This window comes from Leptidea sinapis, chromosome 9, assembly GCF_905404315.1.
Source record: "Leptidea sinapis chromosome 9, ilLepSina1.1, whole genome shotgun sequence".
NCBI classification, from domain to species: Eukaryota; Metazoa; Arthropoda; class Insecta; order Lepidoptera; family Pieridae; genus Leptidea; species Leptidea sinapis.
Genome location: NC_066273.1, coordinates 11,159,898 through 11,214,841, shown reverse-complemented (window position 1 = coordinate 11,214,841; position 54,944 = coordinate 11,159,898). Strand labels below are relative to the sequence as shown.

At 41.4% G+C, this 54,944-nt stretch overlaps 2 protein-coding genes and 1 long non-coding RNA gene across 52 annotated transcripts; 2 read left to right on the top strand and 1 right to left on the bottom strand.

The window, feature by feature from the left end:
- The first annotated feature begins 3,779 nt into the window (after window positions 1-3,779).
- LOC126966172 (uncharacterized) lies at window positions 3,780-5,533 on the top strand. The gene is made up of 2 exons (XM_050810130.1): window positions 3,780-4,798; window positions 5,362-5,533. The coding sequence occupies exons 1-2, from the start codon at window positions 3,864-3,866 to the stop codon at window positions 5,420-5,422; spliced, it is 996 nt and encodes a 331-aa protein (XP_050666087.1). The 5' UTR covers window positions 3,780-3,863; the 3' UTR covers window positions 5,423-5,533.
- A 10,249-nt stretch (window positions 5,534-15,782) lies between these two features.
- LOC126966121 (fibroin heavy chain-like) lies at window positions 15,783-34,905 on the bottom strand. 50 transcript variants are annotated; one of them, XM_050810003.1, is made up of 16 exons: window positions 34,825-34,905; window positions 31,031-32,624; window positions 30,363-30,586; window positions 29,492-29,792; window positions 27,548-28,294; window positions 26,963-27,376; window positions 25,796-26,176; window positions 24,236-24,742; window positions 23,039-23,791; window positions 22,277-22,447; window positions 21,587-21,685; window positions 21,233-21,304; window positions 19,727-20,017; window positions 18,203-18,673; window positions 17,831-18,031; window positions 15,783-16,462 (listed from the first exon to the last, which is right to left on the bottom strand). In XM_050810003.1, the coding sequence occupies exons 1-16, from the start codon at window positions 34,864-34,866 to the stop codon at window positions 15,861-15,863; spliced, it is 6,870 nt and encodes a 2,289-aa protein (XP_050665960.1). In that variant the 5' UTR covers window positions 34,867-34,905; the 3' UTR covers window positions 15,783-15,860. The 50 variants fall into 50 exon arrangements, with proteins under 50 accessions (XP_050665960.1, XP_050665972.1, XP_050665958.1 ...); XM_050810015.1 differs by lacking the exons at window positions 21,233-21,304; window positions 21,587-21,685; window positions 22,277-22,447 and adding exons at window positions 18,032-18,103; window positions 20,246-20,596; window positions 21,686-21,856 and having other exon boundaries at window positions 17,831-17,860; window positions 18,413-18,673; window positions 19,727-20,080; XM_050810001.1 differs by lacking the exons at window positions 21,233-21,304; window positions 21,587-21,685; window positions 22,277-22,447 and adding exons at window positions 20,246-20,314; window positions 20,486-20,596; window positions 21,686-21,856 and having other exon boundaries at window positions 19,727-20,080.
- Window positions 34,906-47,900: 12,995 nt separating this feature from the next.
- On the top strand, window positions 47,901-49,696 carry LOC126966213 (uncharacterized). The gene is made up of 2 exons (XR_007729699.1): window positions 47,901-48,447; window positions 48,822-49,696. It is a non-coding gene; the product is annotated as an uncharacterized LOC126966213 (long non-coding RNA).
- The last annotated feature ends 5,248 nt before the right edge of the window (window positions 49,697-54,944 follow it).

Genomic DNA, 54,944 nt, shown 5'->3' with positions numbered 1-54,944 from the left:
AGGTTCGACCTACCTAAGCTTGGCTGGAGGTCAATGTTCCGGACTTTAAGCGCTTTCTAGATGGATGTAATCGTGTAATAAACCTCATCAGGGTGACCTTGATGCCATCCATGCACACTGAAGATGTCATCCAAATATTGATATTGACCTTCATCGTCCTTGGATTGTGTACGTGTGAATTCATCCGCGGTTTAAGAGTGTGGATTTCCTCCGTTTAGCCGGTGGATTACACCTAACAAAGACAATTGAAACAAATTAACTCTAAAATAATAAAGCCTCAAACCATTACCTACAACACGATATGATGTTTTCGTGACAAAAATCGCCTCGCGACTGATTCGCTGGAAAGTTGGCGCGCGGATTACATTCGTGTGGCCGAAACACAATCCAAGAATGGAAACTAATCTTACTCAAAGGTGACCCCTGATGCAACGCTAGATTGCATCCGTCTAAAAAGTGCTTAAGAGTTGAAGACTGGCCCTCTTAATATACATAATCATTCTCATAAGATACATAATAGCTTTAAGGTAAATATATACACTTCTATAATAAAGTCCCAGCCACAGTTCAGGCATTATCTATAAATAAATTTAAATGTTTTATAAAAAAAATGGATCTGTCGTAAATCCTATTACTCCACAGCTGAATATCTAAATGATCGGACAGCCTGGGACTAGATTGTTATTATTTTATAGCGATAGAAATGACTACAATATTGTATATTTTTATTGAAAAGAGCGCAAAAAAAGAATGCTGGGAGAGTTTCTTGCGTCGCTTCTTCTCTCTCAGAGCGCCATTTGTTTCCGAAGCGGTAGTAGTATCTAGTATATTAGAAATGACATCAAAAAGAATTCTAAAGGAATCAATTTTGAGAAAATAAATGCCTTTTATGCCTTTATGCGTTCTTCTAGCACAGATCTGAACCCCATGTACTAGAAGTTATGGTTGCTTTTAGAAAAGAGCTTTTTTTTTGCCCTGTACTTTCCCCGGGGCATAAAAAGAATAGGGGAGTCCCTGGCCCATGGGTGTTGTAAGAGGCGACTAAGGGCTTTTTAGAAGTGGGAGAGTCACGCTGCCGTCTTTTGGCGTCAGCACAATCGGGCCAGACTCGACCGGGTTAATTACCACACTCGCACAGAATACCGGCGTGAAGTAGCGGCCTAGTGCCGCTATGTTTCGTATAGGTTAGTGTCGAGGACCGGAGGTCATTTACTGTCCATCTGCTGTCGCCGTCTCGGCAATTTTGAGGGTAGGGACCTGTCCACTCTCTGGCTCCGCGTAGATTTAGAGGACCGCGTCCGCATCTATGCGTGTGTCTACAGGTCCCATATGGGTAACGCAGAAACCGATCATCTCATGGGCTGCGTTCAAGCGGCAATTTACGACGTGCTTGCACAGATCCCCTCCGCTGAAATCGTAGTCTTGGGTGATAGCAACGGGCACAATTCCGAATGGCTTGGATCACGTACCACAGACTACGCAGGGCGATCTGTGTATAATTTTGCATTGGCGTATGGTCTGTCCCAATTGGTTGAGTCGCCAACGCGGCTCCCGGATGTGGATAGCCACATGCCGTCCTTATTAGATCTTCTGCTGACTACACATCCCGATGGTTACCAGGTCTTTGTCAACGCCCCTCTCGGAACGTCCTACCATTGCCTGGTCAGGAGTGTAGTGCCTATCCGACGCCCACGTCGCAGACCACCAGCGACCCGCCGCGTTTGGCACTACAAGTCAGCAGGTTGGGATAGGATGCGTTCCTTTTTTGCATCCACCCTTACAACAAGTGTCACAAATCAGTGATCTTATGATAGCCAGCTATCACGCTACATGCCCCCTCATTTTGCCCAATCTGACAAACCTAAACCCCAGCCATGGTGGGGACCTGAACTGGAAAGGCTCAGGAAAAAAGTGAGGAGACATCTAAACTGCGCAATGAACACAGGCGAACAATACGACTGGGATATCTACAAGGAAAGTAAGTCTGAATACAAGAAACGCATCAGATACAGAAAATCTGAAAGTTGGCGTAAATACTGCAATGGCATTCAATGCCAAAACCAAACTAACAGGGTAAGAAGAATGGTCTCCAATCAACCTAGACATATTCTGGAATCCTTGCGAAAACCGGATGGTACCTTCACTAACTCACCAGAAGAAACAGAGCGTGTATTAACAGAAACGCACTTCCCAGGCTGCAAAATAACCCAGCAAACGGAGTGGGTGGTTGAAAACACAACTGCTGAAGAAGCTGACTGGCAACTGGCCCATAAGGTTGTGACGAATGATAAGACGAAGTGGGCTATAAATTCCTTCTATGCCTTTAAATCGGCGGGACCGAATGAGGTATTTCCCGCATTATTGCAATGGGGAGGAGAGTCCCTTCACATCCGGTTAACTAACATTTTCAGGGCATGTCTAGCGCATGGATACATCCCTAGGATATGGAGAGAGGTGAAAGTAATCTTCATACCGAAACCGGGTAAAAGCGACTACTCTAATGCTAGATCATACAGACCCATCAGTCTCACCTCTTTTGCCCTGAAGACCCTAGAACGACTGTGCGAAAGAGAACTGACGGAAAATTACCTGCGGAATATACCCTTACACCCCAATCAACATGCGTACAGTCAAGGTAAAAGCACTGAATCTGCACTACACGCTGTAACGAACGTTATAGAAGGTGCACTTTCGGAAAAGATCTTTTGTCTAGGAACCTTCCTGGATATCGAAGGAGCTTTCGACAAGACAAAATATACAAAAATGAAAGAAGCCCTACAACGACATGGTGTATGTACAACTCTGACATTATGGATTGAAAACATGCTCAAGCACCGAGTAATTTTACTCGATGAAGGTGAAACGCAGAAAGCTATAGTTGCCAAAGGCTGTCCCCAAGGAGGTGTAATCTCACCTCTTCTATGGAACTTGGTTGTAAATGATCTGATTGCCACTGTCAACGAAAACCACTACTATACTGTAGGCTACGCAGACGACCTAACTATACTGATATGCGGAAAGTTTGCCAATACTGTATGTGAAGTAACAAATACGGCACTAAAAATAGTGGAAAAATGGTGCATTGATAACGATCTGACACTTAACCCAACGAAAACGGCACTGGTATTGTTCACAAACAAAAGAGTTCTAGGTAATTACAAACTGCCGAAACTGTTTAACACTGAACTCCAATTAACAAGCGAAGTAAAGTATTTAGGCGTAATACTTGACAGCAGGGAAAACGTCGACCAGTGCCGGGTGAAACTTGTGTCTTCTATCGAGTCCTCTCTCGAGAAGGTCGCGGAATGGGGTAATTTGAACCTTGTCCAATTTATGACATTATGTGTCTTCTACCGTATTTATCACGGGGAGTGTTCCGAAGAGCTGTTTAACCTAATTCCTGCCGCCGAATTCCACCTTCGCACGACACGCCACAAGTTAGGATATCATCCTCACCTGGATGTGTGATGGTCCTCCACAGTGCGGTTTACAAGGAGCTTTCTTCCACGTACTACAAAGCTGTGGAATGAACTTCCTTGTGCGGTGTTTCCGGGACGATACGACATGGGTACCTTCAAAAAAAAAGGCGTACACCTTCCTTAAAGGCCGGCAACGCTCCTGTGATTCCTCTGGTGTTGCATGAGAGTGTGGGCGGCGGTGATCACTTAACAACAGGTGACTCGTACTGCGGTACACGACACTCCTACATAGAGTCGCTTAACAAAACTCTAGAACAAACAGTGCGTATATACGTGCGTAGTACTCGACACGATCGCACTTGTGGCGCACGCGTCTAGCGACAACTAGTATTTCTTAAACCTCTCGCGGTGTTTTTTGGTCTGCTTTAAATAATTTACACAATTATGGTTAACTGTGGAAGTTGTGGTCAGGAAGCAAGAGACTGTGTTCAATGCAGTTCATGTTCTAGGCATTTTGACTACCAATGCTCAGGTATTACCGAGGCCGGGTACCGTAAACTTGGCATAGAAAGGCAGGCAGCCTGGAGATGTCCTTCCTGCAAATCTGGTGGATCAGCTGTTTCACCTCGTATAATTTCAGGAGAAAGCGGCTTATTACCCAAGCCAGTGACATTGGATCAAGTCATGCAAGAGCTCAGAAATATCAAACGCACAGTGGATTCGGTGTCAAACATTGTTGCGGGTATCGAAAGCATTAAAAGTGACGTCAGCGAGTTGAAAACCTCAATGGGTCAATTCACATTAAAATTTCAAGGTCTAGAAGAAAGGATCCATGTTATAGAACAAGCCCAAGCTGAGGTCCTGAAGCTAAGTGACCGTATTCTTACTATGGAAAGTGACCTGAATGACAAAAATCAGTGGATGCGGCTGAATAATGTGGAGATCAAAGGTGTTCCCATGAAGGACCGTGAAAACCTGTTTGAAATTATAAACAAAATTGGAAATAAAATTCAATATCCCATCACAAAACAAAATATAAATTTTTTGGCGAGAGTGCCTTCGAGAGATGGCCTAGCCGACAGGGCCAAGCCGATTATAGTTTCATTTTTAAGTAGGTATGTGAAAGATGATTTTGTTGCCTCTGCACGTTCATTCAAGAAGTTGATTGCTGCGGACATTGACTTGCCAGGTACCTCGCCAATATTTATTAATGACCATTTAACTGTGGAAAATAAGATCCTTCTTAAGAAAACTAAAAAATTGAAGGAAGAAAAGAACTTTGATTTCGTCTGGGTAAAAAACTGCAAAATATTCGCAAGAAAAAATCCGGGATCCAAAATAATAACTATCAAGAGCGAGAAAGACTTGTTAAAAATGCAGTGAGGTCTATTTGTTATAATAACTCAGTTTGTTATATTATATTTGTAAGTGTTGTTTATAACTTAATTCATAGCATTAATAACTTTATCACTAAGTATTTCCCGCTTCGAGGTATGTCATTAGCTGCTAATGAGCGACGTATTGTGTGTTTTGTGTTATTCTATTTTACTGAGGTGTACCTACATATTCTATTGCGGTACAGTCAAGCTTGTTTGAACCTTATATACTCATATCATATGCTTTATTATTTAACAAAATTAGCTAGTTATTCACTTATCTGTGCTGGAATTCGATGCAAAACAATGATTTCAATTTTTTATTTTCATTTTTATAATCGATTAAGAAGTGTTATACCGGTTTCAAATGGCTAACCTATCAATTTATTATCAAAACTGTCGTGGGCTTCGGACTAAAACATTATCTTTTTACCGTAATGTCGGAATAAATAATTATGACATTATTTTGTTAACTGAGACTTGGTTGCTTGATAGTATTTTTGATAACGAGTTATTCGATGACAGGTACTTAGTTTACAGGCGTGACAGAAATTATGTTCTTACAGGTCAGAAAAAGGGTGGCGGTGTGGCTATAGCAGTTCACCGTCGATATACATCTTTGTGTAATGTGGATTGGTTATCGAGCGCAGAGGATTTGTGGGTTTCTGTCAAACTGCGTAACTCTCGGAGGACGGTAATTACATTGAATATATGTGTCTTATATTTATGCGATCAAAAAGGAGGTTTGAATTTCTTTCAACAATTAGATAGCTTTTGTCGGATTCTTAGTAACATAGTTGATTGTAATTTGTCACAGAAATTTCTTGTTGTTGGAGACTTCAACATGAGTGACATTTTATGGCTTCAGTCTGACGTTGGTTATGTATCTTCTATTCTTACGAATCCCCGAAAGCAAGAATTTATTAATCACATGAACCATTGCAGCCTTATGCAATATAATTTTCATAAAAATAATATAGGTGGCATTTTGGATTTAGTTTTCTGTAATGACTTCGTTTCGGTTGCGCCTTGCTCCGACCCCCTTACGCCTGAGGATGCCCTGCACCCGAGCCTAATTATTCAACCCTTATTTATCGAACTATGTGCACTTGACACACCAAAACGCACTGCTTATTCTTACATACGAGGTGACTACGACAAAATATGTTTACATTTATCGCAAATTGACTGGGACAATAGCCTTGCTTTAGGTAGTGTTGACGATGCGGTTAATTACTTTTATTCAATCCTTTATAAACTTAGAGAACAATTTATTCCGATGCGTACTACAAAGATAGGCCAGTATCCGCCATGGTATAATACTCCATTAATAAAAATGATAAAAGAAAAATTTAAGTACCTCAAGAAATTCAAAATTTATGGTAATAAATCAAACAAACACAACTTTAGACTACTTAGAAATAGAGTTAAAGCAGCTGAAGATAATTGTTATAAAGAGTACATAACCAAAATAGAAAATAACATTGCTGCCAACCCTACGAAGTTTTGGTCTTATATGAAGAGTAAAAGGGTTAGTAGTATATATCCTGCAACAATGACTTATTCTGGTACTAGCAGTGACATTGGTCCAGGAATCTGCGATCTATTCTCTTCATACTTTCGATCGACTTTTTTGGCTCCTGATACTCAACCTGACAATGTTTCGTCTTTTCCAAATTTACAAAATACGTCTTGCAGTATTTCCTCTATTGAAGTGTCTGCAGAGGAGGTTCGACGATTCTTGAATCATCTAGATCTTAGTAAGTCAGCTGGTCCCGACACCATACCAGCACTACTTCTAGTTAATTGCGCCAACGAACTGTTTAAGCCAGTGACAATACTCTTTCGTCGTTCCGTTACTGAGGGAATTATGCCAGCTGTATGGAAATCAGCATTAATATCACCGATTTACAAGAAAGGTTCTAAAAATCAAATAGAAAACTACAGACCTATTAGTAAGTTATGTTTGTTAGCAAAAATCTTAGAGCGTATTGTGTACAACCAGCTATACAATAACATTAAATCAACGTTTATCCCTCAACAGCACGGTTTCTTGAGAGGAAGGTCAACTGTGACAAATCTAATCACTTTTAATGATTACTCAACATTTCATATGGATAAAGGTTCTCAGGTGACACTGTCTATACTGACTACAGCAAGGCTTTTGACCGTATTGACCATAGTATACTACTGTCAAAATTATATTCTCTAGGCATCCATGGTGACTTGTATAGATGGTTTTCTTCCTACGTTCTAAATAGGTCTCAAGCGGTTGTTCTGAATGGTTACATCTCGACGTGGGTTAATATTCCGTCAGGCGTTCCTCAGGGATCATTGTTGGGACCCCTGCTATTTGTTATATTTATTAACGATATCAGCTCATGCTTTTCGAATTCAGAGTTTTTATTATTTGCTGACGACATGAAAATCTTCAAGACTGTTAACAATCTTCATGATGCTTTACTTCTCCAAGATGACTTGAACAGGCTGGATAACTATTGTACACTCAACAAGTTAGATTTGAATGTCTCTAAATGCTTTTTTATAAATTTTTCTCGTAAACGAAACGTTTTTGAATATAACTATAAGATTAAAAATCAAAATTTAGCTGTTATAAAAAACATTAAAGATCTAGGTGTAATTCATGACAATAAATTAATGTTCGATGACCATGTTAATGCTGTAGTAAATAGAGCCTATCAGGCTCTTGGATTTATAATCCGTGCTTCACAGAATTTTAAAAGAATGAAAACTATAAAAATTATCTATTGCGCCTACGTACGTAGTCATCTAGAGTACGGGTCTCAAATTTGGAATCCCTGTTATAAAATATACTCAGACAACATCGAGAGAATCCAAAGGAAATTCACGCGTTACCTGTCATATAAATTTAATATACCAATGTCTGAATATCCACAGCGAAGCCTGATGTTCCATCTAGTTCCATTACATCAGAGGCGAAACATATCTGACATCGCGTTCTTACTGAAATTAGCCCAAAATAACATTGATAGTCCGGAGCTTCTTAGCAAAATTAATCTTAATGTTCCTACTCGTAGTCTTAGGAAACCGGCTTTGTTTGGCATCGATTCCAGCCACACTAACTACCGGAAAAATAGCTTTTTTCCTCGTTGCATGCGGCAGTTCAACAAGCTTAACCATGATAACCGTTTTGACCTCTTTACTTGTAGTCCTCGTGTAGCTAAGAATGTGCTTACCAAAGACAGTGTCGATGTAAGTCTAACATAAAAAAAAGAAAGCACTTAATCTCATATGTTAGAACCTATTTTGTGTTACAGTATTGTTTGTGTTATATATTAACCTGAGCTTAAGCAATTTAAAAACATATGTGGAAGCTTGTAATTAGCATTTATTAATCTATTTGTTGTGTAAAATTTGTAAAAATGGCTGTAAGTTTCCCAAATAAACTAAAATAAAAAAAAAAAAAAAAATATCCATAAAGGCAAGACGGATTAAGGCCTACATTAAATCCAAAGATTTCTAGTAGATTAATTTATAATAAAAATAATAGTAGTCTTATTTATTGGTGAGACTTCAATTCATAATCATTATTATTTCTAACAAAACTTAATATGGCCAGTTATCATTTACGTAAACGTGAAGTTATAACAATGATTTATTTTTACAGAAGTATTAAATTCTTTCAGTAACGATCAATAAAAAAAGTAGCTCGAAAATTGTCAAAAGTTAAAGGAGATTGAAACGCTTCCATGCATTCCTGGGCCCAGTTGATAACAAGATGAAAGTAACACCATTTAAAAGATAACATTTAAATAATCCATAATTGAAAATTTTGCAAGATTTGTCAATATAGGAGCTGAGTAATCGAAGATATAAAAATGAGGTTAGGTAGGTACGTCTTAAACTATATGTTCACAGCTGATCTCTAGTAGGTTTATTAAATGCCTAGCTGCTAAGGATTTATCACATACTTATATTAGCTGGGTAGCAACCTTGGTTTTTTTTTTTGAGATAAAAAATACCTATACATATCTACTACTGTAACGACATTTTTTGCATTATAATATAAGTCAATTGGAATTAGATATAATATAGTATAGCTTTATAGTTAAAAGATAGTTTTATTTGCTCAGATAAGAATAATATATACTCAATAGCTCACACATGAACTGTAAAACAGACTGCTAGAGACAACTTTCCTTGGAATTCAATTCGGTAGGTAGTTAACAAGTCGGGAACTCAACGAATACAACAAGAAACGAAGTGACAATGACGAAGAAACGAAATGATCTGTCAGACTGTCATTGTCAAAGTGAAGTTAGCATTGAAGAACGAGGATTTCACTAGTAGGTATCGATTTTTAATGTAAATCGATTTATTGATCGATTTATTCATAGTAAAATAATTGCTCAGTTCTGGTTTTTCCTGAGAAAATAATATATTTTATTTATAATAATATGGTCATTCGCACGTAAACTATGCACTTAACTAATATTATTTAAATAAAATAACTGGATCATAATGTTATTTTAATCGATTAAATATTCATTCGATTACATTTTAATCGATTTTATGTATTTTAATGTTTTTTCGGTTTGTAGATTGCAAAATGAGCTAGTTTTTTGTATTTTACATGAGAAAAATATAGCATTTTTTTAAAAGTATATTTCAACTTGTTAACCATCAGGCCCAAAAGTCCCATTCTCCTTTGTAAAGAACTAGATGACCAAAAAGACGCTATTCTGTCAATAGAGAAAAAGAATTATGTAAGTATTCGGGAATAATGTAGTCTAGAGCCATCCCACATGTGTAATAATAGCATTTACACCACCATGATTGCCAATTTTTTAAGTATTAACATGTATATAGTATATTGTCCTTAAGAGATAGACATATACCATCGCGGACTTTTCTGTAGACCATAATTCCAAAGGGCTTCGACAGAGTTTTCGTTGAAAGCCCCCAGACGGCTTATTATTTTCTGACACCACCAAGAGACATCATTGATGAAAAACTTAACAAATCATATACTTAAACCTTCCTCGTGAACCATGCTTTCCATTAGTGAGAACAGCATCAAAATCGCTGCAATAGTTTCTGAGTGTATCGCGAACAGACAGACAGACAGATGCGGCGGAGGACTTCGTTTTATAATTTATAGTGATTTTATAACCATTCGATGCTAGCTGTTGTTTATATAGCTAAACGATGTATTTAATGCCCATAGCTTGTTGTGTATAGCGATCTTGTCGTAGGTATCTCGAAAAATGCGAAAATGCGTTTTTTACATCATTCGAGTCAGAAAAAAATACTACATCAGCCAAAATCCGCTATTTTGTTATGTAAAATAGATAAAACAAAATTGCTGCATATACTTTGTAAAGTACGCCATTTACTTCGGCGGAGCTGCATTACTGGTGATGAGTTACATCATTAACATCACACTGCGATTTACTTTAACTTAGATACAGCAAAATCGCCGCTCTAGATTTATAGATCACTTTGAGATATTCTCAAGTCCACTGCATAATTCTAACCCAATATTAAAGGGTCTGATATATTATTTACTAGAATATACACTGCTAAGCTTGCATCTCACCTTCGACGGTGCGTAGATACAACGTGGATATTTTATTCGTCAGTCTGAACTTCAAGGCCTCACTGGGAATTCGATTATGTAGTGTGAAGAAGATGAAAGTATGTCTAAATAAATATTAAAATTTATTTTTTATATAAATTTATTTTGTAATTTATTTAAAAACAAATTAAAGGTGAATGTTGCCCTGTACTTTCCCCGGGGCGTAAAAATAATAGGGGAGTCCCAGGCCCATGGGTGTCGTAAGAGGCGACTAAGGGCTTTTTAGAAGTGGGAGAGTCACGCTGCCGTCTTATGAGGTCAGCACAATCGGGCCAGACTCGTCCGGGTTAATTACCACACTCGCACAGAATACCGGCGTGAAGTAGCGGCCTAGTGCCGCAATGTTTCGTATAGGTTAGAGTCGAGGACCGGAGGCCATCCCCTCCCCCCCCCCCCCAACAAAAAATGAGGGCGGTCCGTAAAAAGATATTACCCCAGGAGGGTACCGGCTCTACCAGAGCCGGAGAATCCCTCCCCGAGCACTCTCGAGCAGGCTGCCCTTCGTATTCTGGGGTGGGCACAGAACCGCGCATGACCGAGGACAAACGAGGCAGTAACACCACGGCACCCCGCTCCAGGCTCAACGTGGACTTTTGCAATATCAGGGGAATTCACTCCAATTTAAACGCCGTCCACCACCACCTTGAGACGGCGCAGATATCTCGACCTAGCGATACATCATATTTAACGTATCCCCGGGTACAAAATTGAGCACAATTTTTTGCCTCGTGCCGGGGTATGTGTGTACGTTAGGGAGGATATCTGCTGTCGCCGTCTCGGCAATTTTGAGGGACCTATCTACGCTCTGGTTCCGCGTTGATTTAGAGGACCGCGTCCGTATCTATGCGTGTGTCTACAGGTCCCATAGTGGTAACGCAGAATCCGATCATCTGATGGGCTGCGTTCAAGCGGCAATTGGCGACGTGCTTGCACAGATCCCCTCCGCTGATATCGTAGTCTTGGGTGATTTCAACGGGCAGAATGCCGAATGGCTTATATCACGTACCACAGACTACGCAGGGCGATCTGTGCATAATTTTGCATTGGCGTATGATCTGGATAGCCACATCACACAGCCATCTGATAGGATGTGGATAGCCACATGCCGTCCTTATTAGATCTTCTGCTGACTTCACATCCCGATGGTTACCAGGTCTTTGTCGACGTCCCTCTCGGAATGTCCGACCATTGCCTGGTCAGGAGTGTAGTGCCTATCCGTAGCCAACGTCGCATACCACCAGCGACCCGCCGCGTTTGGCACTACAAGTCAGCAGATTGGGATAGGTTGCGTTCCTTTTTTGCATCCTTCCCTTGGGGCAAGGTTTGTTTCCCTTCGGATGAACCTAGTGCTTGCGCCGTTGCAGTAGCCGATGTGATACTGCAGGGCATGGATATTTTTATACCAAGCTCTGTAGTACCGACCGGTGGCAGATCACAGCCCTGGTTCGATGCGTCAGTTGAAGCAGCATCTGATTGCAAAAAACAGGCGTATCGAACTTGTGTTGCGGTGCTGGGCACAAAGGATCCGAACTGCAAAGTTTTTAGAGGAAATACAACCGTGCCTCCAGATTTTTTAAGCGGCAAATCGTCCGTGCGATGTCAAAGCACGTCGTCAAAAACGGCAAGCAGCTTTCAAATTATCCGACGGGAACACGCAAGTTCTGGTCGTTGTCGAAAGCTGCTCTTGGTAACTTCAACCAGCCATTCCTGCCGCCGTTGCATATGAGGAATGACAACCTGTCCCATACGGCAAAAGAGAAAGCTGATCTCATGTGCGCTCTTTTTGCCTCCAACTCGACTCTTGACGACAATGGAAAAACACCGCCGACCATCCCGCGGTGTCAGGGCTCTATGCCTGAAGTACAGTTCAGACAGAAAACTGTTAGGCGAGCTCTGTTTTCGTTGGACGTCAGGAAGTCGAGCGGGCTGGATGGCATTTCTCCAATCGTGCTTAGAACGTGTGCCCCTGAGTTGACGCCGGTGCTAACGTGTTTATTCCGGCCCTCTTATTCAAAAGGCGTAGTCCCTGACTCATGGAAGTCAGCCTTTGTTCATCCGATCCAAAAAAAGGAGACAATTCGGATCCAGCAAAATACAGGCCTATTGATATTACCTCCCTGCTCTCCAAAATCATGGAGAGCATAATCAACCGCCAGCTCTTGGTATACCTAGAGGGTCATCAGTTGATCAACGACCGACAATACGGCATTCGCCATGGTCGGTCGGCAGGTGATCTTCTGGTATACCTAACACATAGATGGGCGGCGGCTATTGAAAGCAAGGGGGAAGGCTTGGCAGTTAGCCTGGATATAGCGAAGGCCTTTGATCGTGTATGGCACAAGGCGCTGCTTTCAAAACTTACATCATTTGGGCTTCCCGAGAGCTTGTGCAAGTGGACCTTTAGCTTCCTCACTGGGCGTAGCATACAGGTCGTTGTCGACGGATATTGCTCGAACCCGAAGCCCGTGAATGCTGGAGTGCCCCAAGGCTGTGTGCTATCTCCTACGCTGTTTCTTCTGCATATCAATGATATGTTGGACACCTCCAACATACATTGCTATGCAGATGACAGCACTGGTGATGCCGTATAGACGGGCCATGCAGGTCTCTCTCGGGAAATCGTCGACCAGTGCCGGGAGAAACTTGTGTCTTTTATCGAGTCCTCTCTCGAGAAGGTCGCAGAATGGGGTAAATTGAACCTTGTCCAATTTAACCCCCAGAAGACTCAAGTTTGCGGGTTTACCACTAAAAAAACCCCATTTGTCGTATCACCGCTCTTCGAGAACACTTCTCTTAAAGCCGGGCCTTTAGTATTGGTATACTGGGTCTCGAAATTTCGAGCAATTGCCAATTCCGTGGCCATCTGGAGGGCAAAGCCAAATTGGCTTCAAAGAAACTGGGCGTCATTAATAGAGCACGGCAATACTTCAAGCCGGCCCACATTCTAGCGCTGTACAAAGCGCAGGTCCGGCCACACATGGAGTATTGCTGTCAATATCATGATCACTTGGCGTTGCGTAGAGACGTCGCTTCATTGTGTGTCTTCTACCGCATTTATCACGGGGAGTGTTCCGAAGAGCTGTTTAACCTGATTCCTGCCGCCGAATTCCACATTCGCACGACACGCCACAAGTTAGGATATCATCCCCACCATCTGGATGTGTGGCGGTCCTCCACAGTGCGGTTTTCAAGGAGCTTTCTCCCTCGTACTACAAAGCTGTGGAATGAGTTTCCTTGTGCGGTGTTTCCGGGACGATACGACATGGGTACCTTCAAAAAAAGCGCGTACACCTTCCTTAAAGGCCGGCAACGCTCTTGTGATTTCTCTGGTGTGGCAAGAGAATGTGGGGGGCGGTGATTACTTAACACCAGGTGACCCGTACGCTCGTTTGTCCTCCTATTCCATAAAAAAATATGTTACTTACAATTAAGTTAATCATTGGTAATTATAATTTGTATTTTTTTCGTTTGTTATAATTTAAAAATTAATTTTAATTGAGTGATAGTTATAAATTTAATAACTTGTGATACCTACCTATATAGTTGTAAATTGCTCTAAAGATTTAAGCTCTTTTGCTTTTAGGAAAAAAAGGGCGAAGATAAACCGATGAAGAAATGTAAAATAGACCTCATAAGTGAAATTGTATAAAAAGATGGAGAATATCATTGTTTCACCAAGCCCTGAACATCTAAAAAGTACATTGATTGGTTGAGAACATTTTATATACTTGCATTCCGATGTAGGTAATGCAATAATGTATTTGATATCAATATTTTCGTAGAAGATTCAGGAGATGGTAGGCATGGAAATTAATATTGAACCATGCAAAACATTTAATAATCATTGAATACATTAACAGCAGTTGAAAACAACTTTGGCGACAATAATATTATAAAAACCAAAGAAACTTAAGTCTTATGGATCATAATATCTAAGTGTAACTTGCTTCTGAAGGTACACAATATAATTCTACAAGCCTTCATGTTGAAGGTCTACCAGAAGCAAATAGTAATTAATTTCTCGTTGATCAATATAGCTGTACCAGTAGATAACAAATGCACAAAGCGGACATAACAGAAAGTATAAACTCAACTTAATTAGAATATTAGAGTGGGATACATCACAGCTTAATTTTAATTTATCATAGAGTGTGAATACTCCTCTGAAAATTCAAAATAAAAGCACTGTTAAGAAGAAAAAGTAAAATGTCAATCAATAAACGAAATACATTTATAAATGGAAAACAGACTGATGCTGATATGAAAGGAAAAGCTAGAAACAAAAAGATGGTTAAAGAAAACAAAAACATAAGATCCTCAGGAATGGCTATATAGTAATGAAAAAGGATGTGATTGGCTGTCTAAGGTATATATATATATATATATATATATATATATATATATATATATATATATATATATATATATATATATATATATATATATATATATAAGTATATAAGTCTAATATAATATCAGAAGGAAGACATAACCAGGTTTAATCATCACTTTTCCAAAACGCCTAGAAATTTGATAAATTATGTATATAAATTTTTAAAATAATTTATTTTTGGTAAAGTCGCATTATTGCAGGAAAGATTGTAATCGTCTTTATTTACCACGTGAGTTAAAAAAAATTCAAATCTTTAACGTATTTACATTTTATTTCCATTCATTTAAAAACAATATTTAATTTTAAATTTCATCAAAATCTTAATGTTCGTAAATGTAGTTTAGCAAATGTAATTTGCAAGTATCATAATTAGAAAAGAAAGAACTTCGAAAGAACATAGAGTTCATGTTCTGTATTGTAATTTCAGTTTTTTTAATTACCTACGTAGTTTTTAGCGTTGACATTTTTAAATACGTTTAATGTTTAAAGAGTTGGAATTTGTTTTATACATTTTTGTTTTTATTGAATAAATACATTTTCATACAAACAGCATTTTATTTGTACGACCCTAATGGTCGTAATACAACAAATCGCCAAAACACTTCAAAATAAATATTGACTTAAAACAAAGTAATACTCGTCATTTAAAAATCATATTCAGACACAGCAAGTTTGCGGCCCGCCAATTTCAACAAATTAGTGTTGCTCCATACATTTATATTTTGAGATACACCATATTCGCTGTTTGTATATTAAAAACGGAGTGGTGTATCCGATAATTAAAACAATTACAATAATCTTAGAATGAGTCCATTAATTGCATACAGAATATTTTGTTATTTTATTTTTGAAATAGTTTTTGGGTCTGGTGTAAAGTTGCATTTTTAGAGTTACGACATGATCGCTTTCCGGCGTCGATATGTAAGCATGAACCTGACGCACCTGTTCAGTTATTGCTAAATAAAACAAGGAAATTTGAGAATGCAATTTATTAATATCAAAACATTATTTCAAGATAGGGTAATTGTTTACATAAGAAAACATATAAAAGTTTAGCATTCTTGGCAAATTTCGCCTTTTCTGCCTATTCTGATTGTAAATTGGCGGCGAAGCAAACGACATGGGCGACGACCACGACCTATGCCTTGTCCGAGCGATACAGCGGTGCTTGATGATGCTGCTGATGATGAACTTGCCGCCGAAGAAGCAGACGATGAACCTGATCCGTTGTCATTAACAATAACTGTGGGGACTTGTTTGCCGTATGGTGAGTACCCACCTAAAAGACCTAGTTCTTCAGCGGCCAACTCGGCGACGAGTGCGTTTGCATTATATGCTTGTCCTAATATACCACTATTTTGCGCAGAAGCAGAAGATGCACTGGCTGAACCGGCACTAGAACTTGAGCCTGAATTAGAATCATCTTCGTTGATGATGGTGACACCTTGACCTTGCGATCCTAGAAGTCCATTCAAACCAAAAAGTCTATTGAGCCCACCATTTCCGCTTGATGAGGCGGACGATGAAGCGGCAGCAGACGATGATCCAGATCCTGAACCTCCTTGACCTTGTGATCCGAGAAGTCCATTCAAGCCACCATTTCTGCCTGACGAGGCAGACGAAGCTGCAGCAGCAGCAGACGATGATCCTGAACCTCCTTCGTTAACGATAGTGACACCTTGACCTTGTGATCCGAGAATTCCATTCAAGCCATTCAGTCCGCTGAGTCCTACTGCGCCAAGCCCATACTTACTACCTAGCCCACCATTTCCGCTTGATGCAGCGGACGATGCAGCGGCAGCAGACGATGATCCAGATCCTGAACCTCTTTCATTTACAATAGTGACTCCTTGACCTTGTGCTCCGGGAAGTCCATTCAGGCCATATAGTCCGTTGATTCCTCCTGCGCCAAGCCCAAAGGCACTACCTAGACCACCATTTCCACTTGATGCGGCAGACGATGCAGCGGCAGCAGACGATGATCCAGATCCTGTACCTCTTTCGTTTACGATAGTGACTCCTTGACCTTGCGATCCGAGAAGTCCATTCAAACCAAGAAGTCCATTGAGCCCACCATTTCCGCTTGATGCAGCTGACGATGCAGCGGCAGCAGACGATGATCCAGATCCTGAACCTCGTTCGTTTACGATAGTGACTCCTTGACCTCGTGCTCCGGGAAGTCCATTCAGGCCATATAGTCCGTTGATTCCTCCAACGCCAAGCCCAAAGGCACTACCTAGCCCACCATTTCCGTTTGATGCGGCCGAAGAAGAAGCTGCAGCAGACGATGATCCTGAACCTGAACTTCCTTCATTATTGTTGTTGACACCTTGTCCTACATTGCCATTTAATCCATATCCTCCAGAACCACGACCAGCGGCAGCGGCAGCGGCGGCTGATGCTGCAGCTCCTTGACCTTGTGATCCGAGAAGTCCATTCAGGCCATAAAGTCCGTTAATTCCTCCTACACCAAGGCCAGAAACACCACCTTGACCGCCATTTCCACTTGACGCTGCGGACGAAGCTGCAGCGGCAGCAGACGATGATCCTGATCCGTTATCATTAACAATTACTCTGGGGGATTGGTTGCCGTATGGTGAGTACCCGCCTAATAGACCTACTTCTTCAGCGGCCAACTCGGCGGCGAGTGCGTTTGCATTATATCCTTGACCTAATATACCACTATTTGGTCCAGAAGCAGAAGATGCACTAGCTGAACTGGCACTAGAACTTGAACCCGAATTAGAACCATCTTCGTTGATGATGGTGACGCCTTGACCTTGCGATCCGAGAATTCCATTCAGTAGGTTGAGCCCTCCTACGCCAAGCCCATAGGCACTGCCTAGCCCACCATTGCCGCTTGATGCAGCGGACGATGCAGCGGCAGCAGATGATGATCCTGAATCTTCTTCGTTTACGATAGTGACTCCTTGGCCTTGTGATCCGAGAAGTCCATTCAAGCCACCATTTCCGCCTGACGAGGCAGACGAAGCTGCAGCAGCAGCAGACGATGATCCTGAACCTCGTTCGTTAACGATAGTGACACCTTGACCTTGTGATCCGAGAATTCCATTCAAGCCATTCAGTCCGTTGAGTCCTCCTGCGCCAAGCCCATAGTTACTACCTAGCCCACCATTTCCGCTTGATGCAGCGGACGATGCAGCGGCAGCAGACGATGATCCAGATCCTGAACCTCTTTCATTTACAATAGTGACTCCTTGACCTTGTGATCCGAGAAGTCCATTCAGGCCATATAGTCCGTTGATTCCTCCTGCGCCAAGCCCAAAGGCACTACCTAGACCACCATTTCCACTTGATGCGGCAGACGATGCAGCGGCAGCAGACGATGATCCAGATCCTGTACCTCTTTCGTTTACGATAGTGACTCCTTGACCTTGCGATCCGAGAAGTCCATTCAAACCAAGAAGTCCTTTGAGCCCACCATTTCCGCTTGATGCAGCTGACGATGCAGCGGCAGCAGACGATGATCCAGATCCTGAACCTCGTTCGTTTACGATAGTGACTCCTTGACCTCGTGCTCCGGGAAGTCCATTCAGGCCATATAGTCCGTTGATTCCTCCAACGCCAAGCCCAAAGGCACTACCTAGCCCACCATTTCCGCTTGATGCGGCCGAAGAAGAAGCTGCAGCAGACGATGATCCTGAACCTGAACTTCCTTCATTATTGTTGATGACACCTTGTCCTACATTGCCATTTAATCCATATCCTCCAGAACCACGACCAGCGGCAGCGGCAGCGGCGGCTGATGCTGCAGCTCCTTGACCTTGTGATCCGAGAAGTCCATTCAGGCCATAAAGTCCGTTAATTCCGTTAATTCCTCCTACACCAAGGCCAGAAACACCACCTTGACCGCCATTTCCACTTGACGCTGCGGACGAAGCTGCAGCGGCAGCAGACGATGATCCTGATCCGTTATCATTAACAATTACTCTGGGGGATTGGTTGCCGTATGGTGAGTACCCGCCTAAAAGACCTACTTCTTCAGCGGCCAACTCGGCGGCGAGTGCGTTTGCATTATATCCTTGACCTAATATACCACTATTTTGTCCAGAAGCAGAAGATGCACTAGCTGAACTGGCACTAGAACTTGAACCCGAATTAGAACCATCTTCGTTGATGATGGTGACGCCTTGACCTTGCGATCCGAGAATTCCATTCAGTAGGTTGAGCCCTCCTACGCCAAGCCCATAGGCACTGCCTAGCCCACCATTGCCGCTTGATGCAGCGGACGATGCAGCGGCAGCAGATGATGATCCTGAATCTTCTTCGTTTACGATAGTGACTCCTTGGCCTTGTGATCCGAGAAGTCCATTCAAGCCACCATTTCCGCCTGACGAGGACGACGAAGCTGCAGCAGCAGCAGACGATGATCCTGAACCTCGTTCGTTAACGATAGTGACACCTTGACCTTGTGATCCGAGAATTCCATTCAAGCCATTCAGTCCGTTGAGTCCTCCTGCGCCAAGCCCATAGTTACTACCTAGCCCACCATTTCCGCTTGATGCAGCTGACGATGCAGCGGCAGCAGACGATGATCCAGATCCTGAACCTCGTTCGTTTACGATAGTGACTCCTTGACCTCGTGCTCCGGGAAGTCCATTCAGGCCATATAGTCCGTTGATTCCTCCAACGCCAAGCCCAAAGGCATTACCTAGCCCACCATTTCCGCTTGATGCGGCCGAAGAAGAAGCTGCAGCAGACGATGATCCTGAACCTGAACTTCCTTTATTATTGTTGATGACACCTTGTCCTACATTGCCATTTAATCCATATCCTCCAGAACCGCGACCAGCGGCAGCGGCGGCTGATGCTGCAGCTCCTTGACCTTGTGATCCGAGAAGTCCATTCAGGCCATAAAGTCCGTTAATTCCTCCTGCACCAAGGCCAGAAACACCACCTTGACCGCCATTTCCACTTGACGCTGCGGACGAAGCTGCAGCGGCAGCAGACGATGATCCTGATCCGTTATCATTAACAATTACTCTGGGGGATTGGTTGCCGTATGGTGAGTACCCGCCTAATAGACCTACTTCTTCAGCGGCCAACTCGGCGGCGAGTGCGTTTGCATTATATCCTTGACCTAATATACCACTATTTTGTCCAGAAGCAGAAGATGCACTAGCTGAACTGGCACTAGAACTTGAACCCGAATTAGAACCATCTTCGTTGATGATGGTGACGCCTTGACCTTGCGATCCGAGAATTCCATTCAGTAGGTTGAGCCCTCCTACGCCAAGCCCATAGGCACTGCCTAGCCCACCATTGCCGCTTGATGCAGCGGACGATGCAGCGGCAGCAGATGATGATCCTGAATCTTCTTCGTTCACGATAGTGACTCCTTGGCCTTGTGATCCGAGAATTCCATTCAAGCCATTCAGTCCGTTGAGTCCTCCTGCGCCAAGCCCATAGTTACTACCTAGCCCACCATTTCCGCTTGATGCAGCTGACGATGCAGCGGCAGCAGACGATGATCCAGATCCTGAACCTCGTTCGTTTACGATAGTGACTCCTTGACCTCGTGCTCCGGGAAGTCCATTCAGGCCATATAGTCCGTTGATTCCTCCAACGCCAAGCCCAAAGGCACTACCTAGCCCACCATTTCCGCTTGATGCGGCCGAAGAAGAAGCTGCAGCAGACGATGATCCTGAACCTGAACTCCCTTCATTATTGTTGATGACACCTTGTCCTACATTGCCATTTAATCCATATCCTCCAGAACCACGACCAGCGGCAGCGGCAGCGGCGGCTGATGCTGCAGCTCCTTGACCTTGTGATCCGAGAAGTCCATTCAGGCCATAAAGTCCGTTTATTCCTCCTGCACCAAGGCCAGAAACACCACCTTGACCGCCATTTCCAATTGACGCTGCGGACGAAGCTGCAGCGGCAGCAGACGATGATCCTGATCCGTTATCATTAACAATTACTCTGGGGGATTGGTTGCCGTATGGTAAGTACCTGCCTAAAAGACCTACTTCTTCAGCGGCCAACTCGGCGGCGAGTGCGTTTGCATTATATCCTTGACCTAATATACCACTATTTTGTCCAGAAGCAGAAGATGCACTAGCTGAACTGGCACTAGAACTTGAACCCGAATTAGAACCATCTTCGTTGATGATGGTGACGCCTTGACCTTGCGATCCGAGAATTCCATTCAGTAGGTTGAGCCCTCCTACGCCAAGCCCATAGGCACTGCCTAGCCCACCATTGCCGCTTGATGCAGCGGACGATGCAGCGGCAGCAGATGATGATCCTGAATCTTCTTCGTTTACGATAGTGACTCCTTGGCCTTGTGATCCGAGAAGTCCATTCAAGCCACCATTTCCGCCTGACGAGGCAGACGAAGCTGCAGCAGCAGCAGACGATGATCCTGAACCTCGTTCGTTAACGATAGTGACACCTTGACCTTGTGATCCGAGAATTCCATTCAAGCCATTCAGTCCGTTGAGTCCTCCTGCGCCAAGCCCATAGTTACTAGCTAGCCCACCATTTCCGCTTGATGCAGCGGACGATGCAGCGGCAGCAGATGATGATCCTGAATCTTCTTCGTTAACGATAGTGACTCCTTGGCCTTGTGATCCGAGAAGTCCATTCAAGCCACCATTTCCGCCTGACGAGGCAGACGAAGCTGCAGCAGCAGCAGACGATGATCCTGAACCTCGTTCGTTAACGATAGTGACACCTTGACCTTGTGATCCGAGAATTCCATTCAAGCCATTCAGTCCGTTGAGTCCTCCTGCGCCAAGCCCATAGTTACTACCTAGCCCACCATTTCCGCTTGATGCAGCGGACGATGCAGCGGCAGCAGACGATGATCCAGATCCTGAACCTCTTTCATTTACAATAGTGACTCCTTGACCTTGTGATCCGAGAAGTCCATTCAGGCCATATAGTCCGTTGATTCCTCCTGCGCCAAGCCCAAAGGCACTACCTAGACCACCATTTCCACTTGATGCGGCAGACGATGCAGCGGCAGCAGACGATGATCCAGATCCTGTACCTCTTTCGTTTACGATAGTGACTCCTTGACCTTGCGATCCGAGAAGTCCATTCAAACCAAGAAGTCCATTGAGCCCACCATTTCCGCTTGATGCAGCGGACGATGCAGCGGCAGCAGATGATGATCCTGAATCTTCTTCGTTTACGATAGTGACTCCTTGGCCTTGTGATCCGAGAAGTCCATTCAAGCCCCCATTTCCGCCTGACGAGGCAGACGAAGCTGCAGCAGCAGCAGATGATGATCCTGAACCTCGTTCGTTAATGATAGTGACACCTTGACCTTGTGATCCGAGAATTCCATTCAAGCCATTCAGTCCGTTGAGTCCTCCTGCGCCAAGCCCATAGTTACTACCTAGCCCACCATTTCCGCTTGATGCAGCTGACGATGCAGCGGCAGCAGACGATGATCCAAATCCTGAACCTCTTTCATTTACAATAGTGACTCCTTGACCTTGTGATCCGAGAAGTCCATTCAGGCCATATAGTCCGTTGATGCCTCCTGCGCCAAGCCCAAAGGCACTACCTAGACCACCATTTCCACTTGATGCGGCAGACGATGCAGCGGCAGCAGACGATGATCCAGATCCTGTACCTCTTTCGTTTACGATAGTGACTCCTTGACCTTGCGATCCGAGAAGTCCATTCAAACCAAGAAGTCCATTGAGCCCACCATTTCCGCTTGATGCAGCGGACGATGCAGCGGCAGCAGATGATGATCCTGAATCTTCTTCGTTTACGATAGTGACTCCTTGGCCTTGTGATCCGAGAAGTCCATTCGAGCCACCATTTCCGCCTGACGAGGCAGACGAAGCTGCAGCAGCAGCAGACGATGATCCTGAACCTTGTTCGTTAACGATAGTGACACCTTGACCTTGTGATCCGAGAATTCCATTCAAGCCATTCAGTCCGTTGAGTCCTCCTGCGCCAAGCCCATAGTTACTACCTAGCCCACCATTTCCGCTTGATGCAGCTGACGATGCAGCGGCAGCAGACGATGATCCAGATCCTGAACCTCTTTCATTTACAATAGTGACTCCTTGACCTTGTGATCCGAGAAGTCCATTAAGGCCATATAGTCCGTTGATGCCTCCTGCGCCAAGCCCAAAGGCACTACCTAGACCACCTTTTCCACTTGATGCGGCAGACGATGCAGCGGCAGCAGACGATGATCCAGATCCTGTACCTCTTTCGTTTACGATAGTGACTCCTTGACCTTGCGATCCGAGAAGTCCATTCAAACCAAGAAGTCCATTGAGCCCACCATTTCCGCTTGATGCAGCTGACGATGCAGCGGCAGCAGACGATGATCCAGATCCTGAACCTCGTTCGTTTACGATAGTGACTCCTTGACCTCGTGCTCCGGGAAGTCCATTCAGGCCATATAGTCCGTTGATTCCTCCAACGCCAAGCCCAAAGGCACTACCTAGCCCACCATTTCCGCTTGATGCGGCCGAAGAAGAAGCTGCAGCAGACGATGATCCTGAACCTGAACTTCCTTCATTATTGTTGATGACACCTTGTCCTACATTGCCATTTAATCCATATCCTCCAGAACCACGACCAGCGGCAGCGGCAGCGGCGGCTGATGCTGCAGCTCCTTGACCTTGTGATCCGAGAAGTCCATTCAGGCCATAAAGTCCGTTAATTCCTCCTACACCAAGGCCAGAAACACCACCTTGACCGCCATTTCCACTTGACGCTGCGGACGAAGCTGCAGCGGCAGCAGACGATGATCCTGATCCGTTATCATTAACAATTACTCTGGGGGATTGGTTGCCGTATGGTGAGTACCCGCCTAAAAGACCTACTTCTTCAGCGGCCAACTCGGCGGCGAGTGCGTTTGCATTATATCCTTGACCTAATATACCACTATTTTGTCCAGAAGCAGAAGATGCACTAGCTGAACTGGCACTCGAACTTGAACCCGAATTAGAACCATCTTCGTTGATGATGGTGACGCCTTGACCTTGCGATCCGAGAATTCCATTCAGTAGGTTGAGCCCTCCTACGCCAAGCCCATAGGCACTGCCTAGCCCACCATTGCCGCTTGATGCAGCGGACGATGCAGCGGCAGCAGATGATGATCCTGAATCTTCTTCGTTTACGATAGTGACTCCTTGGCCTTGTGATCCGAGAAGTCCATTCAAGCCACCATTTCCGCCTGACGAGGCAGACGAAGCTGCAGCAGCAGCAGACGATGATCCTGAACCTCGTTCGTTAACGATAGTGACACCTTGACCTTGTGATCCGAGAATTCCATTCAAGCCATTCAGTCCGTTGAGTCCTCCTGCGCCAAGCCCATAGTTACTACCTAGCCCACCATTTCCGCTTGATGCAGCTGACGATGCAGCGGCAGCAGACGATGATCCAGAACCTGAACCTCGTTCGTTTACGATAGTGACTCCTTGACCTCGTGCTCCGGGAAGTCCATTCAGGCCATATAGTCCGTTGATACCTCCAACGCCAAGCCCAAAGGCACTACCTAGCCCACCATTTCCGCTTGATGCGGCCGAAGAAGAAGCTGCAGCAGACGATGATCCTGAACCTGAACTTCCTTCATTATTGTTGATGACACCTTGTCCTACATTGCCATTTAATCCATATCCTCCAGAACCACGACCAGCGGCAGCGGCAGCGGCGGCTGATGCTGCAGCTCCTTGACCTTGTGATCCGAGAAGTCCATTCAGGCCATAAAGTCCGTTAATTCCTCCTACACCAAGGCCAGAAACACCACCTTGACCGCCATTTCCACTTGACGCTGCGGACGAAGCTGCAGCGGCAGCAGACGATGATCCTGATCCGTTATCATTAACAATTACTCTGGGGGATTGGTTGCCGTATGGTGAGTACCCGCCTAAAAGACCTACTTCTTCAGCGGCCAACTCGGCGGCGAGTGCGTTTGCATTATATCCTTGACCTAATATACCACTATTTTGTCCAGAAGCAGAAGATGCACTAGCTGAACTGGCACTCGAACTTGAACCCGAATTAGAACCATCTTCGTTGATGATGGTGACGCCTTGACCTTGCGATCCGAGAATTCCATTCAGTAGGTTGAGCCCTCCTACGCCAAGCCCATAGGCACTGCCTAGCCCACCATTGCCGCTTGATGCAGCGGACGATGCAGCGGCAGCAGATGATGATCCTGAATCTTCTTCGTTTACGATAGTGACTCCTTGGCCTTGTGATCCGAGAAGTCCATTCAAGCCACCATTTCCGCCTGACGAGGCAGACGAAGCTGCAGCAGCAGCAGACGATGATCCTGAACCTCGTTCGTTAACGATAGTGACACCTTGACCTTGTGATCCGAGAATTCCATTCAAGCCATTCAGTCCGTTGAGTCCTCCTGCGCCAAGCCCATAGTTACTACCTAGCCCACCATTTCCGCTTGATGCAGCTGACGATGCAGCGGCAGCAGACGATGATCCAGAACCTGAACCTCGTTCGTTTACGATAGTGACTCCTTGACCTCGTGCTCCGGGAAGTCCATTCAGGCCATATAGTCCGTTGATACCTCCAACGCCAAGCCCAAAGGCACTACCTAGCCCACCATTTCCGCTTGATGCGGCCGAAGAAGAAGCTGCAGCAGACGATGATCCTGAACCTGAACTTCCTTCATTATTGTTGATGACACCTTGTCCTACATTGCCATTTAATCCATATCCTCCAGAACCACGACCAGCGGCAGCGGCGGCTGATGCTGCAGCTCCTTGACCTTGTGATCCGAGAAGTCCATTCAGGCCATAAAGTCCGTTAATTCCTCCTACACCAAGGCCAGAAACACCACCTTGACCGCCATTTCCACTTGACGCTGCGGACGAAGCTGCAGCGGCAGCAGACGTTGATCCTGATCCGTTATCATTAACAATTACTCTGGGGGATTGGTTGCCGTATGGTGAGTACCCGCCTAATAGACCTACTTCTTCAGCGGCCAACTCGGCGGCGAGTGCGTTTGCATTATATCTTTGACCTAATATACCACTATTTTGTCCAGAAGCAGTAGATGCACTAGCTGAACTGGCACTAGAACTTGAACCCGAATTAGAACCATCTTCGTTGATGATGGTGACGCCTTGACCTTGCGATCCGAGAATTCCATTCAGTAGGTTGAGCCCTCCTACGCCAAGCCCATAGGCACTGCCTAGCCCACCATTGCCGCTTGATGCAGCGGACGATGCAGCGGCAGCAGATGATGATCCTGAATCTTCTTCGTTTACGATAGTGACTCCTTGGCCTTGTGATCCGAGAAGTCCATTCAAGCCACCATTTCCGCCTGACGAGGCAGACGAAGCTGCAGCAGCAGCAGACGATGATCCTGAACCTCGTTCGTTAACGATAGTGACACCTTGACCTTGTGATCCGAGAATTCCATTCAAGCCATTCAGTCCGTTGAGTCCTCCTGCGCCAAGCCCATAGTTACTACCTAGCCCACCATTTCCGCTTGATGCAGCTGACGATGCAGCGGCAGCAGACGATGATCCAGAACCTGAACCTCGTTCGTTTACGATAGTGACTCCTTGACCTCGTGCTCCGTGAAGTCCATTCAGGCCATATAGTCCGTTGATACCTCCAACGCCAAGCCCAAAGGCACTACCTAGCCCACCATTTCCGCTTGATGCGGCCGAAGAAGAAGCTGCAGCAGACGATGATCCTGAACCTGAACTTCCTTCATTATTGTTGATGACACCTTGTCCTACATTGCCATTTAATCCATATCCTCCAGAACCACGACCAGCGGCAGCGGCAGCGGCGGCTGATGCTGCAGCTCCTTGACCTTGTGATCCGAGAAGTCCATTCAGGCCATAAAGTCCGTTAATTCCTCCTACACCAAGGCCAGAAACACCACCTTGACCGCCATTTCCACTTGACGCTGCGGACGAAGCTGCAGCGGCAGCAGACGATGATCCTGATCCGTTATCATTAACAATTACTCTGGGGGATTGGTTGCCGTATGGTGAGTACCCGCCTAAAAGACCTACTTCTTCAGCGGCCAACTCGGCGGCGAGTGCGTTTGCATTATATCCTTGACCTAATATACCACTATTTTGTCCAGAAGCAGAAGATGCACTAGCTGAACTGGCACTCGAACTTGAACCCGAATTAGAACCATCTTCGTTGATGATGGTGACGCCTTGACCTTGCGATCCGAGAATTCCATTCAGTAGGTTGAGCCCTCCTACGCCAAGCCCATAGGCACTGCCTAGCCCACCATTGCCGCTTGATGCAGCGGACGATGCAGCGGCAGCAGATGATGATCCTGAATCTTCTTCGTTTACGATAGTGACTCCTTGGCCTTGTGATCCGAGAAGTCCATTCAAGCCACCATTTCCGCCTGACGAGGCAGACGAAGCTGCAGCAGCAGCAGACGATGATCCTGAACCTCGTTCGTTAACGATAGTGACACCTTGACCTTGTGATCCGAGAATTCCATTCAAGCCATTCAGTCCGTTGAGTCCTCCTGCGCCAAGCCCATAGTTACTACCTAGCCCACCATTTCCGCTTGATGCAGCTGACGATGCAGCGGCAGCAGACGATGATCCAGAACCTGAACCTCGTTCGTTTACGATAGTGACTCCTTGACCTCGTGCTCCGGGAAGTCCATTCAGGCCATATAGTCCGTTGATACCTCCAACGCCAAGCCCAAAGGCACTACCTAGCCCACCATTTCCGCTTGATGCGGCCGAAGAAGAAGCTGCAGCAGACGATGATCCTGAACCTGAACTTCCTTCATTATTGTTGATGACACCTTGTCCTACATTGCCATTTAATCCATATCCTCCAGAACCAAGACCAGCGGCAGCGGCAGCGGCGGCTGATGCTGCAGCTCCTTGACCTTGTGATCCGAGAAGTCCATTCAGGCCATAAAGTCCGTTAATTCCTCCTACACCAAGGCCAGAAACACCACCTTGACCGCCATTTCCACTTGACGCTGCGGACGAAGCTGCAGCGGCAGCAGACGATGATCCTGATCCGTTATCATTAACAATTACTCTGGGGGATTGGTTGCCGTATGGTGAGTACCCGCCTAATAGACCTACTTCTTCAGCGGCCAACTCGGCGGCGAGTGCGTTTGCATTATATCCTTGACCTAATATACCACTATTTTGTCCAGAAGCAGAAGATGCACTAGCTGAACTGGCACTAGAACTTGAACCCGAATTAGAACCATCTTCGTTGATGATGGTGACGCCTTGACCTTGCGATCCGAGAATTCCATTCAGTAGGTTGAGCCCTCCTACGCCAAGCCCATAGGCACTGCCTAGCCCACCATTGCCGCTTGATGCAGCGGACGATGCAGCGGCAGCAGATGATGATCCTGAATCTTCTTCGTTTACGATAGTGACTCCTTGGCCTTGTGATCCGAGAAGTCCATTCAAGCCACCATTTCCGCCTGACGAGGCAGACGAAGCTGCAGCAGCAGCAGACGATGATCCTGAACCTTGTTCGTTAACGATAGTGACTCCTTGACCTTGTGATCCGAGAAGTCCATTCAGGCCATATAGTCCGTTGATGCCTCCTGCGCCAAGCCCAAAGGCACTACCTAGACCACCATTTCCACTTGATGCGGCAGACGATGCAGCGGCAGCAGACGATGATCCAGATCCTGTACCTCTTTCGTTTACGATAGTGACTCCTTGACCTTGCGATCCGAGAAGTCCATTCAAACCAAGAAGTCCATTGAGCCCACCATTTCCGCTTGATGCAGCTGACGATGCAGCGGCAGCAGACGATGATCCAGATCCTGAACCTCGTTCGTTTACGATAGTGACTCCTTGACCTCGTGCTCCGGGAAGTCCATTCAGGCCATATAGTCCGTTGATACCTCCAACGCCAAGCCCAAAGGCACTACCTAGCCCACCATTTCCGCTTGATGCGGCCGAAGAAGAAGCTGCAGCAGACGATGATCCTGAACCTGAACTTCCTTCATTATTGTTGATGACACCTTGTCCTACATTGCCATTTAATCCATATCCTCCAGAACCACGACCAGCGGCAGCGGCAGCGGCGGCTGATGCTGCAGCTCCTTGACCTTGTGATCCGAGAAGTCCATTCAGGCCATAAAGTCCGTTAATTTCTCCTACACCAAGGCCAGAAACACCACCTTGACCGCCATTTCCACTTGACGCTGCGGACGAAGCTGCAGCGGCAGCAGACGATGATCCTGATCCGTTATCATTAACAATTACTCTGGGGGATTGGTTGCCGTATGGTGAGTACCCGCCTAAAAGACCTACTTCTTCAGCGGCCAACTCGGCGGCGAGTGCGTTTGCATTATATCCTTGACCTAATATACCACTATTTTGTCCAGAAGCAGAAGATGCACTAGCTGAACTGGCACTCGAACTTGAACCCGAATTAGAACCATCTTCGTTGATGATGGTGACGCCTTGACCTTGCGATCCGAGAATTCCATTCAGTAGGTTGAGCCCTCCTACGCCAAGCCCATAGGCACTGCCTAGCCCACCATTGCCGCTTGATGCAGCGGACGATGCAGCGGCAGCAGATGATGATCCTGAATCTTCTTCGTTTACGATAGTGACTCCTTGGCCTTGTGATCCGAGAAGTCCATTCAAGCCACCATTTCCGCCTGACGAGGCAGACGAAGCTGCAGCAGCAGCAGACGATGATCCTGAACCTCGTTCGTTAACGATAGTGACACCTTGACCTTGTGATCCGAGAATTCCATTCAAGCCATTCAGTCCGTTGAGTCCTCCTGCGCCAAGCCCATAGTTACTACCTAGCCCACCATTTCCGCTTGATGCAGCTGACGATGCAGCGGCAGCAGACGATGATCCAGAACCTGAACCTCGTTCGTTTACGATAGTGACTCCTTGACCTCGTGCTCCGGGAAGTCCATTCAGGCCATATAGTCCGTTGATACCTCCAACGCCAAGCCCAAAGGCACTACCTAGACCACCATTTCCACTTGATGCGGCAGACGATGCAGCGGCAGCAGACGATGATCCAGATCCTGTACCTCTTTCGTTTACGATAGTGACTCCTTGACCTTGCGATCCGAGAAGTCCATTCAAACCAAGAAGTCCATTGAGCCCACCATTTCCGCTTGATGCAGCTGACGATGCAGCGGCAGCAGACGATGATCCAGATCCTGAACCTCGTTCGTTTACGATAGTGACTCCTTGACCTCGTGCTCCGGGAAGTCCATTCAGGCCATATAGTCCGTTGATTCCTCCAACGCCAAGCCCAAAGGCACTACCTAGCCCACCATTTCCGCTTGATGCGGCCGAAGAAGAAGCTGCAGCAGACGATGATCCTGAACCTGAACTTCCTTCATTATTGTTGATGACACCTTGTCCTACATTGCCATTTAATCCATATCCTCCAGAACCACGACCAGCGGCAGCGGCAGCGGCGGCTGATGCTGCAGCTCCTTGACCTTGTGATCCGAGAAGTCCATTCAGGCCATAAAGTCCGTTAATTCCTCCTACACCAAGGCCAGAAACACCACCTTGACCGCCATTTCCACTTGACGCTGCGGACGAAGCTGCAGCGGCAGCAGACGATGATCCTGATCCGTTATCATTAACAATTACTCTGGGGGATTGGTTGCCGTATGGTGAGTACCCGCCTAAAAGACCTACTTCTTCAGCGGCCAACTCGGCGGCGAGTGCGTTTGCATTATATCCTTGACCTAATATACCACTATTTTGTCCAGAAGCAGAAGATGCACTAGCTGAACTGGCACTCGAACTTGAACCCGAATTAGAACCATCTTCGTTGATGATGGTGACGCCTTGACCTTGCGATCTGAGAATTCCATTCAGTAGGTTGAGCCCTCCTACGCCAAGCCCATAGGCACTGCCTAGCCCACCATTGCCGCTTGATGCAGCGGACGATGCAGCGGCAGCAGATGATGATCCTGAATCTTCTTCGTTTACGATAGTGACTCCTTGGCCTTGTGATCCGAGAAGTCCATTCAAGCCACCATTTCCGCCTGACGAGGCAGACGAAGCTGCAGCAGCAGCAGACGATGATCCTGAACCTTGTTCGTTAACGATAGTGACACCTTGACCTTGTGATCCGAGAATTCCATTCAAGCCATTCAGTCCGTTGAGTCCTCCTGCGCCAAGCCCATAGTTACTACCTAGCCCACCATTTCCGCTTGATGCAGCTGACGATGCAGCGGCAGCAGACGATGATCCAGAACCTGAACCTCGTTCGTTTACGATAGTGACTCCTTGACCTCGTGCTCCGGGAAGTCCATTCAGGCCATATAGTCCGTTGATACCTCCAACGCCAAGCCCAAAGGCACTACCTAGCCCACCATTTCCGCTTGATGCGGCCGAAGAAGAAGCTGCAGCAGACGATGATCCTGAACCTGAACTTCCTTCATTATTGTTGATGACACCTTGTCCTACATTGCCATTTAATCCATATCCTCCAGAACCACGACCAGCGGCAGCGGCAGCGGCGGCTGATGCTGCAGCTCCTTGACCTTGTGATCCGAGAAGTCCATTCAGGCCATAAAGTCCGTTAATTCCTCCTGCACCAAGGCCAGAAACACCACCTTGACCGCCATTTCCACTTGACGCTGCGGACGAAGCTGCAGCGGCAGCAGACGATGATCCTGATCCGTTATCATTAACAATTACTCTGGGGGATTGGTTGCCGTATGGTGAGTACCCGCCTAATAGACCTACTTCTTCAGCGGCCAACTCGGCGGCGAGTGCGTTTGCATTATATCCTTGACCTAATATACCACTATTTTGTCCAGAAGCAGAAGATGCACTAGCTGAACTGGCACTCGAACTTGAACCCGAATTAGAACCATCTTCGTTGATGATGGTGACGCCTTGACCTTGCGATCCGAGAATTCCATTCAGTAGGTTGAGCCCTCCTACGCCAAGCCCATAGGCACTGCCTAGCCCACCATTGCCGCTTGATGCAGCGGACGATGCAGCGGCAGCAGATGATGATCCTGAATCTTCTTCGTTTACGATAGTGACTCCTTGGCCTTGTGATCCGAGAAGTCCATTCAAGCCACCATTTCCGCCTGACGAGGCAGACGAAGCTGCAGCAGCAGCAGACGATGATCCTGAACCTCGTTCGTTAACGATAGTGACACCTTGACCTTGTGATCCGAGAATTCCATTCAAGCCATTCAGTCCGTTGAGTCCTCCTGCGCCAAGCCCATAGGCACTACCAAGCCCACCATTTCCGCTTGATGCGGCAGACGATGCAGCGGCAGCAGACGATGATCCAGATCCTGAACCTCTTTCGTTTACGATAGTGACTCCTTGACTTTGTGATCCGAGAAGTCCATTCAGGCCATATAGTCCGTTGATTCCTCCTGCGCCTAGCCCAGAGACACCACCTTGACCGCCATTTCCACTTGACGCTGCGGACGAAGCTGCAGCGGCAGCCGACGATGATCCTGATCCGTTGTCATTAACAATTACTCTGGGGACTTGGTTGCCATATGGTGAGAATCCAACTGTTTGACCTAGTATTTGAGAACTGCCTTCGCTTAAGCTCACACTTTCTGCTGAGCTTCCTGTGTGACCCTTTTTCTTTATAAGCACATCTTTCTCCCATATCGATTCATGTCCTTTTGCATCAGTTCTTATAACCAATGTTTTAACCTTCACATCATCGCCTGTAACATCTTCGTCGAAATCACCGTAAGCTTCGTATTCTTTCGTTGTTGTTGATTTTTCGTATAAATCTCCTTTTTGATCAACGTCAATTTCATCAGTTTCGTTAACTTTCTTCCTTTCAAGCCTTCCTTGCCTCATTGCATTTTGCAATGCATCGTCGATAGCATCTGCAGTAACATACTGAAACAATAATCACATTTACAATCAAATACAACACTGCCTGAAGACGAAGGTTTTCAACCAGAGTGTATTGCCAGTGATGGCTTATGGTATGCAAACGTGGTCGCTAACTATGGCCCTGATGAGAAAGCTCATGGTCGCTCAGAGGGCACTGGAAAGTGCTATGCTCGGAGTTTCACTGCGAATCAGAAATGAGGAGATCCGTAGGAGACCTAAAGTCACCGACATAGCCCAAATGATTGCGAAATTAAAGTGGCAGTGGGCAGGGCACACAGTTTGGCGGACTGATGGCCGGTGGGGCATAAAAGTCCTGTTATGGCGACCACTGGAACACACAGTGTTGGTAGGCCACCCATAAGATGAACCGGCGATCTGGTCAAGATCGCCGAAGCACGATGGATGTCGCGTAAATCTTTATCCAGCAGTGGGCGTCTTTCGGCTGAATGATGAATCACATTTATTTCATAATGTGTATTTCTAATGAACAAGGGACGTTTAGTGCCTCTGGTACACTATAGAAGTAATGGTTGGCTGTTACTTTAGCATTGCTTATTAACTATTATTGAGAGTTTACGTGTATAAGCCAAAGATTAAATATACCCATGAGTAGGTATTCCTTGGCTAGAAATATTTATTTGGAAATTTTTGGTTTGGTGAAAGTGTTTTTTTTTTGTGGATGAGGAGATGAGGCTGGAGACTGTTTCTTCATTTTTCCAATCTTACGAGGTGATAAATGCATCGCTTGTCAAATATGTTGTTGCTCATTATGACGAAACCCATACACTTTACCCATGATGGTAGATATAGTGATTGACATTGCTAAAAATTTTTATTTGCCTATACATATATACCAAGTTATAGGTGAGAACCAATAGGTTGCTCGATTTATTTATACCTAGTGACGCCCTTCACCTACGCTACTTTGTCCGCGTAGGTAAAGGGTTTTTGAAAATAATAAACAAGTTTTGAAGATTATATCAAGTCCGATTCCAGTTCCGGTTCCGGTTTTCACTCCCATTCCCAACATATTATATGAATGTTATTTCGAAGAAGATTGCTATAGCAAACTAAACTTTCTATTGGTATAGTTATAGCTCATCGACGTGAATTTTAATTTTTACACAAATCCCGCGGGAGCATTGGATAAAATGTAGCCTATGTCCTTTCCCAAATTAATGTTTAAAATGTAAATAAAAAAAAATTCAATTCATTCGTCATGGTCCTTATGATTTAGATTTTTTCCCATTAAAAATGAAGAAACATTTCAAGTAGTAGTATTAACATAATCTAATATATAATATTCTCATGTCGCGGTGTTTGTAATTAAAAACCTTCGAAACGGCTTGACCGATTCTCATGAAATTTTGAGTGCGTATTGGGTAGGTCTGAGAATCGGACAACATCTATTTTTCATCCCCCTAAAAGTTAAGGGTGGTCCACGCCAATTTTTATTTTTAGTTTTTTGACATTTTTTTTTTAAATTTGTTTGATTATGAGTCAACATTAAAAAATACATCAAATTCAAATTTTCACCCATCTACGATCAACAGTTACTTTTGTATAGCGATTTTAATATCGGCAATACAACGTTTGCTGGGTCAGCTAGTATAATATATTATACTTACTAGCTGATGAGCGGTACGCTGAATCAATTGCATAATATATACGAAATTGGTAAGTTCGTAAGTTCAATAATTATTTCGTTGTTCCTCTTTCAATAACATAAAGTCACTTCAGAACAGGTCAAACCGTGCGTCAAAAAAATTATCGCATAGAGAGATTCATGCAAAAATAAAATTGGAAATATATATGATTAAGGGCCATTGTAACGTCAGGTAACATAGGGTCATAAAAGGTATTTATTTATGTTCTCAAAATTGATTCCGTTAGAATCCATTAATAATATTTAGGGTCCATAGGATTCCCCTATTGACCCTAAGTAAAAATTAATGCTATTCTCTGAGTTTGAGTCAGTATCTAGGTAACTGCCCTACCCTAGCGAACTTGAGAGAAGTTCCATCAAACTGCACACATTTTGAAAAATTTGATTTAAATAGATTCAGTAGCTTGGGAGCGGGCAAACAACGTCTTTTATATAAAATATATAAAAGTAAAAATATATAATACACGATTTGAGGACCACATTCTTTTTGAAGTTGGTTAAAAACAGTAATAAAAATTAAATTATTAGTAAACTCACCTGCAGAGCACAGCAGAAGATCACAAAGGTTGTAACTCTCATTTTGTGAGAGATGGAACCGAACTGATGCTTTTCACACTGAAAACTTACCCTTTTATACTCATTTAATGTCACATAATATTTACACATACTCTACGCAAGTTATTATTCGATTCAGCAAATATTTGCCTATAATCAATTTCTTTTTAAATGTGCCTTGTGCTAAAACAATACATATTAATTAAGACTTCGTTATTTTTGCGCACATTTCAATTTGTTTAAAACATATGCCATTGATTGTATTGTTAACTTTAATAAGTATAAATCAGGATTTATTCAGTCGGTTTTCTAAGTCATTTTTTATATTTTTTCTAATTTAAATGACACTATGTCATAATAACTTAGTATCAAAATGATCAAAAAGGCCTCGCCCGACTGTTTCCAGTCTTTCCCTTTTTCCTTCGTGTCACAGGACTGTGCGTTAGTAGCGCTCTCTGGGTTTCCACGGAAGACCAGCGTTGTGGATTCTTTCGAAACCACAACTATGCTGAGCTGGGGGCCCATTGGCGTCATTAGATCATAATTAGAATAGTATAACTTTAAGAACAATTATCAAAATGTATAATGACGTCAATAAACATTTTTTCTTTCTCTTTCTTTCTTTTACTCCCTATAATAAGTTGCCTACAATTTTCCAAGAAAACAATTTGGGTATAATTTTCGAGGTTTTCGGGAGTGTCAATAACAATACCTATGACATCTATTTAGAGATCCAAGATGGCGGGTGTGACTTTTTCATTAAAATCAATATTGAGTATCATTATCGAGGTTTTCGGGAGTGTTAATTCCGTATATGACATATGGATACGGCTTCGCTCCTGTCAAATAGTTAGTTTTGGAAAAAGTCGACAATACTCAGTGTCTTCTCTTCAAATATCGGTTGTTACATGTATAAGCACATAATGTCATAATAAGTAGTATTTATATAAATCTTTGTTAATAAAATGAAGGTGTTAAGATAATTTTGAAAAGTAGTTTTTTGGTTTTTCTCGATAAAAAAATCGTTACAAAAAATGTATACCCGAACAATAATTTCTTTATACCTCTAATAGAACTTGAAATTATTAATTTTATAATAAGGAACTTCGTTTCTATCTGGTGTCCCACGACAACAACATTAAATTTCGTGAGGAAAGTATCTAACTATTGCTGTTAACTATTAGGCCCGGTATCCACCAAAGCGGAGAGGAGAGGAGATGTATTTTGATAACCAATCAAATTTCGTTATTTCCACATCTCCTCTGCGCAAAGCTTCGGTGGAAATGTATCAATTGGAGACGAGAGGAGATGTCTCATTTGTATATAGAATGTTATGCCGCGTGGACGTCAAGCGGCGTGGCGGAGCGGAGATGCGTGAAGACGGGCTGGCTTCTCCCCGCGCCTCGCACACCCGTAAGCATTGTTATAAGCACAACTCACATCTCAAATAACCTGATAGCATCGTGGCTTATCTCCTCTCCTCTTTGATTTGGTGGATACCGCCACTAACTAATAGGAACAGCCCACTGACAGACATGTGAAAAAATGGGCAGCAGAGCCTAGCCTGGATTTTACCAATGACACCTCAAACTGAGTTTAACAAAACTCAATTTTACTTAAATAAGTTCAAAGGGTCAGGGCAGTCTCGGTATCGATTAAGGCAAAGCAATTTCTCTAATATATTTTGAGCGCGTACATGAAAACTAGGTTTACATGTCACAAACAATATAATGTATAAAGCTGTCAAAACTGTCATGGATAAGACATGTAATTACAAGATAATTAATAAATGACGTGTGCCTAAAACTAACCGTACTAACTCTTTTGTTGCCTATTTCTCAAACCACAAGAGGAAATCACAGCTATAAAAATCAATCATTTCTTTTTATAGTTCTTTCTAACTTCAATTAGTTAAAAAAAAATTAAAATACTTCAACTCTGACGTTGGCAGAAGCGTCGACACCCAGTCGACGGAGCATGTCATGCAGTGAACATATTTTAATCTCATATACGCTTAGTTTGTGTTTGTGAAATGAATCTTGAAACGGCGAGGACACTATAATCGCCCAAGAATGAGCATGCCGCGTGGTGATCGAATTAAACAAAACAAACTGTATGAAACAAGTGAGGCCAAGAGACCGGTAGTGGAACTATGTGACGGCAGCAAGAGGCGGGCTATAATAACTTTCTTTCTTCCTGTCTCGTGGAGGAATTTACTCTTAAATGGATGGTAGAAGCTTGTAGAAGAAGCTTGTCTCACAAGCGTAACTAAGAAGTGTGTATCTTTGAAGTTGTGTGAACTGTTTCTGAAGTGTGTCCGAATTAATACTCATTTCTATCCCTGCCACCGTCCATCGTTCCCCAACCGTTTCCCAAGCCTCAAACACTTATGCAATTTATTTTCTAAGAACACAATTTTACAAAGCACATGTTAAAAGAAATTTTATACTAACAGATCTTCACACCCTGCTACGAGTACGCAGTAAACCCTTTTTTTATTATCCTCTCCTACCCTATTCTTTATAAAGGAGGCTATATATTACAAAACTGCTAAAATGGTCATACTTTGGACACGTCGTAAAATATAAGTAACTGACCGCATCTACTCAGAATAAAACAAATCCTGGCACAAACAGAGTAAGTTAGAAATCACGTAATTTCATATAAATTGTAACAATGTCTACAACTGCATTATGTTAGATTTATTTATTAACTGGTTGTCTGCTACTAAGTGTAATTTAAGTGTAAATTTAAATATTAAGTGTACTTAGTGAAACTGTTTAAGGAGACATCCTTGTGTCCATATTTCTATTTTTACTTTATCTACTTTATGTTTAAGGATGTATCTGTATTTGTTTCCAAATAAATAAATAAATCTGCACATCTTATAAATGCTTTCTGAAATGGCCAATATTCCTACTTTCTGCTAATATTGACTATACACTAAATACCCGACGAACCCTTTCAGCTGTTGAGAAAGAGCCTTGGAACATAACTTTATACTTGCATACTTCAAAGCGTCGTAATCGCTTTAAAATTAAATGGTGAAATCAGCCCTAAGTATTAGAATGACTTGAACCCACTTGAAATATTGTCGCTCTGGTTATGGGACTTATAAACCTCTAAGTTAAGGCGACACTAAATGCCAGCGACCTTGAGCGATATGAGTTCACGGCTGCCGGCCCGCCATCTATGTAACAAAGCCAAAATTTTCAAAATTCTTGGGTGGAAAACTTATGGTGGCGGGTTATTCACTACTAATCTGAATAAATGAAACTACACAAAAAAGTACAAGCTATAAGAATAACTTTTCTCAGAGAAGTACCAAAAAAAAAGCGTCACGCCATGCCAAAAAACTTGTTTAACTTCAAAGAAAAGTGGTAGTTCAAAAAGGCTCGGCAGTGTTAACTATAACCAACAGCAAGCATTAGCAACCTACCAATAAGACTTAAGGGTATGTGTAACAGGATTAACTAGTGTTCATAGCTCGAAATGCTATACTTTCACCACAAAACTTGTCTAAAAACACCATGTTTGCGTGTTTTCTGCTTACTCTTCGCCTTAAGTCAAATTCGTAACCAAAATTTATGAACCATGCGGGACTCAAACCCTTGACAAACCGTACGAGTGACGTATGGTTCGTAAATCATCGTATGTCCTGTTCAACTCTCTCTCTCTACTTTACAATTGATAACCTGCTCAACCCCAATAATTGCTTATAAGGAAATTGACTAGAGATGTCGCTCTTACAAATTGTTTAGATTTACGGTTTGATCGTTATCGTAGTTCTTATCTACTATACGTATCCTGGCCAAAAATACTGTTACAAAAACAAACAAAATATTTCATTTGAATTTGGAATCTGTCATTTTTATATGATTGTTCATTGAGTTTTCTCATTTTGGCGCCAATTCATTGTAAAATATTTTGCGATATAAAAAAGGAGTGGAGTGATAAAGAAAACAGAATCGCTATGCTTGCATTACACATAGTACGTATGGAGCCAAATGCAATTTTTAAAACTCTCCATAAGCATTCTAATTCTATGGTCATATACAAAACAATGATCTATCCATGGACGAGTAAAAAAAATAAGGACTCTGTGTCAGCTAATATAACAGCGAAGCATCAAAACAAGCCAGTTAACGGCTTGGCACCGTCTTCAAAGCTATCAATATGTAGCACATACAAGTAATAGTATTTAATTAATATTAAAGGTAAAGGTTTGCATAAGAGTTGTATTAAATTAAATTTTTAAGTTATTTGATACTTTTCAGTTTTTGAATTTTGAATTCAGAATGATTTTAAAGGTACCTGTGTCGTGTCGTTCTGGAAACACCATAAAGAAGCTCATTCCACAGCTTCGTTGTACGTGAAAGAATGTTCCTTATTATTATTATTATAAAACTAGCTGACCCGGCAGACTTCCTACTGCATCAATCGATAATTAAAAGACCTAAACTTTTGTACAAAATAAACTTAAAACAAACAAAAGGAATCCTTTTTTAAGTGTCATTACCCGTGTTTTATTGAGGTACTTTATTTTTTACCTCCTTAGAAAGTTAGAAATATTTAAAAATTCTAATTAGTTATTCATTTTAATATATTATTTTTATTTGATTTCTGAAAAGAAAGTAGTCAATTAAGTGGGTATTTTTTTTTGTAAATTAATTAATTAAATGCTCAAAATGTGTGATCCCTCTTGTCTTACGCAAATCGCAAATATTTTAATGAGTCCGCTGCCTGTTGATTTTCTTATAATTTTATGGTGAATACTCGATATGATATGGCACAATTCTGTTTGTAACTCGCCCACGTTCTCGTATCGCTTTTTGTATAGCATATCGCGTATCCCCAAAAGAAGAAATCTAATGGTGTACGGTCCGGGGATCTGGCCGGCCATCTAATCGGTCCATTCGTACCAATCCAAGTAGGAAAACATTCATTTTACGTTGTTCCTTTATTTTAAAATGCTATGTTACTTAAGAAGAGTTATTAGTTTTTGGCCATTCTTTCGATTGGCATCATAAAAGTAGTGGTGTTTTTTTTACATTTCAGTTCGATTCCCAGACGAGGCAAGTATCTTTTAGAAAATCTTTGAATGCAGAAGTACTAACTTTTAAAAATAACATAAAGTCTTCTTTCAGTAAAATAGCCTATCTTCGATATTTAAGGTACTTTCCCTTCATGTCCCATAACTTTGGGACACCCTGTATATTATTTGTAATTAATTAATTTCAATATTTTTATTAAAATTATTTAATTTTATTATTTTTTAAGTTTTATTATTTTGAAAACAAGTTTTTTCACGATTTATACAATTTTAATATGGGAATAAAATTATTTGCCAAGAAGCAATACAAACTGCCTTTACAGACATTGATAAGTTTAAAAATTTGTAAAGAGATCAATTTAAATAAATTATTCTTATTCTAAGTCCAGGTTCTCAGAGTTCTATCGTCCGTAGGTAGGTTAAATACTTCGATTAAATAAATATACTTATCCTACAAAACAATTGAATTTTTCAAAACAAAGGGACAGTTTCAAAGTTCATCCCCTATTAAGGGAATAATTTGCGCGCGTTTCATCCATCCTAACCAGGGCCACAGAGTTACGCACGAAACTCGGTGGCGGTAAGTGCGTAAAAAAGCCTCCATAGCTGTCTCCTTAGTCCTAAGTGATGTTATTGGGAAGCATCTGCAAATAACAGTGCTATTATGATTAAGTTATTAATTAATTAATAATTATTGTTAATTAATTAATTGAGTCATAACCATAGATTTGCAATATACCAGCGCTAAGACAAACAGAGTCCGAGAGAGAATAACAGAGATTCATCAAGATAGAAAAGGTAATCGAATCTATGTTACTGTGACCGATTTTGATTGACAACTCGTAAACAGTCAGCCACGCTTGATAGTAGCTCCTATTGTCAGGTTCTAATTATATGGTGAATATAACCACACAAATAAAATTTGAAAAACATAATTTTATGAACGATGCGGGATTCGAACCCACGACCTCCGGCGTTCCGTGCCGGTGCTCTAACCAACTGAGCTAACCGTTCGAGTACCGCCTTATGAAATTCTGTTTGCTTTGTTCAACTCTCAGGTTGTGGCTTCATCTACAGGATCTACTTTACAGTTGATAACCTTCTCAACCCCAATATTTGCATATTAGGGAATTGACTTGAGATGTCGCTCTTGTAAATCTAAACAATATGTTATGTTTTTAAAGTGATAAACCTCACTTCTAGGATTAATACACAAATTAAATTTGAAAAACAAGGACAAGAACCCGGAGGTCGTGGGTTCGAATCCCGCATCGTTTATAAATCATGTTTTTCAAATTTTATTTTATGCTGGGCTTGTCTGAGAGATCGAATCGGAAATGAGGAGATCCGTAGGGGAACTAAAATCACTGATATAGCGTAGATGATTTATTTATTTAGGCAATCCAAACTGATCAGATTTTCATTTCTGTTTATTTCTATATTGTTTACTAAATAAAATGTATCTGCTAAGGAAGTTGCGAGATATTCCCAATACAAGTGTCCTAAGACAACTTACTGGGAAGTCTCAACCACTAAAAAATGTATATGTAATCTTTGAAATAAACGAAAATTAAAAAAAAAAAGATCACAAGAATTTATAACCTTAAGTCTTAATTTTTTTTTATGGAATAGGAGGACAAACGAGCGTACGGGTCACCTGGTGTTAAGTGATCACCTTTAAGAAAGGTGTACGCGCTTTTTTTGAAGGTACCCATGAAGTAACGTCCCAGAAACACCGCATAAGGAAGCTCATACCACAGCGTTGTAGTACGCGGAAGAAAGCTCATTGAAAACCGCACTGTGGAGGACCGCCACACATCCAGATGGTGGGGATGATACCCTAACTTGTGGCGTGTCGTGCGAAGGTGGAATTCGGCGGCAGGAATCAGGTTAACAGCTCTTCGGAACACTCCCCGTGATAAATGCGGTAGAAGACACACAATGAAGCGACGAATAAGTCTTAATTAAATAACATTTAAATCTTATTTAAACCTTAACACATTCGCACTGCTTGAATAAGATTTTAAAATTAAATCAAAATTTCTAATCTACTTAATTATTTTACTTAGTTCATTAAAAAATCTGGAATCGAAAACATCTATGTCTAATTTGGCTATTTCATTATATGAGCGACACATTCTTTAGGTTTGTAATACGAGGTGTTATTTGAACAAATGTCTAGAGTTTAGGGTTTTGATCTTCGGCCCATTTGTCTAATATTTCAATAACGTATCTCTAGTAACGGATACATTTTTTTCGCCGTTTATTGATAAGATCTTATCTATCCATTGTTATGTCCAATATAGTTATATATATCCATACCATAGCTATCTGTCGAGAGGTTATTGAAATGTAAGTAAGCGTAAAAGGATAGGTTTTCCTACCTCTAGTAAGTTGAACTTAGGATAGATAGGTTATTGAAAACGGCCGTTAGTATTATCATATTAATATTATTGCTAAGCTGAAGTAGCACTTGGCAGGGCACATAGCTTGACGGATAGATGGCCGTTGGGGCAGTAAAGTATTTGAATGGCGAGCACAAACCGAAAGCCGCAGTGTTGGTAAGACCGGAATAGATTTGATGAGGGCTATCCTGCAGGAGTGATCGTCGAGAATAAGATCGAAAATCTTTGTCAAATCCAAATAATCTTTATTCAATTAGACTTTAAATAAGCGCTTTTAAATCGTCACTATAAATATTTCAATTAAATTACTGAATATACCATCTGTTCGGCAACAGTAGAGTACGTTTCACCAGTGGGAGGCTCCTTTGCACAGGATGCCGACTAGATATGGAGACCACAACGGCGCCTATTTCTGCCGTGAAGCAGTAATGTGTATGTGTGTGTGGCGCCGGCGATTACTGGGCAAATGAGACTTAACATGTTATGTCTCTAGATGACGAGCGCAATTGTAGTGCCGCTCAGAATTTTTGGGATTTTTCAAGAATCCTGAGCAGCACTGCATTGTAATGGGCAGGGCGTATTATTCCCTTATTTTTACTAAAAAAAAAGCGTGAGAAGAACATACAAGAAACTCAATGGCTACTATTTTGAAACAATAGAGTATTTTACAATGACTATAATATACACAACAAATTAGTTTAAAAGATGCTGCATTCAATACATGAATCAGGTCCAAAGTTAAAATTGTTTTAAATCTTAAATATTTCATAAAAAGTAATAAATAACAAATTGGATTAATATAAATTATCCTATATTGTATGCATCAACCTTTAGAGTTTGAATTTATCGTTTGTGCAAAATTTCATAGTGATCGGTTGAGTAGTTTAGGCGTAAAAGCAAATAAACTAACTGACATTCGCGTTTATATCTAATGTTAGTAAGGACAATGACGTGTGTAGCTTGATGCACTGACTATAGGTCTAGGTGCACAGCTCTTTTGAATAGCTTTTTTTTAATAACTTATGATGTATTCAGTTCTGCTTTTAAAAACTTTAGTTAGTCGAAAAGTTCGATGACTTTTGTTACGTCACCTTAAAACATTGTAAATGCTGAACATAGATTAAGGTGTGGTCTCCGCCTAGATACTGCAGGCGTAGTTGCAAAGTGCGGCAACTAATACTACGCCCAAGTGGGCGTACTCGAGCCAGTCTCAAACAATGTTGACGTGCCACATGTTCTGTTAAACTTTGCTAATAATTGAAACTAAAATGCCGGGTTGCGTTGTAAAAATAATACTACAATAAATACGAAAGACACTGGGATCACATATTATCAGTAAGTATTTTGTGTTTTATTAATTTCAATGTAAAATAACACGAAGCGTATGTTACAAAATTTGAAAGAAGCCATTGAGTATCAAGATGCCATGCAAACAAGCAGCTAATCTTCATGTTTACAATAAGAAGCTATTGTTCTCAGGTAGTGCGGTATCTAGTTGTAACGCAGCGGAGACCAATCCTTAATCTAAGATGCTGAAATTGAAATTATATGTAGAAAAAAACTCAAGGTAGTATTGTTTGTGGATGACACTTCACTCATATTCAAAGTGAGTAGCTAAGATTTTAAGTCTGACATCGTGTACTGGTTTAGCGCCAAAAAACTAGTGTGAAATCATCATAAAACTAAATATATTAAAAAATGTAGATGAGAATATTTTAATAAACGGAGAGGTGGTAAAACCAGTGGAATCTGCTATATTTCTTGGCATTACTCTTGATTCCAAATTTCAATTTGGAATCAAGTCTGGAATCCATATTGAAGGATTGGCGAATAGACTTAGTTCTGCAGCATATGCGGTTAAAAAAATTAGACAGTTAACTGACATAGATACGGGGCGACCTCTTTACTTTAGTTATTTACATAGTATTATGTCCTATGGTATATTGTTATGGGGCAGTGCAGCCGATATTAACACCGTCTTTGTGCTGCAGAAGAGGGCTATTCGCGCTATTTATAACCTAGGAAAACAAAAAAGTATAAAAATAATTACGTATTTTTATACAATCTAATTCTAGTTACGATTATTGTAATTTTTGGAGTCGGTATCATCCAAGATAGGTTTGTTACTACATACATAGTTATAGGTGAGATGTGCTTGAGTCGTGAGGAGGCGTGAGGCGAAGGCAGGTCGCGGCGAAAGGACACCGATTCCAAAAATAACAATAATCGTAACTAGAATAACATTAATTAATTAGATTGTATAAAAATACGCAATTATTTTTATATTTTTTATTGCACATTATATCTATTGTATTAGAATAGTGTTTTTGAAGGTGGTTGTTTTTTTGTTAATTTTTCTTTAAGAATTGAGATACCTTCAAGGAATTGTCTAAGTTTGTTGCATACGTCATAGTCCACGTGATTACTCCATTTAAATTTATCATCTATTATTAACCCAAGATATGTGTGAGATGTAACTGTTTCCAAGGGTGTGCATTTACATGAGTGATAGTTTTTATGTAGGCAGACATGTTTCTTGGACTATTATGTTTTTGATTGGTATTTTTTAATAAACGGTGATTTTATCAATAAGAGCTTAGTTTTATTTGGATTGAGAACATGGCCTACATCATGACACCACCAGGTAAGCTTATTGACATCCTGTTGTATAAAATCACAAGCCTTTATTGGATCTTCGCCCGCGATTACGAGACAAGTGTCGTCCGCAAACTGGAAACAAGTGGAGTTTTTTATACAATCTTTGATGTTATTGACATATGAAAGAAAGTGAAGCGGCCCTAATACTGAACCTTGAGCGGTGCCCTTTCTCACCATGACTTTCTTACTAAACGTATTATCTATTTTTACTTTGTATGTCCGATTTTTTAAATAGTCACTGCATCATTCCAGTAATGGACCACGGACTCCACAAGAGTCTAACTCCTGAATAAGTTGATTATGACAGAAAGTATTAAAGGCGCGAGAGAAGTCTATGAATAATACTAAAACGTGTTTTTTAAGATTTAAGTGACTGTTTACTTCGTCAGCCAATTTTGATAAAAGGTTTGAAGTACTCTTCCCAGTCTGGAATCCGAATTGATTTTGTTGTAGTACTTCATGTTTCCTGTAAAAACCATGTATTTGTTCACATATAAACTTTTCAACAATTTCATCAATCGATGATAGTATTGTTATGGGTCGATAGGTAGCATAATCACTATGTTTACCTTTTTTAAATATAGGCCTCACACATCTTTCTCTTAATTCATTTGGATAATGACTTTTGCTTACAGTGCAATTAAATAGGTTTGCAATAGCCATGGAGACATCTCTTACAATTAATTTAATAACTGATACCTTAATACCACCCAGATCAGGTGCCTTACGTGAGTTTAAGTTTTTTGTAATTTTAATGACCGAATCGCTTTTTTAAAAAAGATACTAGAATCAGTGGTTGTCGGCAATTATTTTGTTAATAAAGTTTTATGTTGCATGTTGGAATAATATCATTCACTATATTATCAAAGCTTTTCGCAAAGTTATCTGCAATGATTTCAGTATGCAACCCTTGCGGATTTAATGCCTTAAGAATTTCTGAATCAATAGATGATGACACACGACCTAACACTTGGTTTATTATTTGGTAATTTTTTTGTATTTCTTAAGTTATTACTAATTTCTTTTAGGTGTTATGAGATTTTTACAGCTTTCAAAACCTTGTGTATCTTGTTACGAACTTTATTATATTCTAATCTTAATTTAGAATTTGCGAAAGAGTTTCTCACGCTTTTTACAAAGTTCATTGATACTATTATCGATCCAAGGCAGCTTAAATTTATTTTTACCATAATCTAAGCCTATCCTTTTTTTTAGTACTTGTAGCCGCTTTGTTAGCATTATGAAAGGATCGACAAACAAAATTACAATTACAACATGGTCCAAAAACATGTACATGACAAAATATCATATAAGCTTATTATAACATAAATGATATTCTTAATTATGCCACAGACTCTAAAATAAAATTGTATTTTTTTTTTTTAAGAAAAAAAAGCAAGCCCGCTGAGTTCTTCTCAGGTCTCAAACTACCATCCTATCAAAATTGGTAGTGTATCTATTTTGAAAGGTTGGTAGTTTTTGACGTTCAATAAGTGATTTTAAATCCTATTTTGAATATAAAAAAAAATTGAATTTATTGAATTTATGGATGGTACTTAAATATTTTTGTTATGATATAATATATCATAACATATTATGCTCGTTGACCTCAATACAGCTTCCCAAGGAGTAGCTCTCAAAATGAACATTGACAAGACGAAGATCATGTCAAATGTTCATGTCGCACCTATTCCCGTAACAGTTTGGAACTGTACAATCGAAATTGTTGACGAGGAGGAGATGTTCTACCTTGGACAAATAATCCATCCAGTTGGGCAGGTCCAGTTTCGGTTAAGAGTTCATTCATCGAATACAACTGGGATGGGCAGCGTTCGGTAAGCTCCGTAAAATCTTCTCGTGCCAAATACCAGGATCTGAAGACGAAGACGAAGATTTTCAACCAGTTTGTGTTGACAGTTACGATACGCATACGTGATCGCTAACTATGGGCCTGATTAGAAAGCTTATGGTCGCTCAGAGGGCAATGAAGAGGGCTATGCTCGGAGTTTCCCGGCGAAATCGAATCTGATATAGAGAGATCCGTGGTAGAAACAAAGTTACCGACATAGCCTAAATGATTGGAAAACTGAAGTGGCAGTGGGCAGAGCACATAGCTCGACGGACAGATGTCCGTTGGGGCAGTAAAGTCCTCGGATGGCGACTACGTACAGGAAGACGCAGATCGCCGGTATACGTTGGATGAGGGTAGCGCAGGACAGATCATCGTGGATATCTTTGGGGGAGGCCTTTGTCCAGCAGTGGACGTCTTTTGGCTGATGATGATGTTGATGATGATGATGATGATGATGAATGAGTGTCGTTTGACGGCCTATTGATTTTTGGTTCTGGTTTATAGTATTTTTTATGCGATTACGGGACGAGACGAACAGGACGTTCAACTGATAGTAATTGATACACCCTGCCCATTACAATGTAGTGCCGCTCAGGATTCTTGAAAACCCAAAAACTCTGAGCAGTACAACAATTGCGATCGTCACCATGAGACATAAGATGCTAAGTCTCATTTGCCCAGTAATTTGACTAGCTACGGCGCCCTTCAGACTGAAACACAGTAATGCTTACACAGACAACTACATAGTAAGTAAATATCTCGAAACACGAAACTTGAACTTGAAACTTGAAGGGCAGGTGCCTAAGGTTAAGCAAGCACGTCATTGGTACAATATAATACAGATTAATTACAACATAATAAACAACTGTATCAATAGACATCTGTATATACTTATCAATTTGTCTGTGCAAATGTTTGTTTAACATTACTACCAATTGTTGTCTTAATTTATTATTTAATCGATTGTTTCGATTTGGCTTCCGATATACTACGACTTAATTTTGTTAGTAGATATTAGTCCGTCAGTAACTCAACACTTATTTCTGGCGAAAGAGTTTTCAAATAATTTCAGTTGTAACTCTGTCTTTGGGCAATAATTACTTCAGGCTTACACAATGTAATAATTAACTAATTTATCTACACCCATGCTTTAAATCCTCTATTAAAGATTCTATAACAGTTAACTTCTTGCCAACATTAAAACACCCAATGTCCTAATAACCATTACATCATCCAAACGAGTGTTGTAATGAAATTCAGTACAACTTTATAACATCCGTTTTCATAATTACACTCCTTTGGATGATATTATGGTTACCAGGACTGGCTTTTTTAATGTTAGCAGTAAGCTAACTGTTACAGAATCTTTTATAGAGGATTCATATTATGGGTATAGATAAAGTCTTGTATGCAACTGTTGATAATTAGGTATTAAAACACTCATGTGATACTATTACCAACTATTATGAACCCACATTCGTGTTTTAAAACCCTTTATTACACAACAGTTGGATAAATAACTTTTTATTTAACCATAACAAATCTTGTAAGTATCGTCGGGAGTATAATATGTAGGGTTTGTATGGTATGGAAAACATTGATGTACTGCAGCAGTATACAACAGTGATTTTGAAAAGGTGTTAATAAAATCAATTATACATACCTATATCGTGAGAATTTTCAAAAATATTTCAATATGTTATGTTTTTAAAACGATAACCCTCACTTCTGGGATATATACACAAATAAAATTTGAAAAACAAAATTTTATGAATGATCTGATGAACGAACAAACCTATGAGTTGAACAAAGCATACAAGATTTTATGACGATACGTCACTCGAACGGTTGGCTCAGTTGGAAAGTAAGAAGAGTAAGAGTACGCGTATGGATCGCGGGAGGTCGTGGGTTCGATTTCCGCATTGTTTATAAAATTTTGTTTTCAGTTTTTATTTGTGTATTTATCCCAGAAGTGAGGGTTATCACTTTAAAAACATAACAACTTGTTTAGATTTGCAAGAGCGACATCTCAAGTCTATTTTCCTTATATGGAAATATTGGGGTTGAGCAGGTTATCAACTGTAAAGTAGATCCTGTAGATGAACCCACAACCTGAGAGTTGAACAAAGCATACAAGATTGTATGACGATTGTATACGAACACGAGAGGTCGAGGATTCAAGTCACGCATAATTTACATACAAGAAGGGTGCGAGTGTACCGTCGGCGCGGAAATACTGAAAGGCTCAGGTGCATTCAGGAAGTTCATCCATACAGCGGCTCAACAGTTATGGTATGGGCGGGTATTATGAAGAACAGGCGAACTGAGCTCGTTTTTGTAAATGGAAACATGAACGCTGAAAATTACGTTGAGGATATTCTCAGACCTTATGTCCATCCATTTGCACAAACCTTTGCCTCCGATTTTACGTTAATGCATGACAATGCGCGTTCACATACAGCTAGGCGAACCAGTCAATACTTGGCAACGGAGAACGTACGAGTATTGCCCTGGCCTGCACAATCGCCAGACCTCAACCCCATCGAGCACGCATGGGACATGCTCCAGAGACGTGTTTTGAAGGACTTGGACAGAGTGACAACAACCCAACAGCTGAAGGATTTGCTACAATTCCATTGGGAGCGAATACCGCAAGATGACATAAACAGTCTCATTAATTCAATGAATAATCGTTGCCGACAAGTTCTGAATAGCAGAGGAGGCCATAATCTGTATTAAATTATCCTATTCCTTCACAATAAATTAATTTTCTTTAGAAATTTCATTTTGTCAAAAAAAATTTTAGTTGCTTATGTACCTTAGTTTCTGCAGTATACCTATTCTAATATTGTTAATTTCTGTTATTAAAAGAAATTATAAAGACAATAGCTGTTATTTTTACATCATAGGACCCTAAAAATATTATTTTAAATATAAAATACAACATTATAATGTGAAAAACCATCCTAAAATTTTAATTAGTATATGTTGGTTAGCCCTTTTTGATGTGTGTATTTTAACAAAAAAACAACCGACTTCAAAAACACTATTTTAAAACAATAGATATAATATGCACTAAAAAGTATAAAAATAATTGCGTATTTTTATACAATCTAATTAATTAATCTAATTCTAGTTACGATTATTGTAATTTTTGGAGTCGGTGACATCCAAGATAGGTTTGTAACTATATACATAGTTAAAGGTGAGATGTGCTTGAGTTGTGAAGAGGCGAGAGTTGGTCGCGGCGGAAGGACACTGATTCCAAAAATGACCATAATCATAACTAGAATTAGATTAATTAATTAGACTGTATAAAAATACGTCGTTAAGGAGTCCCTTTGATTATCATATTCGACTACGACATTTACTTGACCACAGTTATTTTATGGTAGATGACTTAAATATCCGGATAGCATAAATAAGATTCGGCCGAGTAGATATCGTTGATTTGCTCCTAAGAATTGAAGAGTTCCGTTACCTTGTCATGGATTCCGTAATCAGAACCTAACCAAACTCTCACCAAACTGTCTTTGAAGTTTATCCTTTACTTGTACTAAACAAATAATTAAAGTACTTAATACAAATAATTAAAGTACTTAATACTTCAAACCTTACGAGGTATATTTGAAAAATTATGAACTTTCCGAACACTAATGTAATTTTTATCAAGATATAAAAATTAAAATTTTTTGGTTAAAACGTGTATTGTAAGGATCTTATCATAATAATAATAATAATATAATATAATAATATTGACACATTATTACACATATTATCTTGCCCCAAACTAGGCATAGCCTGTAACTATGGGAACAAGACTACGATATATTTAATACAATACACTTACTTAAACATACATAAATGCATTTAAACATCCATGACTCGGAAAAAAACATCCATATTCATCATATACATGATTGCATCTAACGTGACTCGAACCCGGGACCTGTAGCTTAGTAGTCAGGGTCACTAACCATTCGGCTATATCGGTCGTCAATTATTATTAATAAATTGAGAGATTTAGACCGTTGAGTTTTTATTATTTTTACATTTAGACTACTTTATACGTCTAGAATGTATATAGACTATGACAGCTGTAAAAACGCGAAAAAATTTGAGGTAGACTCTATTTTGAGCAATTGCGTGCATTGACACAAAGTGACATACAATTCGCGAGTATAATACGTAGCTTATCACGCACATTAAAGTAATATTCCTGGCCTGTTTTTATCGGTTGTATAACAGCAAGAGGCTCTATCTATAGGCATAAATTATATAAGCACCAATAGATTATAGGCGATACATTAGTGACAATTTTCCATACAAATGCTCTTAACGCTTTTTTCCGTGTTTTTTTAACCCTAAATCAATTAGATTTTCGAATAAAATCAATATCATCATTTTCTGTGTCTCTCTGTTTTGCTTTTTTTTTCATATTTTTGTTTTTTTTTTTTTGTGCTAGAGTACTCCAACAAGTGAGACACAATGTGAGCATATCACAAGACATTCCAAGATTTACAGTTGATGCGTCACTCGGAGGTTTGGCTCAGTTGGCAACAGCGCTCGGACGGAACTCGAAAGGGGCGGGCTCAAGTCCCACATCAACCATTAATTTTGTAACAAATTAAATTTGTGCACTTTAAAAAGTGTTTAAAAATGCTTAATTATAATATGTCGCAAAACTATTGCTACGCAAAAACATCAAAACACAGAATATTTCCTTGCCATTTAAATCCCAATTTTTTTTAATGATTTAATGAAGGGACGAGACGAGCAGGACGTTCAGCTGATGGTTATTGATACGCCCTGCCCGTTACAATGCAGTGCCGCTCAGGATTCTTGAAAAACCCCAAAAAATTCTGAGCGGCACTACAACTGCGCTCCTTGAGACATAATATGTTAAGTCTCATTTGCCCACTAGCTACGGCGCCTTTTAGACCGAAACACAGTAATTCTTATACATTACTGCTTCACGGCAGAAATAGCCGCCGTTGTGGTACCCATAATCTAGCCGGCATCCTGTGCAAAGGAGCCGGTGGAATGTAACTGTAATATGTTTCGTTATGATTGGCTGATGTAACGTCACGCTCCTGGAGGGTAAAAGTGTACTTTTCCAGGTGATGTTGCTTCTTGGCAACTTGTTCTTCAGCCGCCTTTTCGTTGTCAAGACTATTGAAGAGAGTTAAAGCAGAAGGGAGCGCAAAGCTATAAATACTGGATTGTCTCCATGACACCATTTTATTGAAGAACTATTTAAATAGCAAGTCTAATATCCTCACACTGTAAACATATAGAAATAAATCTTGTCCAATCTAATTACCTACAGGACATCAACAGAGGGTGTGTTAACGAGTTTTACGAGCGAAGACCTCTTCGCTCACGATGTTTGCCCACCCTCAATATTTGATCCTCGTTGATAAATATTTGGAAGCCTGACCTTATTGGCAAGTTTACTTTGTCTTTCAAGACTCTTTAATGGCTAGTCTTACTAACCCAGTTATTCAATTTATAATTTACATCACTAACTAACAAATAATACGTTATTGAGATGGCCATATGAAATTTGTGGAGCATTCGGAGGAGATTGATACTTCTTAATTCGTACCTTCTTCAAATTGGTTTTAATTCCTGTTTAAGCTGGTTTTGGAGGCCTGTGCCACTCATGAGAGACGAAGAGAAAGATACAGTCAATCTAATATTGTCGCTTTTGGAAACTAATCTTGAAATGAAGTTTGAGTTAGATCAAATGTAGAAAAAGAAAAAAAAATGCATGAAAGGGCTGAGGCACGTGGTAAATACTGGGGAAATAAGATAGAAAAACCTGGTTTTTAATCCCTGCCTACTGTAGGTGATTGAAATTTATAAGTTATATAACGGCCATTCCCAATATTCAGTCTATCTCCGGTTGTGGCCTACTTGAGATAAAAAATCGTAACTATCGTTGACTTTTCTGTCCCAATAAACATATCGACGGTAACTCGCCGTATCCGTACACGCTGTCCGTCAATGGGACGACGCGTCGCGACGTATAGCTTACCAACGATAGAAGTTTGCATGGAAATTGCAATTCACGCGTCCCAATATACGGCGATAAGAATGACTTATCGGGTATATTGGGACAGCTTCCGGTTATTGACAGCTAACTACTGGTAGTAGAAGGTAGAAATTTATCTCTATCTGTAGATAGTTTATTCATTGATAGACAGCGTGTACGGATAAGGTGAGTTACCGTCGGTAAGTTTATTGGGACAGAAAAGTCAACGATAGTTACGATTTTTATTTCAAGTCGGTCACAACCGGAGATAGACTGAATATAGGCAACGGCCGTAAGAGTGTCCGTAACGCATTAGGTTTGAACCAATGATTGACACCATGGAGCCCCCTGGTTCTATCCTCACCACCATGTTCCCATATGTTTTCGATTTTGAATTCATTTGTTCATTTATTCAATACTCTATAAGGTTAGTAACGCTCTTCTGATTCCTCTGCTGTTATAAGATAGGGCTGGGTGATCACTTACCATTCCGTGACCCGTATCACATAATATATCTTAAATATAACCCCGCTCGTTTGCCCACCTATTCCATGAAAATATAAAGCTATGGATGGTAACTTTCCCCATACGATACTGAAAGATTAGAATTATCAAAGAACCATTGCAGAATCCATCAATATTCTATAATATAAGAATAAGCTAAGAATACAGACATACAATAAGAATACAATAGAAGAATAGAGCTTAAAAAAGATGCTCAAAATAGAAACAATAGAAATTAAAATTACTTCATGACATTAGTAACATCGAGCCCTAACGTAGTGTGTACTGAACGTAGTATTTAAATTCTCTTTGCCCTCACTAATAGGGCAATGCGTAACTGGCAATAAAATTTATAATCACATCCCGAATCATATTTTTTTTTAATTTCTTTATTTTTTTTTATCACGTTTTTTTAATTTTTATTATTATGACAAGCATTTTTATTTAGTTTCACCTGTCCCGTTTTCTGTCTGTAATCAAATCTTGCAAGTAAAATTTTACTCACTTCCCGTTTGCTTTTTTTTAAATTAATTTTAACAAAAAAAATACTGCATAAATAAAATAAATAAATAATTATTGATGAAAAATGCTATGCAATAGCTTTACTGCGGCAGTCCCCGAGTGCCACATGTCTTTTTTATTTACTAATTATGATAACTAACTACCTAGTCATGCCATAAATACTGAAACAAAGAAATAAAATTTTCAATTGTAAATAACATTTTATTACATTTAAAGTGTGTTAGTTTAATACATAAATATAAAACAATTGAAATTATAAAAAGATTATTTGAAGTTGTCTCCATTGGCTGCAATATAGTCCTGTAAACCGTGAGGCCAGTTATCAATAGAAGCACGCACTCTTTCCATGGGAAAATTCTTCACTGGCAATAGTGCGGATTGTTTTAGGGACTCCAAATTATCATGGTGTTTAGAGCAAGCCGTACACTCTAAAACAGACCATAAATCATAATCCAGCGGATTAAGATGATGATAAGAGGGACTAGACAACGGCCAGTCTTCAGCTCTGATGAAGTCCGAAACGTTCGTTTCCAACCAAGACTTGACTTCCAACCGAGCTTGATGACCCGGCCCTGAGTCTTGCTGGAAGGACCATTCTTGGTTATTAAACATGGTGTTGTTAAGGGGCTCCACTACCTTCTCGATAATGGTATCTTGATACACTTGTGCCGATGTTTTGATACCTTTTTCACAAAAGTAGAGCTCAGTCACTCCTTCATAGCTAATACCCCACCAAACCATTACTGTAGTGGACACGTTGCACTCTATCGACTAATTGGGAAGCTTCCTTAGAGCTTTGAGCATAAAAACGGTCCTTTTGTTTGTTAAAATGGTGCTCAATTGTAAAAAAAATCTTATCTCAAAAAAAAATCTGTGACCTTCCTTTGCGTACCGCTTCAGTAGTTGTTACGATTTTACCACCCTATTCTTTAATTATCAGTTAAGAAATGACCAGTACGTCTCTTATAGGCTGCAAGTCCTAGGTCATCTTTAAAGATACGCGACATGGTTCTAGGTGCTATCTTCATCTCCCGAGATAAAAACTTTTGCCTTTTGGCTCGTTTGTAAATA

Bases quoted from the DNA above. Each gene is read 5' to 3' on its own strand.
- LOC126966172 (XM_050810130.1), top strand. From the start codon at position 3,864: ATGGTTAACTGTGGAAGTTGTGGTCAGGAAGCAAGAGACTGTGTTCAA. The intron at 4,799-5,361 runs GTGAGGTCTATT...ATGTTCTTACAG, and splicing joins AAAGACTTGTTAAAAATGCA to GTCAGAAAAAGGGTGGCGGT.
- LOC126966121 (XM_050809997.1), bottom strand. From the start codon at position 34,866: ATGAGAGTTACAACCTTTGTGATCTTCTGCTGTGCTCTGCAG. The intron at 30,587-31,030 runs GTCAAGGAGTCA...TCAGATCGCAAG, and splicing joins TGGACTTCCCGGAGCACGAG to GTCAAGGCGTCACCATCATC. The intron at 24,743-25,795 runs GTCAAAGATATA...GTGGTATATTAG, and splicing joins ACAAAATAGTGGTATATTAG to GTCAAGGATATAATGCAAAC.